The 72,089-nt window shown below is 45.1% G+C and overlaps 1 long non-coding RNA gene and 1 pseudogene across 1 annotated transcript; both read left to right on the plus strand.

Annotated features, from left to right (window-relative positions):
• The first annotated feature begins 996 nt into the window (after positions 1-996).
• LOC146027024 (uncharacterized) lies at positions 997-44,753 on the plus strand. The gene is made up of 3 exons (XR_014454632.1): positions 997-1,376; positions 4,702-4,851; positions 44,633-44,753. It is a non-coding gene; the product is annotated as an uncharacterized LOC146027024 (long non-coding RNA).
• On the plus strand, positions 10,989-11,095 carry LOC146029967 (U2 spliceosomal RNA; annotated as a pseudogene).
• Positions 44,754-72,089: the final 27,336 nt, after the last annotated feature.

A 72,089-nucleotide genomic window follows, 5' to 3' on the forward strand; every position in this document is an offset into this window, starting at 1 on the left:
GCGCTATCATGAGGGGTAAATCTGAGTTCCCTCGGCTGTCTAAGTGCTGAGGTATAAAGTAGATATTCAGCTACCTTTGGTTGCTAGGAAATGGTTCACATTCATTTTTATACTCAACTCAACTGAGCTACGTAATATAAATGAGATACCAATAGCTCAAATAAACGGACAGACATACACACACACACACACATATAAACATATCAGGGAAAGAAAAAAACTGGGAAATGCAGGGGGAGGAAGAGGAGGGGGCATATGGCCAGAAAAGTCCATACTAGCATCACATATAATCATAAAGGTAAAACATTATGCAATTACATCCTTAATATACAATGCACATAACCATTATACATATAATTGTTTCATAAGATTCCATTTAGTATGGTCTATAAAAAGTCCCCATTTTCTATGGAAAGGGATAACCCCTTCTTCAATTCGGTTAGTTGCTGTTTTTCTGTCAAAGTATAATAGTTGCAATAGTCTACTCTGGATCTCGGTAACCGTGGGAAATGTTTTGGATATCCAGTGTGTAAGAATATTATTTTTTGCAACTGTCACTATCACCATCAGCACTGGTATAAGCAATGAGGGTTTTTAGGTCCCAAGTTCCATTCAGAAAAGTTGGCAAAGAGGCATGCAACTGGGTTCAAAGATACATGTAGTCGAAATGTGCGATTGATATAGGAAAACAGTTTGTGCCAGAATCGTTTAATAAAACCACAGTCCCAAAGACAGTGTAGGTATGAGGCTGAGGAGACCTGGTTTTGCTTCTTTGCAAACATATCCTTACAGTTACTTATACGGAATTTTTAGTAGCACCAGTAACTAAACAAGTGGGTAGCAGTGCTTGAATTTATGTGAGTCAGCCCAGGGCCGGATTTGTCACTAGGCCCGTGAGGCACGGGCCTAGGGGCGGCACCTAGTATGGGCGGCAGCTGGCAGGCATCTGCTGTCACTCTGTCAGTATGACACTCTTACTCTTTTACAGAGCGGCAGCTTGCCGCCGCTCCTCAGTGCAGGGAGGAGCTCTCTAGCCTCCCTGCATCCCCACAGCTGTGCCAGTGTGTTCAGCTCAGCAGCGCTGCTGCTGTCCTTTGGCTGCCGCTGTACCAACCTGTCAGACTCTGTGTAGCAGCGCCGGCACTGCAGCCTGAAGCTAGAGACTCATCCCTCCCTCCTTCCGAGCAGTGCATACAGGCAGGCAGTATGCCTGCCCTCTGCCCTGCTCACACGCTGACAACCTGAAACTCCGGAGTCCGTCTCCCTGCACTCAGGACACAGGTTACGAGCCCTCCCTCCTCTCCTCTCTTCATGCTGTACGATACGAGCAGAATGTTTCTGGAGCACTTTTAACTGTTTGCATCCTGGCTATAACAGTAAGTGCTAATAAAGTGTCATGATAAAAGTGTGTACCTTCAAGTGTGTACACTGGTGCTACATATGTTGTTAGTGAGTACTGGTGTTTTTTTTAATTATGCATATATATATATATATATGTATATGTATGTGTGTATATATATATATATATATATATATATGTATATGGAGGGGGGGGGGGGCGGCCAAAAATGTTGTGCCTAGGGGCGGCCTGACCCCTAAATTCGCCCCTGAGTCAGCCTGTATCTGTTGCAGAGTTGTGGAAGTGTCAGACTTACATTCGCGCAGCCTGGGAAATTGGTGAATGAATTGCATATGGATGTGCAACAGGATATTAGAATGTAAAACTTTGCAATTAACTTGCAGATTTACATAGGGTGGGTTTTCACTCTGTCTTGGTAGCGGCTAACCACTCACAAATGTGCAGATGAGTTTTTTTTTTTTTTTACTTTAAGGGGGAAATTTACTAAAAGAAATTTGTAAAAAATAGGTGTATTTGTATCCAGAAATACACTTATTTTTGACATTTACTATCCCAAAAATACGGCAATTCGTATTCGTATTGATGTGCTATCAATACGAATACAAATTGCCGTATTTTCGGGATAGTAAATGTAAAAATAAGTGTATTTCTGGATACAAATACACCTATTTTTTACAAATTTCCTTTAGTAAATTTCCCCCTATATCTTTATTTACTTTTTACAAAAAGACAAAAACAATACAAACATTTAAGACGACATCAAATGTAGGTAGTACGACAATTGGCTCATTTCGATCCACATTGAATTGTTTACAGTTCGTTTTTACAAACATTGAAATTTATTTATACATATCATTTCAGATAGATTTTTGCTGGCTGGGGAGCCTAGTCATTTTGACTGCCTAGCAGGCCTCTATTTGGCCCTCTAATTATCCTCTCTATAATGCATGACGGGAGTCGTGGTTCAAGTGTCGCGGATTTATCTATAACCCTTAGTGGTCGTATGGATTGAGGTGGGCGGGGCGCACTAATATGTAGTTACAGTGCACCCATAATGCTTCTCCATTGCTATTTTCATTTGATTTTATACTTAATCTCAGACTCTGTGTTGGATTTAAAGACATCAAATACAGTGCTATTTCGTGCCTAGAAATATGGCGGGTATTTACCCCCTGTGTACTAATTAACTAGTCATTAATGTGGTTATATCTACTACAGTACTGGGTTAATATAGAATTAGTGAGAATTATTATCTTGGTGATAGACTGATGCCAACCAGTGTTGCCAATTTGGTGAAATTTACTTAAGGTATTACGTGAGGTGTATAGGTGTTTTTCATGTTTAATAATATAATTTACTAGTATCTTCCAACTATTAAAGTCCGGGGCTTTATTGGACATCCATGCCCTGCCCACTATTACTTTAGCAATGGCGCATAAGCTGTTTATATAAATTCTTTCATTAACAGGGCTCCTGCCGCCCACTATACCCAAGATGCAGCACTTCAAAGAAAAAGTCTCCCTGGGTATCCCTGTTGCCACAATGGTTTGTATAACCTTATCCCAAAAATCTGCAACCAGCCTACACTCCCATATTAGATGAATAAAAGTGCCAGGGTGGAGGTTGCACTTGGGGCAGTTTGATGATGCCCTCGCTGCGAACTTCGCCAGTTTTGTAGCAGACATGTAAGATCTATGAAGAATGAACAGTTGGGTCTGTTGTATACGAAGAGAGTTTGTATCGGTGATTATTGAGGACTTTGCAACTGACCATTCTTCATCACTTAGTGCCCCCACGTCCTCCTCCCATTTCCCCCGTACCTTTAATAATCCATCGTTGCATTTTGTTTTTCCCAAAGCTTTATATATCTTTGAGACGACTTTTTTCGTTTGAGTTGATTTTATAATTATTTTAAACGGGGATTCCCCAAATACAGGGGGGGAGTTGGGAAAGTATGCAGCTAAGGCACTCCTTAGCTGTAGATAGCGAAAGAAGAAAGACCTAGGCAAATTAAAGTCCTCCTTTAACTGTGCAAATGATTTCAACCCGTCCGGATCATACACCTGAGAAAGGGTAGTCACTGAAAAGGGGTGCCAGGCCTCTCTAATCTCTAAAGCTTTAAATTCCAGAGGAGCGAGCACGTCTTCTATTAGATATTCTTTATCCAAATAATTTATATCCATAATTTGATTAGCTTCGCGCCAGATTTTCAGGGCCTGGGAGACTAAAGGGAGATCCGCCGGGTGGTTATAACCTTGTAGGATTCTATGCAGGGGGCTAATACGTGGCGTTGATGCTGCAACTACTGCACATGCCATAATACTGTCGACCTCCTCCCCACTTAGCCAAGTGCGTAGTTGCATGAGTTGAGAAGCTATGTAATACCTTCTGAGGTCTGGAAGTCCCAGACCGCCATCGGCCCTGTCCCTCATTAAGTTGTTTAGCTGGATCTTCGGGCGGGCACCGTTCCAAATAAATGAGGATATTACACTGTTGAACCTAGTACCACTGACAATAAAAGTCACACTGGTTGTATGTTGGTATCATCATTGACTACCATAATCCCTCTAATTGTTACTTTATTATCATCCCTTTGCTTGTGACGATCCACCCCAACTCGTTGAAACAGAGCCTGGTAGTATGCAGATCCTTTAAACACCCTATTAACAATGTGGACATACCCATTAAACATGTGTTAACATGCCTTATGACACATGTCATTTATTTGCTATTCTGCCCATGTCGACTTCATTATGTCGGCAAAACAGTACGCACCATCAGAGACAGAATGGCGTTACATAGATCAGCAATAAATATTGCCTTAAGAACGAAAAAAGCGGACCAACCAGTAGCCCGGCATTTTCTGGAAGCAAACCATCAGATCACAGATCTAAAATTCATACTAATCGATCATGTACCGGTGATGAAACGTGGCGGAGATAGAGATGGAGTACTTCTGAAATTAGAATCGAAATGGATCTATAAATTACAAACAACCAAACCAAATGGATTAAATGAAAGATTCAGCTGGAATGTGTTCTTCTAGATATATCATCGGTCTGGACTTATCCTGTAACTTCTTTCATTTTTTCCCTTATATTTACCCATTTGTTTCATTCTCAGCATGATGGTCTCCCATTATTTCTCGATTATTGCATGTATAGAATATTGCATGTATACATTTAGGATGCATCAACATGCGACAACCCTTGGTGTAACATGGTGCTTAATCCATGTAGATATAAGCTTCAGCTTTATTATTAATAATAATGTGTAACACTTTTTGGTTACAGGTATTGAAGTACAGTAATATGAAGCGTGTTCTTGTCCCCCTGTTGCAGGCTCGACATCACAGCGGCCGGGGACGGCATTCAACACAGCTGCGTTGCCTAGCAGCGGTAGTGGTCTGACGTCAGCAGCATGCGCCCTGTCCCGTCTCCGACGCTGGGAAGCGTACGGCACCCGGCTGCTGGGATGTCTCGCATGGCGGGGTAAGTGGCTATTTAAATGATTTATGCTCAGCAGAGCACTGTATGTATATTTACAGGCTGCATGTCGTCTTGACAACGATGCTGCGGGCATCGAAACGTTGTCATATACCGTGTACCCTGTTACATCGTTTTGATATGCTCTTAATGCTTTACTAAAAACCTTATTGAAAAAGACCCCTGGAGTGACACTGCTTTGTTCTTCCGTTGTTTCACACCACTGGAGGCACCCGGGGCATCAACATTATATTTACAAGGAGTGCCGAATCTTTTCTGCATCTATATATATATACATATACACATATACATACCATATATACTCGAGTATAAGCCTACTTTTTCAGAAAACTTTTTATGCTGAAAAAGTCCCCCCTCGGCTTATACTCGAGTGAGGGTCCCACTTACATAGTTACATAGGCCCTTATTCTGGTTGGTGCGGTAATATCCGCGTGCGTTCGTGCCGCCGATGTTTTGTGTCTGCGCATGTGCAGAGGCATCTCTGCGCATGTGCGAGCGGAATGCACGGCCAAATTTCGCATGAAATGTGTACACAACGAACAGGGGGTGGAGAGGGGAGTGAAGGGCTGTTAGGGCTCATTACCATATGCATACGCCCCGCGTTTCATGGGCGTTCCCATGAAAACGCTGGGCGTACGTATGGTAATGCGGCCGTGACGCACGTGTAGGGGGCGGACATATGACATTGCCGGATGTCAGCTGCCCGCCCAGATCCCTGCATTTGCACGGAGAAATACCCGTGTGGTCTGAGGTTGCGGGAGCTGGCAGACCACTCGTCCTGCATTCGATGTTCTGCGACCATCGAATGATGGGGGAGGTTCCAAGAGATGGAGGAGGTGTATCTGTAAGATATTCACTCGTGCTCCGTGCGGTCGGCGGATTACCGCATTCGGACGGAGTGAGCGATCCGTACGAAAGGCGGGGTTTAGGACGCACGGTCCTGGCCGCATATTCAGACAGATTATATTTCTTATTTGTACCCATGGATGTTTTTCTCCAGTAAATGTTTGTCCAACTTTGCCTTGAACGTATTTAATGAGCCAGCCGTTACCACCTCTCTGGGAAGAGAGTTCCAGAGTTTGACTGTTCTGACCATAAAGAAATTCTTTCTACTAGCGTCAATACGTTTTCCCAGTTTTTTTGTTGTAAAATTAGGTGCCTCGGCTTATATTTAGGTCGATTTATACTTGAGTATATATATATACATATATATATATACACATATACACACACACATATATATATGATGCAGGGAGGACCTGTCACTCAGGGCTTGGGGGAAATGCAGATAATTGCTCCAGTGCCTCCTTATGAGGGATCCCGTGAAGGGAGCTGCAGGCTTAAATGCATTGATCAATTCATGAACTAAATCTCTACTATTTATTAATATCAGTTAATTTAGTGAGTGCAGAGCCCCCTACAATGTCTGTTTAAAGAATGTGGTCACAAGCCATAGGGCACCCCAAAAGATTTTTTTTTTATTAGTCTTATTGTGGTCACATTCTCTCATGCACTATTTCATAGCTTATGTTAAACACTTCCCTAGATGATTAGTGACAGTTGTGTTGGTAACTGCTCACCTTTAAAAGCATAGTCTGCTGTGAGCTTTAGGCCAGATAGCATGCCTGGAATCAAACATTAATGTGATACAGATGTGGCCAGGTACATCATGGTTTACAACGCGCTTTTGAGGGCTCTGAGTCGCGAGTTGAAGATTGCGTTATGTCTTGCGTTATGTCCCACACCATGTAATACATAGTTTAACCACTGGGTGACAAATGTTCCACGTTAAGACTACGGTGCTGAATACAATGATGTTGGAGTTGACATTGATCTATGAGAAGCTGGCCAATCAACATTCTTCACTTTATAAAAGAAAAAAAAAAATCTGTCTTCTACAAAACTAAAATGTCAGGCTGCCACGCAACTTCCCACTTCAGATTTTGTCCTTACTTTAGGAAAAAAAGTACTTACAGTACTTTAGAGAAAGAGTACTTGGATTAAATTATAGCAGATCTGTTTGGTTATACATTTTGTTGGTACAGATTGCTATATGGAATACATGCTAACCTTTACTAATGCTGGAAACTTTCACATGGTATATTATTTACGGAGGTGTCTATTATGCTGTACTGCGCCATGAAAACAGCGCAATCTACTGGGCATGTCTCATACTTGACCGTACAGTATATTGTACACCAATGGAGCAATTGCAATCACAGGTTTCTGTGGCCTAGTGGTTAAAGACACAGTTACTGTATACTGTTAGCAGCAATACTGGTTCGATCCACAGTGGGGTACAATTATTATTATTTTTTTTAATGTACTATTTTTTTTTTTCATTTTTTAATCAATAAAGTAATTTTGTGCTTTGCAAATTCCTTTTGCACAAAAAAATTAACAATGGCAGGCTGCAATGTACATGATACAGTTATTGTCGTTACATACTGTAAGTTACAAAGAACGTTTTTATTTTCGCAAGAGTAAATTTTCCACTTCAGGTAAAAATCCTTAATTTAGGGAAAGAGTACTTATTTTACAGAAAGAGTTCATGGATTAAATTCGCAGGAGGAGATATGATCAGTTATACATGTCATTGGTACAGATTGCTACTGTATAAATATTGAATCCATGCTAACCTTTACTAATGCTGGAAACTTTCACATGGTACAGTATATTATTTATGGAGGTGTCTATTATTATGCTGTACTGCGCCATGAAAACAGCGCAATCTACTGGGCATGTCTCATACTTGACCGTACAGTATATTGTACACCAATGCAGCAACTGAAATCACAGGTTTCTGTGGCCTAGCGGTTAAAGACACAGTTACTGTATACTGTTAGCAGCAATACTGGTTCAATCCACAGTGGGGTACAATTTTTTTTTTTTTACTGTACTACTTTTTTTTCATTTTTTAATCAATAAAGTTATTTGGTGCTTTGCAAATTCCTTTTGCCTTTTGCACAAAAAAAAATAACAATGGCAGGTGGCCATGTACATGATACAGTTATTGTCGTTTCATACTGTGTTGCAAAGAATGTTTTTTTTTTCGCACAAGTAAATTTCCCACTTCAGGCAAAAGTCCTAACTTTAGGGAAAGAGTCCTAACTTTAGGGAAAGTGTACGTACTTTAGGGAAAGATTACGTACTTTATCTAAAGAGTACTTGGATTAAATTCCACACAAGCAGATCTGTTCGGTTATGCATGTCATTGGTACAGATTGAGTTTGAAAGTCAATGCATGCTTCTGCACCTTCCCCCATGGTCACATATTAGCATTAATTCCTATTGAGCCCACTGTTTACTGTATACAGTATGTCTGTAGCAAAACACCTCCCCCAGCCACTCCGTGCATGGTCACATTAGTGAGTGAAGAACTACTTTAAATGCTGTGAAATGATGTTCCCTATTGGGTGTTTATCCCTACATTGTGTACTTTATCCAGGATTGGGTACTTGTGTCTTAGCAGGGCGCCCGGCTACGCTACGTTGACAACGTTGACAATGAAAATCATGACTGGGACATAGCTATACCAGGATATACTTTATTTAGGAAGGACAGAATGGGAAAAATTGGAGGAGGGGTTGCAATATATGTGAAAAAATATATAAAGACTACCTTAATTCAAAGTATTGAAGAAAAAACGGAGGCCCTTTGGGTGACCATAGAAACAGGGGAGAAGGCGATTCTTCGTATAGGGGTGATCTACAGACCACCAGGTCAGGAAGAGGAACTAGACAAGAGCCTATTGCAGGACATCAATAAAATGGCATTAAAAGGAGAGGTGATAATCATGGGAGACTTTAATCTACCTGATGTAAACTGGGAGCTGCCTGTTGCAAGTTCCACCAGAAGTAGGGACATGCTGAATTCCTTGCAAGGAGCATCCCTCCAGCAATTGGTGAGGGAGTCCACTTGTAAGGACTCAATATTAGACTTAATACTTACAAATGGTGACAGAATATCTGACATAAATGTGGGTGAAAATCTGGGATCCAGTGACCATCAAGCAGTATAGTTCAAAATAAAGACAGAGACTGACTCATCGCACACAAAAACAAAGGTTTTAGGAAGGCTGATTTTGTTGAGATGGGAAACTCTGTAAGGGATTCTTTGGCAGAGTGGAAGAACTTGGAAGGAGTGCAGGATAAGTGGGAAAAATTAAAAAGTGCAATTCTAAAAGCAACAGAACTTTGTGTCAAAAGAGTTAGGAAAAACACAAGAACAAGAAAGCCATTGTGGTTTGCAAAAGAAGTAGCAAGTATTGTGAAAGCAAAAAAGTTGGCCTTTAAGAAATTTAAGCAGACGCAGAAGAATGAGGACAAAGAGGTGTATCTTGTTAGACAGAAGGAGGCTAAGAAGGTAATCAGATGTGCAAAAGCACAGGCTGAAGAGAAAATGGCCCAGTCAGTAGGTAAAGGGGGGAAAACTTTTTTTAGGTATATAAGTGAAAGGAGAAAAACAAAAAGTGGAATAATTAGACTGAAGACAGAGAGTGGAAGTTTTCTTGAGGGGGACAATGTAATATCAGATAATATTAATAAATATTTCTGCTCAGTATTCACTGCTGAAAGAGAGGGGAAGGTGCCACAGTTAAGTTGCAAGTATAGTCAGAAAACTGAGGGAGAGACAAGTACATTTACAGAGGAGAAAGTCCTCACAGAACTCTCAAAACTGAAAGTGGATAAATCAATGGGGCCAGATGGGATACTAAAAGAGTTTAAATGGGAGCTGGTAAAACCAATAACAGAATTATTCAACCAGTCACTAGCTACTGGAGTAATCCCAGAGGACTGGAAAACAGCGAATGTAGTCCCACTGCACAAAAGTGGAAGCAAGGAAGAGGAAAGCAACTATCGACCAGTGAGCCTTACATCAGTAGTAGGGAAATTGATGGAAACACTCTTAAAACAAAGAGTTGTAGAATATCTCAAAACCAGCAATTTACAGGATCCAAACCAGCATGGGTTTACTGGGGGAAGATCATGTCAAACAAATCTTATTGACTTTTTTGACTGGGTGACTAAAGTAATAGATCAAGGTGGGGCTGTAGATGTAGCTTATCTAGACTTTAGTAAAGCTTTTGACACTGTCCCACATCGCAGACTGTTAAATAAACTTGAAAGCTTGGGATTGGATTCTAAGATAGTTGAATGGATAAGAGCGTGGTTGCAGGACAGAAAACAGAGAGTTGTAGTAAACGGAGTACAGTCAAAGTAGGGAAAGGTTACAAGTGGAGTACCCCAGGGATCTGTACTTGGACCGGTGCTTTTTAATATCTTTATTGGTGATATTGCAAATGGAATTGAGGGTAAAATGCGCCTTTTTGCAGATGACACAAAGGTATGCAACAGGGTAGACACACCAGGAGGGGTAAAACAAATGATTGAGGATCTAGGCAGATTAGAGAAATGGTCAAGAGAATGGCAACTACAGTTTATTGCCAAAAAATGCAAAATCATGCACTTGGGTCTCAGAAATCCAAAGACTCAATATAGTATAAATGGCACTATAATGGAAACTACTGAGGGAGAGGGATCTAGGTGTCACTATTTCAGGGGACTTAAAAGCAGGTAGGCAATGTAACAAAGCAATGAAGAAGGCAAGTCAGATGCTTGGTTGCATAGGGAGAGGTATCAGCAGTAGAAAGAAAGAAGTAATAATGCCACTGTATAGGTCATTGGTACGACCTCACCTAGAGTATTGTGTTCAGTTCTGGAGGCCATATCTCCAGAAGGATATAAATACATTAGAGACTGTACAAAGAAGGGCAACTAAAATGGTGCATGGCCTACATCACAAAACGTACCAGGAAAGACTAAAAGATCTTAATATGTATACTTTAGAGCAGAGAAGGGAAAGGGGGGACATGATAGAAACTTTCAAATATATCAAGGGTTTTAACAAGGTACAGGTGGGAGACATTCTTCACAGGAAGAGGAGCAACAGAACACGAGGACATGCACTGAAACTAGAGGGAGGAAGATTCAGGGGAAATTTGAGGAAGAATTACTTCACAGAAAGAGTAGTAGATAAGTGGAATAGCCTCCCATCAGAGGTGGTAGAGGCAAATACAGTAGTACAATTTAAACATGCTTGGGATAGGCATATTGATATCCTTCGCTTCTCTGCCTTTTGGCTAAGTTTAAGTGTAGTATCTGTTCTTATCAGTTAATTCTGAGAGGCAGCTCTGCTCCTTGTTTCTTGGACCGACAACGGTCCTTCTCAGGGCTACCGCTGCCAGGCCGAGAAGAGCGAATTGAGCGAAGACGTCGAGACTGCGAGGAGGAGAAGACATCGCTGAAGAGGGAGAAGCCGGAGAAGACTGAGGGTCAGACTTGCTCTGCTCTGCCCTCCGAAGCGACTGCCGACCCCTCCGCCTCTCGACGCCGAGGAAGAAGCCCCGCCCCCGACTGCGAGGAGAAGAGGATTTCGCCTGAGGAGGGAGCCACCCTAGCCACCTGGGAGAGGCAGACTTGTTTGCTCTGCCCTCTCGAAGCCTTGCAGTACTCCCGAGCTGCCTAGGAGGGTCAGACTTTTCTGCTCTGCCCTCTGAAGCCTCCACCGCTCCGGAGCCGCCGCCGAGGGTCAGACTTTCTGTTCTGCCCTCCGAAGCTCTGCAACGCTCCCCAGCCTCCGTGGAGGGTTAGACCTGCTTTGCTCTGCCCTCTGAAGCCGTGCATCGCTCTCTAGCCTCCTTGGAGGGTTAGACTTGTGTTGCTCTGCCCTCTGAAGAGATCTCCTCCTTCCCCCTCCTGCCGGGGTCCCGGAAAAGACCCTTTTGCCCCGAGAAGCCGGAAGGATGGCCACAGCCTCCGCTCCAGCCCCCCTCGCCGGGAAGAAGGGCAAGTCCCCGGCCGAAACCCCAGCAAATGTGGCCGGCCCCAGCTCCTGCCCCCCTTCAGGGACACCACCAGCGGTGCCCGCCAGGGATGGCTCCAAGGCTACCCCAGCCCTGGAACCCTGGATGAGGCAAACCGTGGTGATGAAGCTGAAGGAGGTGGACGGACGGGTGCCGGACCTTTCGCTGGTGCAATTCGGCAAGATGATGGTCCTGGACCAAGGATTCTCGGCCCCCGAAGTCCTCAGCACCCAGACCTTCATCAAGGGGATCTTTTATGTCACCTTCGCCACCATTGCCATCTGCAAGAGGTATTGGGAGGCGGTGAAAGTGGCGAAGCCTGATTCCCCTCTCTCTCGCTTTGTGGGCAACTGCCCTATTCAAAGGGAGGAGAGGCGGTTGATGGTTTCAATGCGAAGTCCACATGTGCCTGCCAAAGACATCGTCACGTTCCTGAGCAGATTCTGCACGGTCATCAGGGACCCCACAAGGGTCCTGCTGAGCAACGGGCTCTGGGACGGAAAGTGGTCGGTGGTGGTCAGGCTCCACAAGGACACTTCGTGCCCAGACGGAGTCAAGCACCTCAAACAGTGCTTCTCCCTGGGGGGAACCGCTGGACTCATCTACTACGCGGATCAACCACGCACCTGTCGAAAGTGCTGTGGGAAAGACCACGTGGGAAGAGAGTGCAAGGTCTCGGCATGCAAGTTCTGTCACGTGGCCGGCCACGAGACAAAGGACTGCCCCACGAAGCTCGTCTGCAACCTGTGCGGCAAAGGAGACCACCTCTACAAGGCATGCCCTGACAGAGCGAGGTCCTACGCCGCAGCAGTGAAGGGAGTTACCCCCATGGTGCCTCCCCAGCCGGTACAGAAGCAGCCAAAGCCGAAGCCGCAGAAACAAGGTGGTAAGAAACCCCCCTCTGCCCCTCTCATCCCCACCCCTCCTCCCCTACCTCCCTCTGTGACAGCACCCCCCTCCACTGCTGCTCACCCCCCTCCCTCACCCTCCCGACCTCTTGCCCAACCCACCCCTCTTCCCTCCACCCCCTCCGCCCCTCTCCTCTCCGAGGAGGAGTTTCCACCCCTTGCCTCTGCAGGTCCGACCACGCTGAGACGGAAGAGGAAGGTGTTGGAGAGCCCCGCTGCCGACCCGGAATCTTCCAAAAAGGCAGCAGTTGAGTTGGTGGAACCACCCCAGCCCGCCCCCACCCTCGAGGAGGAGATGGCAGCCTTGGTGGAATGTTACGACGAGTTGGGGGCAACTGAACTCGTCTGCGACAGCGACATCGACCAGCTGCTTGGCATTACGGAACCAACCCATGAAGGAGATCCAGCTGCAGAGCCGGACGCTGCGCCCCCCGATGGGAGTGGTAACGTAAACGTATCGTAACCTAACCTGCCCTTTCTCTTAACAGATGGTAGCTTTTAATATTCTTACCATTAATGTGAGGAGCATTAAGGATAAGGCTAGGAGACAGTCTGTTTTTACTTTCCTCGACATTCAGAAATGTGATGTATACATGTTGCAGGAATGCTCTCTCCCTTTCTCCAGGTCCTACAAGCACCTGGCCCGGCAGTGGTCCCATGGCCCGTCCTACTGGTCCGGTGGAGGTGAGTGTAAGTCTGCAGGGATAGCCATTCTGATCAGGGGGAGCCTCTTCACGCTGGATTCTGTTCAGGAGCTTGTCTGCGGCAGGTTACTTGTAGTAGACGGCTCCTGGGCAGGTGAGCCTATCAGGCTTATCTGCGTGTACGCTTCACCTATCAAAAATTAGCGTTTGGAACTATTCCAGACCCTGCGGACCCAGCTCGCCACCACCAGGGCTGTAGTGATGGCTGGAGACTTCAACTGCCCGATCGAAGGGGATGGACGAAGCACCTGCAACTCTGCGAAGCTGGACATCACGTCCAATCTACTCCGGGAAATGGTGGCCGAAGCGTCACTGCGGGACGCTGTGGGCTCCATGGGGGCCGGCTCCGTGAATTTCACGTGGAGCCGCCCCGATGGCTCTGTGCGTTCCCGCATTGACTTTGTGTTCACCTCCCGGGCAGTGCAGCAGGTTAGGCATTCTATGGTTCCCTGCTTCTTCTCTGACCACAGGGCCATTCTCTTCCAGGGTATCCTGGGCCATGGTTTTCCATCTGGCCCAGGCTCCTGGAAGTTGAACTGTGCACTGCTGGAAAAGGAGGAGGTATTGGCTGAACTTAAGGATGCCTACATCACATGGAAAAATGACAAATGTTATTTTGACTGCATGTCTGACTGGTGGGAATATGCCAAATCTAACATCCGCAGTTTCTTTCAGGTCAAAGGGCGTATCCAGGCATGCGACCGTAAGAGGAACCTCAGAAATCTGCAGCGTGAGCTCCAGTCCCTGGTGGACCTCCAGCGGTGCGGCTGGGACGTGAAGGACGACCTGGATGAGACCAAAAAGAGCCTGAAAAGGCACTTTGAGGAGGAGTCCAGACGTATCGTCTTCCGTTCCAAGGTGGAGAATCTGGAGAAGGGTGAGAAGTGCTCTTCTTTCTTTTTCAGGAAACTCCACTCTGGCCACACGCCCCTGACCGAGCTGCGAGATGAGAATGGCATTCCCAGACAGGGGAAGGAGGGCGTGATGAAGGTCGTCCGCGACTACTACAGCGACCTCTACTCCCCTAAGACGACTGACAACGACATGGCCGACAAGTTCCTGTCAGGTATCACTAACCCTATTGATCCTGCAGGCAGATCGGCGCTGGATGCTCCCCTGACGCTGGAGGAGGTATTCTCTGCCACCAAATCCTTTAGGCAAGGCAGGACTCCAGGTAACGATGGTCTCCCAGCTGAGCTCTATGTAGCGCTGTGGGATCTAATCGGCCCGGACCTGCTCGAGCTGTATGAGGAGATGGTGGTGGAGGGAAAAATGCCTCCTTCGCTGAGGGAAGGGATGATCACGATCTTGTATAAGCGGAAGGGGGAGAGATGTGAGCTGAAAAATTGGAGGCCCATCTCTCTTCTGAACGTGGACTACAAGATCCTCGCCAAGGTACTGGCCAATAGGCTGAAGGCTGTCATCGGACAGATTGTTCATCCGGATCAGACCTGTGGTATACCCGGCCGCAGGATCGCAGACAGCCTTGCCCTCCTCAGGGACACGGTCCATTACGTGAAAGATCGTAATGTGCGCACGGCCCTGATCAGTCTTGATCAGGAAAAGGCCTTTGACCGTGTCTCTCACGAGCTGATGGGTAAGGTGCTGCGAAAATTTGGTCTTGGTGAATTGTTTTGTTCGTATGTTAACCTTATGTACCTTGATATCCACAGCACGGTGTTGGTGAACGGCTGGAAGACTGACCCCTTTCCGGTTCTCTCTGGGGTCAGACAAGGCTGCCCTCTTTCACCTCTTCTTTTTGTTTGTGTTATAGAGCTCCTGGCCCTATCCATCAGACAGAATCCAGAGATCAGAGGGATCACCGCACCAGGTCCAGACCACCCAGTGGCCAAGTGCTCGCTGTACATGGACGACGTCACTGTCTTCTGCGCGGATCAACGCTCGGTGGCAGCACTCGTCCAGACCTGTGAGGACTTCGGCCGTGCTTCGGGGGCAAAAGTCAACTGCGGGAAGTCAGAGGCCATGCTCTTCGGAAACTGGCACCTGTCGTCCTCGGCTCCTTTCCCATTTACCGTCAAACCGGACCTCATCAAAATTCTGGGAGTCTGGTTCGGTGATGATGGAGCCGCCCGGAAGTGCTGGGATGAGAAACTTGCGACAGTGAGACAGAAAATTGGACTGTGGAGCCTCAGAGACCTTTCCATCGAGGGGAAAGCCCTTGTGCTGCAGAACGAGATTCTTCCCGTCCTGCAGTACACAGCCCAGGCCTGGCCGCCGCCAACTGCGGTCTGCAAGGCCATTACCCGGGCCACTTTCCACTTCATCTGGGGCTCCAAAATGGACAGAGTGAAGCGGAGCATTATGTACAAGGATCCCCTCAAAGGTGGCAAAGGCATTCCAGACATTCCAACTATGCTGAGAGCCTTCTTTGTATGTACTTGCATCCGCAGAACTTTGATTGACAATTGTGCCGGCTCTGCGGGGAACTCCATGTCCCGCTTCTTCCTCCTACCATTGTGGAGGACCCTTAAATGGGACAAATGGGACAGCTCCATCCCTTACAACTGGACCACTCCGTGGTTCTACCTGGACGTGTCCAAGTTTGTGAGGGAACACCAACTGGAGGGATTGAAACCCGACTTGTGGAAGCCAAAAACTGTCCACAAGCTCATCAGAGCCAGAGACACTATGGAATCAATCCCAGGGCTCCCCGGCGGCAACTGTTAAGTTTGTCTGGGAGTACGTGGCATCCAAGAGACTGACTAATAGACATAAAGACTTGTCATGGATGGCCATCCAGGGAGGTTTGCCTCACCGGTCGTTCATGCACTCCCGAAACTTGTGTAGGTACAGACATTGTCCCTGGTGCCTCGTTTGCGAGGAAACATCTATGCACCTCTTCTGGGACTGCACCTATGCACAGTTGCTGCTGGATGCCCTAGAGACTGAGTTTAAGGACTGTGTGCCCAGGAGCCACCTATCATACCATTCGGTGCTTTATGGACTGTTCCCCGGCACACACACTGTTGGGGCGACCCAGGAAGCCTGGCGCCTTATAAACTGTTTTAAGGACGCTGTGTGGTTTGCCAGGAATCGCCTCATTTTGAGGAGGGAGAGGATGTCCGTGCAGGACTGCCGCAGGCTGATCCACAGCCTGCTCAGAGACTACTCCATCCGGGATAGCCCTGAGGAAGAAGAGGATTAACCCCCCCTTCTTCTGGCCCTTTCCCCATTGAACTGAGTGATAAGAACTGTGACGTGGCCCCACTCCCCCATTTCACGATGTCTGTTGTTTTATTGATGTCCTGTCTATTTATTGCCCTCCCCTTATATGTGTCTGTCTGGTCAATAAAGCTTCGGGCAACGTGACTCCCCCTCCCTCACCCCCCTTCCCTCCACCCATAGTCTTATCCATAGTCAATGATTGTTTAAGGTTAGAATGCATAGTGCATAGCATGTCTTATGGTATTTGATTTCATATACTGTATTTCATGAAATGTACTATACAGTTTTGCATGTGTGCTGTGTTTTGGCTGTGCTGCGACACAGTAGATATGTCTAAATGTTACCGTCTGTTTTTTGCTTTCTTTATGCACAATAAAGATTTGCCTTTTCAATCAAAAATATACTAAAAGCTGTTTCTAAGTTAATTGAGACCCCACCCAGCCAGAGCCCCTCTTCCACTAGCAATACAACTAAGATAACAAATGGTAAGAGGTTCCATACCACCCCAGCCACTAATAAATTCTAACTCACTTTCAAATCTTATAAAAATATTTGCACAATTACCTAAATATAGAATATAGCAGTATGCAAGCAGCTACTTCAATACTGGTGTAACAGATGATATGAGTTACCTAAATATAGAATATAGCAGTATGCAAGCAGCTACTTCAATACTGGTGTAACAGATGATATGAGTTACCTAAATATAGAATATAGCAGTATGCAAGCAGCTACTTCAATACTGGTGTAACAGATGATATGAGTTACCTAAATATAGAATATAGCAGTATGCAAGCAGCTACTTCAATACTGGTGTAACAGATGATATGAGTTACCTAAATATAGAATATAGCAGTATGCAAGCAGCTACTTCAATATTGGTGTAACAGATGATATGAGTTACCTAAATATAGAATATAGCAGTATGCAAGCAGCTACTTCAATACTGGTGTAACAGATGATATGAGTTACCTAAATATAGAATATAGCAGTATGCAAGCAGCTACTTAAAATACTGGTGTAACAGATGATATGAGTTACCTAAATATAGAATATAGCAGTATGCAAGCAGCTACTTCAATACTGGTGTAACAGATGATATGAGTTACTTTAAAATAGGACAAACTAACAATAGTCAGCTTGCAATAGTCAGCCAGGCTGAGGTCAGCCTTGTGTTCACAATAGTTCTGCTGGGGGAGCATGGAAACCATGTAGTACCCGGGTGCCCAATTAACATACATACGCTTGCGCAAGGAAATCGCATCGCATGTCCCATTTTAGTGCCATGCAAGTGCCATGCAATCCATGCGATGCGATCTCAGTAGTTTATGGATAGAGTACTGATTTGTCAGTTACCATAGCTATGCTTTCTGAATAAGCTTAAGCTATGTAAATAGCGTAGTCAGTCAGAACTTGCGTAAGTTCTCCCGGGCACCAGGGCCGGTGCTAGGGTGTCCGTCACCCTCCTGCAAACCATAAATTTTGCGCCCTTTCACATTGCTAATGCAACAAGCTGCAGCCTGATTGTGGGAGCGTATGCAACATGTGATCCTATGGAGGATCTCGGGTGCATGTACATGTATGCATACACCATCTCAGTGCTGTGTCCGCAAAATGTTGCAGGCACTAATGGTGCCCATACACGCTGCGAGAATCGTATACATTATGGGCTAGATCACATCGCACGGCATGCATGCAATGTGTGTGCGATGCGATGCGATCCGAAAGCAGTACAAAAAGTGTGTGCAGCACATACTTTTTGTACTGTGAGATGCGATGCCCGCGGGAGCGCAAACCGCATCGCACGCTGCTATTGCAACGTGTATGACCACCTTTAGGCACATAACCCAGCCCATTATTTAAAAAGTGTCTGGCACAATAATATACTGTAAGTTATGGAATGATAAAAGTCAATAATACAATACTTTATTGAAGAGGATGGAGATGCTTGGTAATTGAAAGAAGTATTGGAGGATTGATTGAAGAATTGGATGATTGATCTTAGGGTTGGATGATTGGATGAAGAATTGGATGATTGAATAAAGAGTTGAATGATTGAATGAGGATTGGATGAATATTGGATGGTTGGAAGAACAATTGGATGATTGGAAGAACAATTGGAGGATTGAATGAAGATTGGATGGTTGGAAGAACAATTGGATGATTGGAAGAATAATGGGATGGTTGGATGAAGATTAAATGATGAAGTTTGAATGTCCTTGCTGAATTGGATCGTGGCTGCAGAACCAGGAGTAACCGTGGAGAATAACTGTCAGGATTGAGGAGAAAGATAATACCCCTTTGGGGGGCTAACCTTGTCCAGTCCGTATTGGCGGCAGCAGGTTCCGTGGTACACAGGTGTAGCAGTGAGACGATCAGCAGGAATAGAAGAGAATTTCACCAGAGACGCAGGAACTGTAGTAACTACTACAGACAGCCAGGAGTGAGCAATGATGCTTAGGCATGGACATCATTGTACTGACTGCCGGTCTTGCCCGGCAAGTCAGTACTTAAGGAGTGAGCTGTGCGGCGATTGGATAGCCGTTTGACAGGAGAAGGTGGAGCCGCACAGTACAGGTTTCAGGATCCCAAAAGATGGCGCCCGCGGAGGCGACAGAAACCAGCCAGCGGTGAGTGTGCGCAGCTGCACAGTTGCCGGTGTTTCCAGCCAGAGGCCTAACCAGGCACAGACACACATGGCGGCTCATGTATCACGCCACCTATGCCCTGTATGGCACTGGAGCACACAGCACCACTGTCACCACGCGGTGACAGTGCGGGAACATGCACCCCACCAGTACAAGGAACAGGAGCGGAGGTGAGCACCAGGGTAGGCGACATGCTGATGCAGGACCCAGGGCTAGGCACAGCACAGGGGAACTGGGTAGCAGCCATGGTGGTCGTGACATCATCATTGTTATCTGGACATTCATCCTTGTTATTTAATATTATTTGGCCTGTCTTTTCCTCAAACAAGTATTTGAGCCTGACACCATCTCACCCAGAGGCTTAATTGAACAAATGGGATTGCATCATTTTTTGTAGGCGAACCATTCTGAGAATATAATGGACACCTATTCATAATTTATAATCAGCACTAGCCTAGCATTAAAATCTGTAAACCAATTGTCATATTAACTGCTAGTTTATTAACACTAGAAGAAGTGGTTTAAATGCATTTTTTTAATGTTTATATTATGTATTCATTTTTTCACAACGGCACAGCTTTATTTATTTATCTTGGTTTTTTGTAACATATGTTTTGCACTACTCAGTAATTTGATACTGTCTTAATGAGCCGATGAGTACTGTGTACTGCATCAGCGGTTTTTTATGCACATTGCACTCTATATATAAAGTTGTGTTATGTTTACTTTTCTCCATAGTAACCTGTGGGAACCAGAGCGAGGCTTGGTTGCCGGCATCTGACACGCAGACAGCCGAGAAGCGGGATGACGTCAGGGCAAGGCGCCGACGGTGTGGAGGCGCTGAGCCTAGCGTCACCCACGGCGCTGGGAAGCGTGTGGGGCCAGGCGGGAAGCCAGACTCCGGTGAACACAGGTGAGTATGATATTTCACTAATTATTGTTGGGGGTGGGTTTTCTTTATGTATTTAAATGGTCACTGAATGTATGTACTTTGATCCCTGAGGACGGGCGGATTGTGCCCGAAACATGTCGGAGGACTTGTACTGCAAATAAATTGCTTTTTTTCACCTATTGAAATCCTGGAGTGCCACCTTCTTGCCTACAAACCCGTATCTAAGGACTAGTTCCTAACAGGAAGGCACCAGGTAAGATATCATTGGATGGATGCATAGGGAGTGCCGGTCATTGTGGACTGTACATTGGTGATAGCTGGGAGTGGCGATCCAGTGCTTTACCGGACAAGGCACCCTACTACCTCCTCTTTATCCTCATTGAGGGAATTCACCCATCTGCATATAACCACCACCATATTAGAGGCTGCTGATACCATTGTAGCAACTGGGCTGTGATATCCTGCACCATGGAACAATCGATACCAGGAGTAAGTTTTTCACAAGTCGACACAGGTGACTTCTTCAGCTATTCAGATGTCGAGGTGGACACAATCCTGAAAGCTGTGTCGTCACAGACACAGGACCTGGCAGTCGAAAATACAGACCTGTATAGGGACTGGTATCTCCTAAAGAAGAGAGAGATTGATTTCATGCTGCATGCCTCAACATTAGCAGACTACTACAAGGAGAAGCAGATACCCCAGGGGTTCCGGGTACACAATGCCCCGACCATCGGGAGACATAACACAGCTTTCTGCAAACGCTGGGTAAGCATTTTAAACAAATGCTCTATGGACCTGGTCCTTTTGGTAGTGGATGAGTCTTCCAAAGAGTTAGCACTAACACGTGAGAAAATCCGTGCATTCGAAGACATCAATTTACCGACATTAAGTGATGACACACAGACGGACTGGAGCACCAAGTTGAAGAAGCAGATCGACACATACCACAGAGAACTGTTAAAATTCAAAAGAGAGAAGAAAAGGAAGGTCCAATTGGATTATGAACAAAACCAAGTGTACCAGTGGCTTAGTACATCGGCCCCACAGAGGAGGGTTAATGCCCCTAACCGGCAACGCAGGCCCAGACAGCGCTTCACCGACTATGAGGGCACAAGCACCTCTGCAAGTGAAGCAGAAGGTCAGGCGCATACATCAGCTGATACGGCTCTCCCTTTAGGGATAGAGACAAGAACTGGCCTGAAACCTCCAGTGGGCAGAGGAAGAGGAGGTGTACGCGGCGCGGCAAACAAAACAAAAGGCAAAGCAGGCCGCAAAAACAGCCGGTCATAAAAGACCTTGTTTTTAACTTATCCAAAACCCCTCTGGACCCCACTGAAATCTCCGTTCTCTCTAAGGGACTTTCATTTGTTCCGAGTCATTCTCCAAATAAATTCCAGTGGAAAGTAGACTGCTTCAGATTTGGCCGCTCCCTCCGTCTGAGAGAATTCTTTGGCAATAAAATAACAACCCCCATCACAGAGACGGACATTCCAGCACAAGTCAAAAAATTACAAACAAAATCTACCTTCGACCCCCAGACAACAAACCCCTCAATAAAAGCATTCACGCGTATGATGGAGTCAGCGGGCAATACACAGAACGCCGATTCGAGGAAACATCAGAATCTAACTCAACCAGAAAGAGATGCCCTTACCAGACTACAGAAATGCACAGATATCATCATCCGCAAGGCGGACGAAGGGGGAGCAGTGGTTGTATTGGAACTTTTGGATTATGTGGAGGAATGTAACCGCCAGCTGATGGATGCTTCAACTTACGAGACTTTATCCACGGACCCTACCAAAATGTATAAAACTGAATTGGACAATCTGTTGTCAAGAGCGGTACTGGATGGAGACATGTTGGGTGAGTTGGGTGCAGCTTTGCGCACAGAATACCCCCTTACACCTTTATTTTACACCTTACCTAAGGTGCATAAGAGCTTGGAGAGACCCCCTGGCAGACCCATAGTGTCTGCACGGGGATCTCTCTATCAGCCTGTGTCAACATACTTGGATGCCTTATTGAACCCCTGCATACAGGGCACTAATTCCTACTTAAAGGACACCAACGCACTTTTGGACTCACTCAAGGCATTGGGTACTCTGCTTCCTGATGTCATCATGTGTTCGGCAGATGTGGTGGGGCTGTACACATGCATCCCGCATGAGGAGGGCATGCGGGCAGTTGGCAGCCTCATTGAGTCTAATATAGCGTATAAAGGTCCACCTGTGAAATTATTTTTAGAAATGTTGTCCCTGGTATTAACAAGAAACTATTTTTACTTTGATGGAAAGGTGTTTCGCCAACGACTGGGCGTGGCCATGGGGTCGAATGTGGCCCCGTCGTATGCGAACGCCTATATGAATACCGTGGATAATGATCTCTTCTACCAGGGGCCACAGGCCAACAAAGTATTGCTGTATTTACGATTTATCGATGATTTGTTGATATTTTGGACGGGCAGTGAGATTGAATTGAAAAACATCTTTGACACACATAACAGCTCAAATAGTCCTGTAAAATTTACATATTTGATTAGCAGGCAGGAAATTTTTTGGATGTCACCATTAGCCTACACCAAAATAAGGTCAATACATCTATCTTTGTTAAAAGCACTGATAGAAATACAGTGCTTCATTATGACAGCTGCCACCCTACGGCACTGCGACAGGGGTTACCCTATTCGCAGATGCTGAGGGTGAGGAGGATCACCAGCAGCGAGGAAAAAGCAAACATCGATTTAATTAACATGCAATCGAAATTTGTACAGCGTGGCTACAAACAGAGTGACCTGAGTAAAATCCGCAATAAAGTAATGTCCACCAGTAGGGAAGATGTCCTTAAACCCACTAGTAAAAACAAAAATGTCACAGACAGGATCCCTTGTTTTACTCAATATGCTAATGGAAGCCAAGAGATGACTAAACAGGTCAAAAAATTGTGGCCCATCATCTCTACTGATAAAGATCTTGTAGGCCTAAAAAACAAAAAAATCATACCAGCATACAAGAGGGGGCGCAATTTGGCAGACCTTATTGTTAAAACGGATGTTACAGAATTGAACAAGAAGGTAGCGCCCCAACATTTTTTAAGTAGACCAGCTGGGTGCTACAGGTGCGTCGGATGCACCACTTGTAGCTCCATGTTGGTGGGTAACACCATAGCTCACCCACACACGGGCGTAAGATCAAAATTAAATACCCAGTGACATGTACCACCCGTTATGTGGTTTATGTTCTGTCTTGCCCATGTGGACTTTTTTACGTGGGCAAGACAGAATGCCAGTTTAAAGAACGGATGGCCAACCACCGTTCGGTCATCCGTCACGCACTGACTTCAGGAGACAGTGATCAGCCAGTGGCTCGACACTGTGTAACTAAAGGACACAACATAGCCAGCATACGGTCCAAAATCATAGACCACATCCCCATTCCTAAAAGGGGTGGTAATAGAAGTAGGATGCTTTTGCAGGCAGAAGCAAGATGGATTTTCCATCTTGACACCATCTCACCCAGAGGCTTAAATGAACAAATGGGATTGCATCATTTTTTGTAGGCGAACCATTCTGAGAATATAATGGACACCTATACATAATTTATAATCAGCACTAGCCTAGCATTAAAATCTGTAAACCAATTGTCATAGTAACTGCTAGTTTATTAACACTAGAAGAAGTGGTTTAAATGCATTTTTTTAATGTTTATATTATGTATTAATTTTTTCACAACGGCACAGCTTTATTTATTTATCTTGGTTTTTTGTAACATATGTTTTGCACTACTCAGTAATTTGATACTGTCTTAATGAGCCGATGAGTACTGTGTACTGCATCAGTGTTTTTTTATGCACATTGCACTCTATATATAAAGTTGTGTTATGTTTACTTTTCTCCATAGTAACCTGTGGGAACCAGAGCGAGGCTTGGTTGCCGGCATCTGACACGCAGACAGCCGAGAAGCGGGATGACGTCAGGGCAAGGCGCCGACGACGTGGAGGCGCTGAGCCTAGCGTCACCCACGGTGCTGGGAAGCGTGTGGGGCCAGGCGGGAAGCCAGACTCCGGTGAACACGGGTGAGTATGATATTTCACTAATTATTGTTGGGGGTGGGTTTTCTTTATGTATTTAAATGGTCACTGAATGTATGTACTTTGATCCCTGAGGACGGGCGGATTGTGCCCGAAACATGTCGGAGGACTTGTACTGCAAATAAATTGCTTTTTTTCACCTATTGAAATCCTGGAGTGCCACCTTCTTGCCTACAAACCCGTATCTAAGGACGAGATCCTAACAGGAAGGCACTGGGTAAGATATCATTGGATGGATGCATAGGGAGTGCCGGTCATTGTGGACTGTATATATATATATATATATATAGGTACTTATGTATTATCTGGGCTCCCATGTTAAATGCACCCCATTTTTTCATACCCCTACTATCCAACTACACATGGAGTTGATTTTATATAGTGTGGCGAGCGCAGCGAGCCACCGTGCCCGAAGCGTGGCGAGCGCAGCGAGCCCCGCGAGGGGACGCGGTCTCATAAGAAAAACGGGAGCCCAGATATTACATAAGTACCTATATATATATATATATATATATATTCACACACCAGGGGTCCGGCACTCCCAAGGAACACATATCCAGGCCCGTGCCAGCAAAGCAATTAGCAAATATAGGGGATGGAGGTGCGGCACTCACGGCTCTTGCAAAGATTCTCGTAGACACCAATCTAAGTCAACATTTCAAAATGTATTATCTTGTCATCAGGATAAAAAAGTTACAAACACCAACCTTAATATAGTGGCATCCCACGTGCAGATCTGGACCAGGCTACCGGGACGCACACCCGCCCCCGTCCAGGTAACGGCTGACGTCATCACAGAAGGACACGTCAGTCATTACAATCACCAAGGTAACACATAAACATTAAAAACATTAGAAAGTAGCGTAGCGACAGCAACAAGAAGAACAACCACAGGAAAAACAGTAGTAGCGCAGTACCAATATAAAGTAATACGTGTCATTATTTGCGAAAGTCACCTAACGGGAATTGCTCACTAAGTCCCCGTGGGGCAATGGAATCCAATTGATGGATCCACCACGTTTCTTTACATAACAGTGATCGAGCCCGATCACCACCCCTCTTAGAAGGTGGGACACAATCAATGGCACATTACCTTAAGCTAGATAATGGGTGTTTTTTGTCAGCAAAATGCCTAGCCACGGGTTGGTCACTCCTGCCCGTTTCAATGGCACTGCGAATGGAGCATCTGTGCATTGACATTCTTTCTTTGAGCTTTCTCTCAGTTTTGCCGACATAGCATAAACTGCATGGGCAAACTATAAGATATACAATGAAGGACGAATTACAGGTGAAATGATATTTGATGTTATATACTTTACCGGTATGAGGATGGTTAAAGGTACTACCAGTAACCAAAAACTGGCAAGTAACACAAGTACAACAAAAAATTCCCAAACAGGGAGTACCCAACCACATTTAATCGGAAGTACTAGGTTGGAATTTAATGTCAGTTTTTACCAATAGCTGTTTTAAATTTTGCCCTTTAGTGAAACAAGGCATGACACGATGTTGTGTAAAAGGTAGACTGTTATCACTCTCCAAGACCGGCCAATTATTTCTGACCGAGGAGATAATGGCATTGGAGGCAACATTAAACCTAGTGACAATGGGTAAGACATTTTCTTGTTTTTCTTAAGGTGCTTTCCTCTGGAATAATGAATTCCTGTCTAACCTGAGAGCCCTATCTTTACAGGCCAATAGCTCACGGCGATTGTAACCACGTTGACACAACTTAGCTATAAACTCATTGAGTTGTTTTTCACAGATGACATCATTACTATTAATACACCTATACCTTATAATTTGCGAATAAGGCAGACTTCTTATTAGTTTAGCAGGATGGCAACTTTGCGCTTGCAAAATAGTGTTACGGTCGTTTTTTTTTTATATAGACACTGGTGACCAGTGTGTCGTCAAGTCGACAGATGTCGACGTCCAAAAAGTGAGTGGTAGAAGAACTAATATCAAAAGTAAATTTAACAGGGGTGTCAGAAGTATTGTGGTTATCTAAGATTGATTGGAGGCTCAATGGATCACCACACCACAATATAAACAGATCGTCAATAAATCTCTTAAATAATCTGCAATTGTCAATAAAAATAGGATTAGAGGAAAAAAAACATCAAATTCCACAGAAAACATAACAATGTTTGCATATGACGGGGTGTCCGATGAGCCCATAGAACAACCCTGCAACTGTAAATAATAATCATTGTTATATAGGAAAAAGTTATGTAACAAAAAATCCATGGATAACACAATAAATTCAATCTTTTGGGTAGAAAAGTCGCTCTGTGATATAATCAAAAACACATAACAAATTGCAGTACAAGACAGTTTAGGACAAGTACATGGTTAATATGGATAGTTGCATCAGGGGACAGGACACTGAAGCAATCATCAGGGTGGCAGTGGTTTATATATTCTAAGAAAGGCACATGAGGAGAGAGGGCCCTGCTCGTGAGCGCTTACATTCTAAAGGGGAGGGTTAGACAGACAGGGGTGACACAGAAGGGAAAGAAGTGGGCATAAACAGTAGGTTAGGATGAGAGATGGTCAGGTTTTATGCAGGAGGGTGGGAAGGGGTCAGCTTAGTCTTTGATATTTTAAGTCTAAAAAAGCGCTGGGTCATCCAAGAGAAGACAGCAGAGAGACAGTTGGAGATATGAGTGAGGATAGAGGGAGAGAGATCAGGAAAGGGGAGGTAGATTTCAGTGTTATCAGCATAGATGTGATAGTGGAAGTCGAGTGAGCACATAAGCTCACCCAGAGAGGACGTATAGAGAAAGAGAAGAAGAGGGCCAAGAATAAAATGTTGGGGGACACCTACTATCAATGGAAGAGCAGGAGAGGTGAGGTCATTAGAGGTACAGCTGGTCATTTTCAAAACAGACAGTGCAAGTACAAGCTTTAACAGTGATAGTAAAAGTTGTTTGCAGATGTAAAATGATGATATTATGGTTGAATTGCCAGATTAAGCAGCCAGGAGTAGTATGTTTTGTGAATGAATTTAACTCACTCAAAGCAGACTTTGGTTTTCTCAGTTGTTGTTTTGTCCTTCAGTTTCATTTCGGTGTAACATTGGTATAATGCTGTAGTTATGAATCAGTTTTCCCACTTTAATAACGGCCCACTTTAATCTAGGCCCACAGATAAACTCTGGCCACAGCCTATCCGGCCACAGCCGTATGCAATGACTACTACAGTACTCTAACAATGCATGAGTTCCCAATTCCCAATAATTGGAATCCACTCACTCAGTCCCCACCCCCCACAACACATAGCAATAAAAGTGGCTTAGAAAAACAAAACTAGCATTCCAGGATACTATATCAGGGTTGCCGACTTTAAAAAAATCCTCTCCGGGAGAAGCCCGGAGAGGAATCTTGCACTACGCGTTTTGGGGGCGGGGCTTAACTGTGACGTCATTAAGCCCCGCCCCATTACGACAAATAGCCTAAATAACTGTTATCCATGGAGGGGGCGGGGCTAAAACGTCACGATTGTGCTGTTTTAGCTCCGCCCCCTCCCCTGAGACCCGCAGATTGCGGCATATAAATGCCGCGATCGGGGGGCTCAGTGGGGGTCCCCCTGATTCCGGGAGGGTTGCCCACCCTTCCGGGGGCCGGGAGGAAGGACCCGATTTTCGGGAGACTCCCGCAAATTCCGGGAGGGTCGGCAACCCTGTACTATATATCACTTAGAATAAAAAATAAATTCCTCCCTACACACAGGCTAGGTACTGTTGTAAATTACACAGAGGAGATGTTCAGTGTTTTACCTAGATATACAAATCAATCCCACACAATAGATGTAATGCTCAGCAGTACAGAGGAGATGTTCAGTGTTTTACCTAGATATACAAATCAATCCCACACAATAGATGTAATGCTCTGCAGTACAGAGGAGATGATCAGTGTTTTACCTAGATATACAAATTAATCCCACACAATAGATGTAATGCTCTGCAGTACAGAGGAGATGTTCAGTGTTTTACCTAGATATACAAATCAATCCAACACAATAGATGTAATGCTCTGCAGTACAGAGGAGATGTTCAGTGTTTTACCTGTTGGAGACAAGAGATGATGAGTCAGATGAATCTGGTATAACGCTGTAGTTATGAATCAGTTTTCCCACTTTAATAACTGCCCACTTCAATCTAGGCCCACAGATAAACTCTGGCCACAGCCTATCCGGCAACAGCCATATGCAATGACTAGTAAAGTAGTATAAGTCTAAAGTATAAGGTCTTATGCCTTATACTCACAGAATTGTTGAGTCAAAACCCCGCACATCAGTGTTGACACAAGGGTCGACACACAGGTTGACCTTTTTCAACAAATATCCAGTTTGTGGCTTTCCAGGCTCATTATTGAACCTATACATTGTATCAAGTACCTAATGGTGAAATAAAACATTGTTGTGCATGTTATTGCTTCAAAAAATAACCCACTATTAGCACTGTCTATTTCAGTGCATTTCCAAGTATCTGTATCAAAAATCTAATGGTGAAATAAACATTTTTGTGTAGGATTTCGCTACAAAATACAACCCACTACTAGCACTGTTCATTTCAGTGCATTTCCAATTGTTTGTGATTGCACTCATATTTCTGTAATATCACACCGCTGTAGCACAATATAGTGCGATTATTACGCCTGGTGATAAGATAATCAGGCTGATCGACTGCACTGTCTATTCTAGTGCATATTCAATCATCTGTGATTGTAGTGCATCCTCAATTATTTATGATCATATTCAAAAATTGTAGTGGAACTTTACTGTTGTAGCACAATTTAGTGCGATTATTTTTATCTGGCGATAAGACAATCAGGCTGAACTATTGGATATAGGCTACCCGAGTTGTCCCTACTTCACAAGATTTTTTCACGTGTAAAAGTAACATCTACACAGAATTGTCGACATAGGCATTGACACTACACTCACCATAAATATCAGATTATGATGCAGTGAGAGGTACAATGACTATGATCTACCTGACCAATCTTGATAACAGGTTATACTAAACCTACCACATGTCAGGATAGTCCATACAGCTATTGTGCACCCCTACACTGGAAGTGAAACCCGATTCGGACACCAATATATAGGATATTAATCCGATTGATTTAATATAATAAGTGTCGACGGGAATTTCCTGTTAACAGTGTATTCGTATACAGTCTTTAGATTGTGTTGAGTTAGCGAGCCGCCGTTTTTTAAACACACCAAATTCATGTTCTGTCTTGTGTGTTTTTATATTTCGCTAGTTTTAAACAATATCAATAAATGTTAACTTTTATTCGTGAGAGTCAATAAAAAGTGCACCACACTGCGACATACTTTTTCCTCTTCTTGTCCTTTGTATAACTTATATACTATCATCCCTCATTCTATGGGTCTGGCTGCTTTAACAAAATTTCTTGAATCACAGAGCGCATTTTCTACCCAAAATATTGAATTTATTGTGTTATCCATAGATTTTTTGTTACATAACAACTTTTTCCTATATAACAATGATTATTATTTACAGTTGCAGGGTTATTTTATGGGCTCATCGGTCGCCCCATCATATGCAAACATTTTTATGTTTTCTGTGGAATTTGATGTTTTTTTCTCTAATCCTATTTTTATTGACAATTGCAGATTATTTAAGAGATTTATTGACGATCTGTTTGTATTGTGGTGTGGTGATCCATTGAGCCTCCAATCAATCTTAGATAACCACAATACTTCTGACACCCCTGTTAAATTTACTTTTGATATTAGTTCTTCTACCGCTCACTTTTTGGATGTCGACATCTGTCGACTTGACGACACACTGGTCACCAGTGTCTATATAAAAAAAAAACGACCGCAACACTATTTTGCTAGTGCAAAGTTGCCATCCTGCTAAACTAATAAGAAGTCTGCCTTATTCGCAAATTATAAGGTATAGGTGTATTAATAGTAATGATGTCATCTGTGAAAAACAACTCAATGAGTTTATAGCTAAGTTGTGTCAACGTGGTTACAATCGCCGTGAGCTATTGGCCTGTAAAGATAGGGCTCTCAGGTTAGACAGGAATTCATTATTCCAGAGGAAAGCACCTTAAGAAAAACAAGAAAATGTCTTACCCATTGTCACTAGGTTTAATGTTGCCTCCTTCATTGTATATCTTATAGTTTGCCCATGCAGTTTATGCTATATCGGCAAAACTGAGAGAAAGCTCTAAGAAAGAATGTCAATGCACAGATGCTCCATACGCAGTGCCATTGAAACGGGCAGGAGTGACCAACCCGTGGCTAGGCATTTTGCTGACAAAAAACACCCATTATCTAGCTTAAGGTACCGTGCCATTGATTTTGTCCCACCTTCTAAGAGGGGTGGTGATCGGGCTTGATCACTGTTATGTAAAGAAACGTGGTGGATCCATCAATTGGATTCCATTGCCCCACGGGGACTTAATAAGCAATTCCCGTTAGGTGTCTTTTCGCAAATAATGACACATAGTTACATAGTTACATAGTAGGTAAGGCTGAAAAAAGACTTGCATCCATCTAGTTCAACCTGGTATATCGATTGCTGATTTGGTAGGTTCTGATATTTTACAGACAGATTATATTTCTAATTTGTACCCATGGATGTTTTTCTCCAGTAAATGTTTGTCCAACTTTGCCTTGAACGCATTTAATGAGCCAGCCGTTACCACCTCTCTGGGAAGAGAGTTCCAGAGTTTGACTGTTCTGACCGTAAAGAAATTCTTTCTACTAGCTGAATGAAATATTTTTTCTTCTAATCTATACTCATGCCCTCGTGTCCTAGATTCCTTTCTAGTAGAAAAGAGGGTGTGTGACAGTTCCTTATATTGGCCCTTGATATACTTGTACATGTTGAGCATGTCCCCCCTTAAACGTCTCTTTTCCAATGTAAATAGTCCCAAATTGCTTAATCTCTCCCCGTAGCTTAAATTCTCCATTCCCCTAATAAGCTTTGTTGCTCGCCTTTGGACTTTTTCTAATTCTATGATATCCTTTTTATAGTGTGGGGCCCAGAACTGCACTCCGTACTCGAGGTGAGGTCTCACCAATGCTTTATACAGTGGCATAATTACCCTTGAGTCCCTAGTTTCCATTCCCCTCTTAATACATGCCAGAATTTTGTTGGCCTTTTTTGTAGCTACATTACAATGGGCACTACATCCCAGTTTGCTGTCTATTTGGACTCCTAGATCCTTTTCAAGTATGGAAATACCCAGTTCCTCTCCGCTAAGGTTGTAACTTGCACACTGGTTGTGTCTCCCAAGGTGCATAACCTTACATTTATCTACATTGAACCTCATCTTCCATTTTGTTTTGCCCACTCATCTAGAATTGCAAGATCATTTTGAAGCATGGTGATGTCTTCTGATGATTTGATGACTTTGCTAAGTTTTGTATCGTCCGCAAAGATGGATACATTGCTAAGTAACCCTATCCCAATATCGTTAATAAAAATGTAAAACAAAATGGGCCCCAAAACCGAACCCTGGGGCACTCCACTTAGTACCGGTATCGTATCTGATACGGCACCATTCACAACCACTCTTGGGCCTTATTCTGGTTGGAGCGGCCGGGCCGTACGCGTACGTCCCGGGGTTTTTCATGATCTGCGCATGTGCAGATACGCTAATGCGCCGGCGCGAACACTCCACAACGCTTACGGCCGGTGTCTCAACGTGCGAAAAAACCTGTACGCGAGTGTACGGGTAATGGGGTGGCATAGGGGCGTGTTGATGGGAGCGGCCGAAATAATGAGGGAAAATGGGCGTAAATATGGGCGTACACGGGGGTGTGCACCAGAAATGAGCGGTGCTACTACCGCACGATCGACTAAGGCACCGTTCATTTCGGACACCAAACAGGCGGCCGCCAACCGCCAGCTCAAACCACCCCTACAGATACCGCATGCCAGCGTGCGCCTGAGTTGGCTAATTAACGCTGATTACTACTCAAACACATACACCTGAATGTAATAAGCAATGCTGCAGTCTATTAAGTCCAAACCATGATTTCACTACCTGCAAGCCACACACACAGCACGCAAACACATTGGAAGCTTATGTTTCTATACTTCTCCACAATTAAAGGTTTGTTTAATTTAAGGTAAGAATCTTTTTATACGCTAAGGTAGGTATTTGCTAAACAGACACATTCACTACCTGCTTTCATCGACTTTACGCAGTAGCACACTCAATCTACACAAGTCGACATGTGTCAACGTGTTCACTCTAATACTAACATAGGTTTTGTATTTAGGAGACAATAACATAAACCACATCTAACACCTACAAAGGATGTTTCAGCAATGTTTGAAGCCCATGACCACTATTTTCCACACAATCTTTGTATAGTACCCAAAATAATGACCTGTACCACTATCTCATCTGCTATGATTTGGATTTGACTACACTCTGGATGTAAGATGCCACCAATCACATTATTGCACTCTCATCTCTCTAACAAAGGATTCCTACATCTGCTTATGACACTGTCAAATCATATATATTTAAACAGTTATGCATGTTTGTTCACAAGCTAATTTATCATGTTTGGCCCATTCACACATCTTTTTTTAGGGAGGACACATATGCATTCCTACACAAATGTACCTTTTCACCCTTGTTTGTCTGCCTCACCCACTCCATGAGGAAAGCATTGTTCTGGACCTGCTTTTACCTACTACTGTAGGAGCTACCTCACCTGCACACAAACTGCTTTCTCACCTATTAAGTTGCTCTGCACATGTGCTGACACAAACTAATTAGCAGGGAAAAGTTGGATAGGAACATGGGAATGGCCATGGAGAGGGTTACACATGGGAAACTTCGACCACACTTCAACAAATGTTCAAAAATACCCTGGTCAGTAAGTACACATAAATCTAGTATTTGTTTCACACAAGAAATTACACATACCAGAATTTAGATTTAATTTGTAAAATAAATTTATTTGCTGTTCAGCATCACAGCTTGACACTTTAATGTGAGAAATCAAATAAACAAATAAAATAGACACACAAATAATAAAACAGCCAGAACAAGAGGTTGCATATCTCCAAACATGTGTTACCCTGCAAATGCAATGGTGAAAGAAATGGGGACACCAGAATACGTACTGCAACAACCAGGGTGAATACTAAGCAAGATACACACCACCAAAAAAAAATATCCTGCATTTGTAGAGGTCAAAATACGAACTTTCATGCCCATGGCACGCAAATGGATCGATGGGCAACTCAGGAAGCGGATGTCCAGTGCAATTTAAACCTTTGGCCTCCAACCACAGAGGAAGTGAACCAGGTCTCATTTGGGCCCTTTTTTGCCCCTTTTAGATGGGGCCTTGGGGACAGGGGCCTTTGGCTCAGCTGGCTTTCGGCGTCTTCCCCTAGTTGACACAGGAGGGTCAGCCGAGGTGGAAGGTTGGGGAGCAGCTTGGGGTGGGGCAGCAGATGGGGGATTGTCCCTTAGGGACCTGGCGGTGGACAGCTGCTCCGCAAGAAGTTCATTCTGGCGGCTGAGGTGTTGGCCAATGCTTAGCATGCCAGCCGCCAGAGTTTCATTAATGCGGTTCAAGGCCTCAACCTGCAGCTGGTTTGTGGCCTTCCACTCCGCCAGAAAATCCGCCACCTGCTGCTGACGGATCGCAGCATCCACCCCTTGCTGCTCGATCCTGTCCAGCGTCACCAACAGGCTCTCATTCCATGTCTCCTGTGGCTGGGGCTGGGGGCGACGTCTTGGTGGAGGCTGGACCACTTGCTCCACCTGTGGCTCTGCAGAGGAAGATGCTGCCGGTACATCCTGGCTTTCTGCTTCTGCTAGGATAAGAATTGAAAACAATGTCACCATCACATACGCAATAAAAAATATCTTTCTAAATACAATGCATTACTGTGACTTACCATCAAAAGCAGCAGCAAAGACCTCCGCCGGGAGCTCACTGTCCATATTGGAGATCCCCCTGATCTCCCCCACATCGATCACGTCACAGGAGTCCAGCTCCAGGGGGGTATACTCCAAATGGTCAGGCATAGGACCTCTCCCGGTGGACATGCTGTGGTTGTACCGGTCAGTCATCTTCCTCTTCAGTGCACTTTTGAAGTCAGTCCACCTACAAGTTTAAAAATACAAATATCACCATGAGATATGTGCACCACTGTGCTACGTGTAGGGTTACCACCTAGTCCCTTTAATTCCGGACACATGTTACTTACACAGGTTCTGTGGCAGTTTAAAATTAGGTGAAGTGGAGTCTTGAAGTCAGCCAGCCACATAACCTGTGTAATTAATATGTGTCCGGAATTAAAGGGTCTATGTGGTACCCCTAGCTACGTGACATTTCCTAGTGTGGGTGATCTTATGTTTTTTTGCCATATGTGTCCCACACACACATTCATGTCTCAATTAGGAGGCATTTCAGTGTCTCATCTCATTCATTAGGCCACTAAATGCACATACATACATCACTATGCAGAAATGACATCATCCATGGCCAAATTAGGCACCTCCACCTGGTGTGAAACTACACATTCCACCATAGCTTGACAATGTGGTTATTATGGAGTAATTTAACTATGGAATGGCATACTGGGATGTGTAGTTTCTCACCAGCTACATGTGCACAGTTTGCTCATTCTTGTTTCAGTAGCATCATATGGAACATGTTACAACAACTCTTTCAAAAACACACTTTCTCTTGACCCATCACATACTTCACATGAGCAGAACTGTGCCCATAACCTCACATCACACCAATGGTGCATGTTTCATATATCAATGTGGGTTATTAGACATGGTTGTGTTCACATGTGACATTGAAGTGTAGCACTATCTACAAACACACCTTTCTATTAGTCTCAAAACATACATGTAACATATGTACACACATATGACATTATCAGGGGGACAAAGACCAGGGCAATTTTTCAGCAGTCTCCAGCAGGAACTGAGGCCCTTATTCTAGTTCACTCTTTCTGCCCAAATATTTCTTTGATGGACAAAACCATGTGCACTGCAGGTGAGGCAGGTGTAAAACCCCACCCAAATCTGATTATCTCTGCACAAGTAACACCTGCCTCACCTGCAGTGCACATGGTTTTGTCCATCTAAGAAATATTTGGCCAGAAAGAGTGAACTACAATAAGGGCCTCAGTTCCTGCTGGAGACTGCTGAAAAATTGCCCTGACAAACACACTAACCTTTTCTTCACCGCGTCCCAAGTTCTGACCACTGGTGACACCTGGTTCACTTCCTCTGTGATCTTGTCCCAAAGGTTTCTCCTTGCACTGGCACCCGGCTTCCTGGTTGCCAATTCAATCCATTCGCGTGCCCTGGGCACTAGAATTCGCATTTCGGCCTCTACAAATGCAGGGTTTCTCTTTCTGGTGGTGGTATCCTGCTCAGTCCTCACCCTAGATGTTGCAGCCTGTTTTCTGGTGGCCCCAGTTCTCTCACCATGCACCTGCTGGGTCACACCTGTTTGGAGAGAAGCAACCTCTTGTTCTGGCTGGTTGCTTGGCCCTTGTGGAGCTGGTGGAGGTTCACCAGGGCCTGTTACTGAGGAGCCCGCTTGATCGTGCAGGCTACTCCTCTCTTGGGCCCTCCTTCTCCGCTCCTGTTCCCTCTTGTTCAGTGCATCAAGCAGGGATTGTGCTGTAGCTCTCTGCAGAGCATCCTCAGCTGCAGAATCGTCTGAGTCAGACATGTTTGCAGCAATTGTGGGCTGCATCTGACTGAATATTTATATGTTAATCTCCCGCCATGAACAAGGGGGCGTATATTTTTTCCCGCAATGTAGATGCAAATTTACGCCGATATTTCCCGCCGATAATTCCCGCTTAAATTACGCAGGTCTCAACGCACCTGATCAATCACCTGTATATGCACATACACAGGTTGTGGAGTATTGTGGGCTACATCGTGAAATGTGTGCACCTGTCATTCCAATGATGAGTGTTGTCAGCTGGTATCTGTTGGAGTTCGTGTATGCCTTGTGAGTCACATTTCAAAACATCACGTTACAATGCTTTCCTTACATATGTAATGTGTAGGAAATTGTCATACAGCAACATGTCGCATTGTGGCCCTTTAAGCAGCGTAGTTATAAGTAGAGGCTTGCGTGTATTATTTTCCGCACACTGTAAATACAGTACTCCTCTCCATGCATATCGGTGTATCGTGCCCCCTTTAAGCAGCGTAGTTATAAGTAGAGGCTTGCGTGTATTATTTTCCGCACACTGTAAATACAGTACTTCTCTCTTCATTGAATGCATGCTGTTGGTTGTGGTGTGTGTGTATATCGGAACGGTCCGCGTAAGTTTCTATTCGCATCCAGTTTGTCAATGTAAGAGGGATTAATAAAGTTAATACCAAACAAACAATTTTTTCGACCAATCAGCAAGCACCAAAAGTGATATATGTACCTGCAATTAATAACTGCGCCATTGCCACTATGACTTGTCCTCGAGCTAGGCCATTTTCCACCTCAGAGCTTTTGGCCCTGGTAGAAGTTATGGACCGTCACCTGGGGCCCAGGGGCCCATATGTCAGTAATGCGGACAAGCGGCGGGCGTATACTGCTGCCCGCCGCCTGATCTTCTCGACGACCGGCGTCCGCAGAAGCCTGGCGCAGGTTGAGCGGCGCTGGTCAGACCTGCGCAGGCAGCAGCCAGTGTTCCTCAGCAGCCTTCGCCGCCATATTGCCCGATGTAAGTTTTGATTACTAGTATGTCAGCGTTTTTTAGCAATGTTTTGTGTATTTTTTATAAATATGTTCCTGAGTATGGGGGTGTATACGGGGGTGTATATGGGTGTATATGGGTGTATATGGGGGTGTATATGGGGGGTATATGGGTGTATATGGGGGTGTATATGGGGGTGTATATGGGTGTATATGGGGGTGTATATGGGTGTATATGGGGGTGTATATGGGTGTATATGGGTGTATATGGGGGTGTATATGGGTGTATATGGGGGTGTATATGGGGGTGTATATGGGTGTATATGGGGGTGTATATGGGTGTATAGGGGGTGTATAGGGGGGGTTTAAGTAGTTGATCAGTTTTTGGGTGTAGGATATCAAATAGTTTGCATGATAAATGTCTGAAATATCACAGCAATGATAATTTTGAAGGTTATGAGCATGACTAATGTGAATTTTTCTTTCCCCCTTTTTTATGAAACCCAATCTTCGATTTCTATGCCATCAACATGAACATTTCAGCACGGGCAAGGGCACGCATGGAAGCCCGGGAGCAGGCAGCCCGGGACCAGGCAGCCCGGGACCAGGCAGCCCTGGAGGAGGAAGAGGAGGAGGAGGAAGAAGAGGAGGAGGAAGAGGAGAAGGAGGAAGAAGAGGAGGAGGAAGAGGAGGAGGAGGAGGAGAAGAAAGAGGAGGAGGAAGAGGAGGAGGAGGAAGAAGAGGAGGAGGAAGAGGAGGAGGAGGAGGAGAAGAAAGAGGAGGAGGAAGAGGAGGAGGAGGAGGAAGAGGAGGAGGAGGAAGAAGAGGAGGAGGAAGAGGAGAAGGAGGAAGAAGAGGAGGAGGAAGAGGAGGAGGAGGAGGAGAAGAAAGAGGAGGAGGAAGAGGAGGAGGAGGAAGAAGAGGAGGAGGAAGAGGAGGAGGAGGAGGAGAAGAAAGAGGAGGAGGAAGAGGAGGAGGAGGAAGAAGAGGAGGAGGAAGAAGAGGAGGAGGAAGAAGAGGAGACACTGGGTGCAGTTTGGACCCACACAATTTCCCCATCCCCTTCCCCCTCCACAACCCCCACCCCCTCCACAACCCCCACCCCCTCCACAACCCCCACCCCCTCCACAACCCCCTCCCCAACCCACACCCCCTCCCCCTCCCCAACACTGGAGACACTGGGTGCAGTTTGGACCCACACAATTTCCCCATCCCCTTCCCCCTCCACAACCCCCACCCCCTCCACAACCCCCACCCCCTCCACAACCCCCACCCCCTCCACAACCCCCACCCCCCCTCCCCACCCCATTTCCTACCCCCCTACACCTCTCCACCACCCACCCCCAAACCTCTCCACTCCCCACTCACACCCACTACCTCGGTCCAAACTCCAGGACCATCCCCCTTGCTCCTGACCCCCCCAACCACTGCACAGCCAACCAGCGGCAACCAGGATGGCTCAAGTAGCCGTAAGTAAATAATGTGTCTAATGTTGACCTACACATTTCTACACATAAACAATCACAACAACCACATATGTGTATCCAACATCAACATTAGTTGCAACATATCACTGCAGGCCGACCACGAGGTGTGTCCTGTCCTTCTCCAGGAACAAGGCTCCCCTTGGTGGTTTTTTTGAGTGTGGCCATGCCTCACCCCTTGAATAATTGACATAACAGTACATCAGAATCAGAATCAGAATCATCTTTATTGGCCAGGTATACTTGCGTATGCTTGGAATTTTTTGTGGTAACAGTGCAGCATCAATCAGGGAACACAAAGGGGGTGGGAAGAGAGGCATAAACATATATCACATACATAGTTACATAGTTACATAGTAGGTAAGGCTGAAAAAAGACTTGCGTCCATCTAGTTCAACCTGGTATAGATATCCATTGCTGATTTGGTAGGTTCTGGTATTTTACAGACAAATTATATTTCTTATTTGTACCCATGGATGTTTTTCTCCAGTAAATGTTTGTCCAACTTTGCCTTGAACGCATTTAATGAGCCAGCCGTTACCACCTCTCTGGGAAGAGAGTTCCAGAGTTTGACTGTTCTGACCGTAAAGAAATTCTTTCTACTAGCTGAATGAAATCTTTTTTCTTCTAATCTATACTCATGCCCTCGCGTCCTAGATTCCTTTCTAGTAGAAAATAGGGTGTGTGACAGTTCCTTATATTGGCCCTTGATATACTTGTACATGTTGAGCATGTCCCCCCTTAAACGTCTCTTTTCTAATGTAAATAGTCCCAAATTGCTTAATCTCTCCCCGTAGCTTAAATTCTCCATTCCCCTAATAAGCTTTGTTGCACGCCTTTGGACTTTTTCTAATTCTATGATGTCCTTTTTATAGTGTGGGGCCCAGAACTGTACTCCGTACTCTAGGTGAGGTCTCACCAATGCTTTATATAGTGGCATAATTACCCTTGAGTCCCTAGTTTCCATTCCCCTCTTAATACATGCCAGAATTTTGTTGGCCTTTTTTGTAGCTACATTACAATGGGCACTACATCCTAGATTGCTGTCTATTTGGACTCCTAGATCCTTTTCAAGTATGGAATTACCCAGTTCCTCTCCGCTAAGGTTGTAACTTGCACACTGGTTGTGTCTCCCAAGGTGCATAACCTTACATTTATCTACATTGAACCTCATCTTCCATTTTTTTGCCCACTCATCTAGAATTGCAAGATCATTTTGAAGCATGGTGACATCTTCTGGTGATTTGATGACTTTGCTAAGTTTTGTATCGTCCGCAAAGATGGATACATTGCTGAGTAACCCTATCCCAATATCGTTAATAAAAATGTTAAACAAAATGGGCCCCAAAACCGAACCCTGGGGCACTCCACTTAGTACCGGTATCATATCTGATACGGCACCATTCACAACCACTCTTTGTTCTCTATTACATAGCCAATTCCCTACCCATCTGCAGATATTTTCACCCAATCCTAGGTTCTCCATTTTATTAATCAATCTCTTGTGTGGGACAGTATCAAATGCTTTAGCGAAATCTAGGAAAATCACATCTACAGCATTTCCATTATCGAGGTTTTTGCTAACCTCTTCATAGAACCCTAGTAGATTAGTTTGGCATGAACGATTTTTCACGAACCCATGTTGGTTAGTACTGAGTAGACGGTGATGATCTAAATATTCCTGGATACCATCCCTTAAAAATCCTTCAAATAGTTTACCCACAATTGATGTTAAACTAACGGGTCTGTAATTAGCGGGATCTTCCTTTTTTCCTTTTTTGAATATTGGCACTACCTCTGCTATTCTCCAATCTTTTGGTACTATACCTGACGATAGTGACTTGCTAAAGATATAATGTAGGGGGGTAGCTAGTTCATCCCTTAATTCCATTAATACCCTCGGATGAATCCCATCTGGCCCTGGTGACTTATTTGTTTTGAGTTTGCTTAGCCTCAGTATTATTTCCTTCGGCGTGAAATCCACAATGAGATCTAGCTTATTTGTCCCGTTTGTGGTAAATGTTCGTTCCACAGTCTGCTCTCCCTTAGTAAATACTGATGAGAAGAACTCATTTAACAGTTTTGCTTTTCCCTTGTCCTCAGTAACACTTTTTCCACTAGTATCAGTTAGTGGGCCTATGTTTTCCTTAATTAAACGTTTACTATTTATGTATTTAAAAAACTTCTTTGGGTTGGTTTTGCTTTCAGTGGCTATGCACTCTTCATATAATATTTTAGCTGCTTTGATTACCCCTTTACAAGTTTTGTTTGATTCTTTGTATTTTGCGAACGCCTCCTCATTCAAGGTACTTTTATAGAATTTAAAGGCTCTGGTTTTATTGTTGATAGCTGACCTTACTTCTTTGTCCAACCATGGTGGCTTTTTTTTGTTGAATTTACCTTTAGTTACTTTAGGAATGTATTCAATAGTTAGTGAATCAAGCACCTTTTTTAGAGTATCCCACATTTCCTCTGCATTTTTTCCCTCCATAACCGTTTCCCACCCAATTCCTGTTAGGGCTTCCCTGAATAATTCAAAGTTCGCTTTTCTGAAGTTTAGTATTTTTGCAGATCCTTTTTGATGTAATTTACTGAAGTTGATTTCCAGTGAAACCATATTGTGATCACTATTCCCTAATTGTTCAATTACTTTTGTGTTTGAAACTAAGTCTGTGTTATTTGTTAATACTAAGTCCAAGAGCGCCTCATCACGAGTTGGAGTTTCTACCGTTTGTGTAATAAACTGGTCTTTAAGTAAGCTTAAGAACCCATTGCTTCTTGCTGATTTACCTGTTTCGTTTTCCCAATCAATGTCGGGTAAATTAAAATCCCCCATAATTAATACCTGACCCTGATTTGATGCTTGTTTGATTTGGTTTAAAAGAAGAGACTCTTCCCTTTCTTTTATATTTGGTGGTCTATAGCATACCCCTATTATAAATTTGTTTTTTGGTTTCTTATTATTGTCGGTTATCTCTGCCCACACTGTCTCCGAGTTGTCGTCTTCCAGGTCTGTGCTCATATTTTTCTCACATGATGTTAAGTTATTATTTACATATAGGCACACACCCCCGCCCCTTCTATTTTCCCTGTCTTTCCTGTAGAGTGTATATCCCTCCATGTTTAATGCCCAGTCATGCGACTCATTACACCATGTTTCTGTAATACCAATGATGTCGTAGTCATCCCTACTGATCACCGTTTCAAGTTCCCCGATTTTACTCACTAAGCTTCTTGCATTAGCCAGTAAGCATTTTAATTTATGTTTATTTTTAGATATGGCTCTAATATTGTGATTAGTTTCACCCCAGGACCCATTTGAATTCTTTACTAGCTTCCTCTTTCCCCTCTCCCCTTCAATAGACTCTCTACAGGCCTCCCCACCATGCACACTGCCTGCCCTCTCCATAGTTCCGGGAATTCTTCCTCTGTCATTCCCTCCTTCCCGTATACTAAGATCATCTGTACCTAAGAACTGTAATGGGGTAACGTGACTGTTACAACATAACATTTTATTACATGACATTCCTGATGCACCCTGAGAGTTACCCCCGATTATACCCTTGTTATGTCCCAGGACTTTGTCTATGTCTCCGTCCCCCCCCCCATCTCCTTCCCCCATATGATTCCTGATCCCAGTCCGGCTTCTCTCCCTGATGGTCCCATAATGTCTTGCTGCCCCCACCCCCCCGTCGCCTAGTTTAAAATCTCCTCCAACCCTCTAACCATCCTTCCCCCCAGCACCGCAGCCCCCTCCTCGTTCAGGTGCAATCCATCACGGCAAAAAAGATGGCGCCTGACCGAGAAGTCCGCCCAGTGTTCCATGAACACGAATCCCTCTTTCCTACACCAATCCTTAAGCCACACATTTACCTCCCTGATCTCCCTCTGCCTCCCTGAGCTAGCACGTGGCACTGGTAATATTTCCGAGAAAATTACCCTAGATGTCCTCGCCTTTAATTTCTTACCTAATTCCCTATACTCTTTCTTGAGGACATCCCACCTACCATTGACTTTGTCGTTGGTGCCGATGTGCACCAAGACCGCCGGGTTGCTCCCAGCCCCTCCCAACAATCTGTCGACTCGGTCCGCGATGTGCCGTACCCGAGCACCCGGGAGGCAACAAACCGTGCGGCGATCGCGGTCCCGATAGCAGATTGCCCTGTCTGTTCTCCTTATGATGGAATCCCCTACCACCACTATCTGCCTTGGTACCTCACTAACTGTCATCCCGTTTGAGCTAGAGGGACCGCTCCTCTGGTTGCAAGAGGGAGCCGTCTCCTCCAGCTCCGTCATTTCGTCTCTATCCTCCCCCGAAACTTCGTCCAACCGGGCAAATTTGTTCGGGTGTGATAGATCAGAGATGTCGTTCCTGTCCCTCCTGTCCCTCTTGTTTCCCCTTCTAACCGTGACCCAGCTGGCTACCTGATCCTCCTCCTCTACCAGTGACCCCATCTGCAACTCCTCCACCGTTCTATTTAGGCTTTGCTCAAGATTGGAAATATCCCTCAGTCGCTGAACGGTCCGCTCTAGATCAGTGACCTGGGCTTCCAGGGCGGACGTTCGCTCACATCTCGTGCAGATGTATTCGCACTGGGACTCTTGCTCCAGGTGCGCATACATCTTGCACAACATGCACTGAGTGAGATTCTCAATCAGGGCCCCACCCATTTTATCTACCTCCCTGCGACTAACCCCCTAGTATACAGTAGAGAGTTAAATTACAATGCAATTACACACTACAAGTTAATTTTTATCAAAATATAAGAAAGTTGATACTTATCTGTTCCTGCAGCTGTGTCACACTCCTGGTGTCCTCACACCTGTATCTGTCCGCTTCCTCTGTAATTTCTTCCAGTTGCACGTTTTCCACAGTGGCCCACTCTCAGATCATGCAGCACACTATCTGCACTTTGTGGACCCTTTAACAGGTCAGGCACCTGGGCTTCAAGCAAGAAGAAAAAAAAAAACATTTCACATGTATCTAGAAAAGTTCGAGTTAGTATTTGGTATGTTCAATACGGTTTAGTTGGTCATTTACATCCAATGAGATATCCGACATTAGTGGTGTGGTAGTTATGTGGCTCCAGGTGTTGGGTAACTCCAGTTCCCAGCATGATGTGCAACACAGGGCCGGATTATAATGGAGACACAAGGGGTCAGTGCCCCTGGGCCCCCCTCTAGCTAGGGGCCCCCTGTGGTTGTCATGTTTTTTTTTTAAATAAAATGTTTAAGTTATGTTTTGTTTTTTTTAGCTAAATGTTTTGTGCATGGGTGGGGTAGTGCTGCAGCTTCACCTATCTGCCAATGTGACAATGATTTATGGTGCTGAGCATCGGGAGCCAAGGCACACTGATTGCACAAGTGTGCAGTGCATTTCTGGGAGTTGACTAAGTCCCATGACACTTTGCACCAGAGGACAGAGGCTGAGAAGTTTGTGCTGAGCTCTGATTGGTGGAGCTCATTACATGCTTCTCAGGTCCATGGAGAACAGCAGCAGCAGCTTAGTCATAGGAGGGTTTTTAATCAGAGGAAGCACTAGGACTGTGAGGTCTCCTCCAGAGTAAGGGGCAGAGTGACAAACACATGCTTTTCAAGTGGTGTGTGTATATATGTATATATATATATATATATATATATATATATATATATATATATATATATATATATATATATCTCCCCTGCAGGTAACCATTGACCAAGTTTATTCTGCCTTTACTCTGTGTTTTGACAGTATAATATTCGCCCATGCAGTGTGCGGCCAGTAATGACAAGTGCAAGGGGGCCCCCCGCTCTAAAGTACCCCGGGCCCCCCCAAAGGCTTAATCTGCCACTGGTGCAGCTTAAATGTAGAGATTGTTTTGTTAATAGTGTGTGAGGCCATGCGGATGCATGCTTTACAAACATAGCTGTAGGCCTATAATTTGTACAGCAATGTCCTAAATTTAAAATACTAAGGAGTGCTTAAGCCACAACAATGTCATAACCCTTAAATAGCACAGGCTAATTGTGAGGTTAGAGGAGAGTCCCCCAAAACCAAAGTACCAATTGGGATACAGCATACATTCATTGATGAAGGAGTAATTGAATTAATGTTATTTACTATGTACAGTATGTGTGTGTTAACATATTTTTTTTTAGTACTGTGTTTACAGCAGACCCATCTTCAATGTAGTTTCTAAATGTATGTGGCCTTCACACATAACTCTGAACTTTTTATTATGTACAAATACAACAAACATTTGTGTATGTTATATATAAATTTTTTGTTTTATCCCTTCATTACAGACACTGAACAGCACCAGGAGGAGGTGGCAGTCCTCATGCGGGAGATCATGATCACCCTCCTGTACCTCCAGCTCATTTTTGGCCTTCTGGAGGCCCGCCTTTAATTTTTTTTTTATCCCCCCCCCCTTATTATTTTTGTAGACAATAAAAGTTTCATGACAGTTCGAAATTGCCTGTGTTTTTACTAATAAATATGTTAGAGGGCTTGTAAGGGTAGGTACATACAGATGTGTACTGTAAGTTATACTTGTAATTTGAGGTGAGGGGTAATGATTGATGTGTGAATGTGTGTGTTTTAGAGTAAAATAACACATAGTGAAAATGCATGAATGTTTAATGTTGTTCGATTAAAACATCACACATAACATCAGGGTAGGTATACATGTTACACATTTTGGACAAAGTAATTACGGACATAATTTAGTACATATACAGAAACACCAACATGATTTAAAAGTAACAGCAATATGGGGACACATAGATAGTGATTAAAATGCCACATTAGAACATAACAAATATACATGTAATGTGGGTTCAAATGTAGTTTTATTAGGTCTTTATTAAGGTAGACAATTGAGTTAATAGAAAACAATAATTGAATAACAAATAGATTAATTAATCAATTGTCAGATTAGTAGTTGAGAGGCAAGATTTGCAGGTCCATATATGTGAAGGGTATGCCAGCGTGCACGGACGTACGCTCACTCTCACGAGCGGTGACAAAAGCTGAGTTTTCCATTGAAAACAATAGGGACCCGTCCGTGCAAGCTGGCGTACGCTCAGATCTCCGCAAGAAGTCGTTGGGAAGACGGACGAAAGACGTCCGTAAACGGCGCCGTACGCTCAGTTGTACGCCAGTTGTCGGAGTGTAAGGGCTGGGCCGTCCACTTACGTTGCCGTACGCTCATTTGTACGCCACTCCCCTTCTACGGTATTTCTGGCCGTGCGTAAGCGGCTGATTTGTGGGTGGACTTAACCCTAACGGCCGCGTACGGCTAGCGTGCGGTAATGGCGAACGTACGCCTGTTTGGCCGCTCCGATCAGAATAATGCCCTTTGTTCTCTATTACATAGCCAATTCCCTACCCATCTGCAGATATTTTCACCCAATCCTAGGTTCTCCATTTTATTAATCAATCTCTTGTGTGGGACAGTATCAAATGCTTTAGCGGAATCTAGGAAAATCACATCTACAGCATTTCCATTATCGAGGTTTTTGCTAACCTCTTCATAGAACCCTAGTAGATTAGTTTGGCAAGAACGATTTTTCACAAACCCATGTTGGTTAGTACTGAGGAGACGGTGATGGTCTAAATATTCCTGGATACCATCCCTTAAAAATCCTTCAAATAGTTTACCCACACGTATTACTTTATATTGGTACTGCGCTACTACTGTTTTTCCTGTGGTTGTACATTATGCCATGTTCTTCTTGTTGCTGCCGCTACGCTACTGTCTGATGTTTTTAATGTTTATGTGTTACCTTGGTGATTGTAATGACTGACGTGTCCTTCTGTGATGACGTCAGCCGTTACCTGGACGGTCCAGATCTGCGCGTGGGATGCCACTATATTAATGTTGGTGTTTGTAACTTTGTTATCCTGATGGCAAAATAATAAATTTTGAAACGTTGACCTATATTGGTGTCTATGAGAATCTTTGCAAGAGCCGTGAGTGCCGCACCTCCATCCCATATTTTATATATATATATATATATGGGGAGTAGCAGCGGCACTCAGGACTTAACCGATAAAAGAACAACCAGTAGCCTTTTAAGGTAACATTGATGTTTCAGCCCTTCCGAGCTTTTATCAAAACAGCTTACATAAGTGTACAAGGTGAGCTTACCTCTATAAATAGTGCAGTATCATTGCTGTGAGCAGGGACCGCGGTCACTCGTTGAAGCCGGAAGCGCTCCATTAGTGACGTCACTGTCAAATGGACCGTTGCCACGGCAACGCGTCTGTTCGTGAAAATGACCAATAAAGTTTTGTTGAAAGGGAAAGGAAAAAAAATTGTGATGAGTGCTTTTAAATGAATGTGTGGGAGTCAGCTGGTGATCTAAACTTTGTGTATTTTATTAGTAATAATGCTTTTCAAATGCTTATTATCAACCGGCTCACATTGAGCTCTTGTCACTAATAAATAGTATACACTATTAAGTGTTGGAAACTAGTGGGTGTTTTTTTTTAACACATCTCACTGTGTGGCACAGGCTAATAAAATAAAATATGAACTTATATTATGTTATCTCACAAGAGCCAATGAAGTCCCAACTGTTCGTTGAGACCTCTGGGAGCTAGGGTTCCCAACTTATGGATCCAGCGGGTCTCGAGCTGCAAGAGCTTTCTCCCTCTGTCTCCCCCTCTGGCTAGTGGAGGCACATGGTCAAGAATCATGTATTTGACTGTGGATAAGGGATGCCGGGCCTTGGCATAGTGTCGGGCAAGGGGTTGGTGCCCTTGTTGATGGCTGCCCGAATTTGAAGCGGTGTTGAGACATCCGCTACTTAAATTGTCTCTCAGTTTTGCCTATGTAGGCCAGAGGCATGGGCAGAAGATGATGTACACAACAAATTTTGTTGTGCAGGTAAGGAAGTGCTTAATGGGAAACCGTTTACCTGTGTACGGGTGGGAAATATAAGAACTGGTTTGCATAAAACTGCACGATGTGCAGTTAGGGCATTTAAAACACCCTTTCCTTGATTTACCCAGGAATGTGTTGACTACTGTTTTACCCATGTTCGTTATATCTGTTTTTACCAGGTGATCCCGTAAGCTCTTCCCTTTTCTGTATGCCGTCATTAAGGATTTATTGCCGAGATTTAATTCTGCATCGGTCTTCACAATAGGCCAGAGTTTTTTTACTTTCTGGATCTTTTTATGCAATTCATTAGTGAACAGGTTCACCCAAATGAATTTATCAGATTTTTTGTCTGGGTCTTTAGTTGAATTCAGAAGGTCCTCTCTGGTTTTGAGTAAAGCCTTCTGTTGCAACAAATCTGCGCGCTTATAGCCTCGCTCAATGAATTTTTCTGTCAGGATAGACAGTTCCTTGAGCGCCTCTTCTCTCCTGATTTATATTGTTGTGTTTGCGGCACCATTGTTTTGAGTATTGACAGCGGCTGACTCGCACACATGCATTTAAAAGCACTCATCACAATTTTTTTCCCCTTTCAACAAAACTTTATTGGTCATTTTCACGAACAGACGCGTTGCCGCGGCAACGGTCCATTTGACAGTGACGTCACTAACGGAGCGCCTCCGGCTTCAACGAGTGACCGCGGTCCCTGCTCACAGCAATGATACTGCACTATTTATAGAGGTAAGCTCACCTTGTACACTTATGTAAGCTGTTTTGATAAAAGCCTGGAAGGGCTGAAACATCAATGTTACCTTGAAAGGCTACTGGTTGTTCTTTTATCGGTTAAGTCCAGAGCGCCGCTGCTACTCCCCATATACATTTGGGACAGCACATGCTGCATCCCTGCTAAAGGCATCTGGCCCTGTGAATTTGACTTAGGAGTGGAGTGCCAGCCTAACATGCTATATATATATATATATATATATATATATATATATATATATATATATATATAACCAAACAAAATCTCTGGAATTGCGCTAAATATGAATTTTTGGTTGCCTTATCACTGGCTAATATATGTATGTATGTATGTATATATATATGGTTCAATGGTGCTGCGTTCCACCGGGTGAGTAGAAGGAACGCAAGTCACATATAATTTAAGCAAGTAATATAACAACCATCCGCCAGTATAAAAGCATTAAAGCACAAGAAGCCCCCCAGCAGAAGAGGAGAAGCAACCCCCTGCCAGACGATACCGCAGAGCCGCAAACGAAGAAGCCGGCAGGTGACGTCACCAGCTGTACGCTCCGGAGTCCCGTAAGTCTGCAAAGCTGCAGCAAGCGGCATAGCCGTCAGAATAGTGCAGGGCAAGCTTATTCAACCTCCCTAAAACCTGGACTGCTTCTACCTACTCACAGAAGGAGTGTAAACACAATTGGTCAACTTTTATTTTATTTTATTTCTATTATTATTTTTATTTTTATTTTTATTCAGTTTATTTCTATTATTTATCTTTATATTTAGTTTTATTCTATTATTTTTATTATTTTCATTTTTTTCATTTTTTCATTTTTTTCATATTTTTTTTTTTCACTTGTTCCATTTCTTCTTCTTATCTTTATTTATAAACCTTCTCATTGAATTGCATTACCCCTTTTCTTTATCTCCATCTTGTCGTCCCAATCTCAGAAACTAACCCCCTCACGTGATCCCTATCCCAATTGTTTTATGGTCTACCCCTTATTGTTTGCTTACCCCACCCCCCGCCCAGCGCCTGATCATTGCTGTGCATCTGCACAACTTTTATACCCAACCATCCGCCAGTAGTTAAGATGGCACACGCAGACTTCTGGTTCCAGCGGGCATGTGAGCAGCCGCGGGGTGAAGCAGCTCCGTGGACGGTGATCGGGACGGCACCCCAAGATCACCGCAGAGCGGTCTACCACGCGGGGTGACTACCCCACACTCTCCAGAGCAAGCCCCGCTGCATGGAGAGGTTCTTGTCGCCCATGCCAGGACGCCAGCAGACCCGGGGCACGACGCAGCAAAAAGCCAAGATGGCAGCCGCAAGCACAAAAGCCCACAAGACTGGACACGCTGAATCAGTAAGCCTGCAGACACCCACCACACACTCCCAGACGCCTACCCCACACACAGTATCCCCTACTACCCCTGGGACACCACGAAGGAACAGGGATGATACGGGGACCCAGCACACAGCGCCAGATTCATACCAGGACATGGTGAGGGCGATAAAAGACACTATAGCTCCTATGTTCAAGGAGCAGGCTGCCACATTTAAAGTCTCTATAGATGATCTCAAAGGACATCTATCACAACTTACTCAACGTGTCACACATAATGAATCCGAGATAGGAGCTATGTTTCACGAGGTACAAGAGCTAAAGACACATAATGCAGCACTACAAAAGACCTGCCACATGATGTCTAACAAGCTAGACGACCTAGAAAATAGGTCAAGAAGGAATAACTTGAGACTGGTGGGTCTGCCAGAGTCAGTGAGGGGACAAGCACTGCAGCACTTCATAAGAAATACTCTGCCTTATTTATTGGAAGTGGCCACAGATTGTGCAGATATTGGTTGTGGAGAGAGCCCACCTCATAGGCCCAGAGAAGGAAGGGGCCGGAAATAGACCCAGAGTGGTTATCTTTAGGACGCTGAACTATCTCCACAAGGAGTTGCTATGGACAGCCTCCCGCAGAGTAAAAGGCCTAATGTGGGAGACACACAAACTTCACCTGTTTCAAGCTTACTCGGCAGAGGTTACTCGAGCCAGACGGGAGTTTTCAGTGGTGTGCTCACAACTAATAAAAGATAACAAAAAATTTGCTCTCATTTACCCGGCCAGATTGCGCCTGTTTGAAGAGGGAGGCTCTAAAGATTTCTCTACCCCAGGGGATGCACTGGCATATCTAGGAGCAGGAGATGGTCGTGGCCCTGAAAGGGACTAATTGAAGGGGGTCCCCAAGTGGGATGTAAAGTTTGCAGCTTTAAAATTCTTTCTTTTTAGTGTACGTTGAAATAGACCTTCAGCTGAAAGACTATATTTGTTTCTTCCATGAGATCTCCTCACGGTTGAAGATGTATAATACCCTGAGACACTAACTATGTTATACAGAGAAGCAGCAGGATTGATTGCCTAGCCTGGGGGCTTAACAAGAGAGACATAGGAATCACAGTTGTGCCAAAGGCCCGCTGGGGAGGACAGAGAACTGGTAGTTGACACAGGATTTATCTCTCAGGTCAGGAATAGGTCTTCTAAATCACATGCTTAAGCCAAAGCTGATCTATGTTAGACTATGTTATGGGGTGCCGGCCCTTGTCATCAGTCCGGGACAATCACTAAGGATTTGATGCGCCCTAGCAAGGGTTATTGTTCCCGGAAGTTCGAAGACAGGGGGAACACTGCCGAGGAGACAGGTGCTCTCCTGACTCCTGGCCTTTGTTCCAGGACTATGGTTTACAGTTTGTATTTTATTTTCATTTTTTTGTTTTTCTTATGGGGAGGGGAAGTTTGGAGGGGGGAGGGGGGTGGGAAGGGGGAGGGAGGGAAACAGGTCTTGGGGCAATGCTACAAAATATAATAGAACTAGGTTGAAATGACAGTGCTGAGGGTCTGTTCATGGAATGTGGGAGGGGTGAATTCTCCTATAAAGCGTAAGAAGATACTGTTATATCTTAAGAAACAGAAGGCAGATATTGCTCTGTTGCAGGAGACTCACCTCACCGACATAGAACATGCGAAACTTGGATCTATGGGATATACAGTGGCCGCATCGGCCTCATATGGCTCCAAAGCTAGAGGGGTAGCCATTTTGGGAAAAAGCTCCTTAAACGCTCAAACCTCCTCAATATATACAGACCCTGAAGGCAGGGTAATCAATCTCAAATTTCAGGTCCACAAGGAACACTATGTTATATGTAACATTTATGCCCCCAATACTTCTAAACAATTTTACCGTAAATTGCTATCTAAACTATATTCACACTCAGATACCCGTTTAATACTGGGAGGGGACTTCAATATGGTAGCTAACCCCATGATAGATAGATCCTCATGCCCGAGGAGGCCCCCCTCGACACCAACAATGAGTATTAAATTCATCACAGAACAACTGCACTTGATAGATAGCTGGAGATTACTGTATCCCACGGAGAAAAGTTATACATGCCTCTCGGCTGCACACGGCACAATGTCACGTATTGACTACCTATTGACCTCCTCCTCCATGTTGTCAGACGTTTTAGATGCAGGTATTGAACCGGTTTGCATTTCAGACCATTCTCTAATCTGGTGTGATCTAGCCACCTCGGTGGACACTGGGTCCCACCGCCAATGGCGATTCCCAGCATACCTCTCTACATCCATTAAGTTCCGCAATATGATGGAGGCTAAGTGGGGGGACTTTATACATAATAATAAAGACCAAGACATAGATCCTCTGAACTTATGGCAAGCAGCCAAAGCCGTCTTGAGAGGCGAAATAATGTCATATGTTGGCAAACACCGTAAAGAGAGAGCAACACTTATACTTAAAGCGCAAGACGAGTTTACTACAACATTTGCAAAATATAGACTAGACAACTCTGAAAGATCTAAACAGCAATATAATCAGGCCAGGACCCAATTCGACTCAATATTAGCGGTGGAAGCCGCAAGGAGCATGTCAAATTCTAATTTCCAATTTTATACACACGGCAACAAAATAGGTCGCTACCTATCTAACCTGCTTAGAGGATCGAGAGCCTCAGCGGTAATCACCACAATTAAATCCCAAACAGGGGAAAGGAAACATAAAGGGGCGGAGATATTAGATGTGTTCAATAAGTTTTATACACAACTATATAGTCAAGAGGACATTAATCAGACAAAAAAGAAAGATTTCTGGGATAAAATAGAGCTGCCGGGGATCTCGGACTTGCAAAAGGAAAGAATAATATCCCCGATCACAGACGAGGAAATTACACAGGCCATCGGGATGCTGAAACCCCTCAAGGCCCCAGGGCCGGATGGCTTTTCGGGAGAGTTTTATCAAATCTTAGGCCCAAAAATAGGGGAAACATTGAAAAATGTATTTAATGCTATTATGACGGGCTCGCGGGTGCCACTGTATTTTAACTCAGCGGTGGTGAGGGTACTGCCCAAACCTGGTAAAGATAGGGAAGATCAGGGAGTTATTGACCAATCTCACTACTTAACGTAGATTATAAATTGCTAACCAAAATCATAGCAGAAAGAATGAAGTATATTTTGCCAAAGGTAATTGATCCAGACCAGACGGGATTCATCTGGGGCAGGCATTCAGTAGTAAACGTCCGCAAAGTTCTGGCGGTGATCCAGAGTGTGAGGAACATGGGTGACCCAGGTGATCAGGCAATTTTATCATTGGATGCGGAAAAGGCATTTGACCTGGTCACCTGGGACCACTTATTTGAGTGCCTGTCCCGATATGGATTCCCTCCCCTATTTATAGATTTGCTCAAAAACTTATACTGGCACCCGCGGACCCAGGTAGCCTGCAATGGTTATATCTCCGCTCAATTTGAGATGCAGAGGGGAACTAGACAGGGTTGTCCCCTGTCACCCCTCTTGTTCGCTCTGGCACTAGAGCCACTGGCGGTCGCACTACGCGCAAGCCAAGGATACAAGGGAATAAAAATAGGAGACACAGTAATGAAAATATGTCTTTTTGCTGACGACATGCTTCTGTTCGTTTCAGACCTAGAGACCTCCATGCGGGCCATACTAGACATAATAACATAATTCGGGTCATTCGCGGGATACAGGGTTAACGTGAGCAAGTCCGAGATCCTGAGGTTAAGTGGCCAGGAGACATCCCATGGGAGATCCCCAATAATTGACAGATTCAAAACTACTAGAGAATCCATTATATATCTAGGAATCAATGTAACAGGAGACCTGTCCAACTTATACCGAGAGAACTATACCCCCATAATTAACAAAATCATTGGTATGCTAGAGAACTGGAGAAACCTCCCATTATCCTCAATGGGTAGGCGGCAGCCCTACAATCGATAATATTCCCTAAATTGTCATACTGCATACAAATGTTACCCATTAGAATAACAAAGAAGGACATAGCCAAACTTAATACTATTTTTTTTTTTAATTCCTATGGCAGGGGAAGAAACCACGTATTGCTCGACACAAGACATTCACAAAAAAGGCAGAGGGAGGGTTGGGAGTCCCGAATATCATGGCATATACTCAGGCGGTGTTCTTCAGATACATCTTAGACTGGTTACATAATGGACATTCCTACACACATAATGCCCTTGAGAGAGAGCTGGTAGCCCCTTACTCATTGGCAGCACTGCTGCATTTGCCGGGGAAGGAAATCCCGGAAGAAATCCTTAAAAATATAATGTTCGCAGACACATTTTGGGCATGGATACAGGTGAATAAAAAATTGGGTAGACATCACACGATCACTAGATTTATACCCCTGATGGGCAGCTCGTCTTTTCCAGCTGGACTGGCTTCGGCGGGATATCAAAGATGGAGGGACAAGGGTATTCTATCAATAAAAGATGTGTTTGATCCAGGTAGGAAGTTAATGTCATTCCAAGATATTAAAGACAAATATACGGTACCCAATAGTGATATGTTTATGTATTTCCAAGTGAGGCATTATGTACAATCAATGCCAGCCCCCATGAAAAACCCAGAACTACCTGATGTATTAAAATCGATATTCATACTTAGCACTACAGGCCCATTTAGAAGATATATTTATACTGACCGCCTCCTGACACAACCAGAAAAAATCTGGACAGATGCTATAACACCTTGGAGCAGAGACATACCTGGCACATTAGAGGCTAACACCTTTCTTAAACCCATGGTGAAGATGCTGAAGATACTTCGCTCAGCCCAGATGCAAGAGGTCCATATAAAGACCCTGCATAGGGCATATATATCTCAAGCACAGCGGAAATATTTTGTGCCGGGAGAGTCGGGAAGGTGCTTAAAGTGTAGAGGTCAGAGGGCTGACTTCTTCCATAGCATGTGGGACTGTGGATGCATAAGAAAATTTTGGGACAAGGTAATGGGGTTCATAAATAAGGTATGTCAACTAAAATTATCTAAAGACCCCCTCGCTATACTATGTGCTAATTTTGCTAACTGGAACCTTCAGGGCCGGAAAACAGCGCTGGTCCCTTTTCTCACCATTGTAGTGACAGTGGCAAAAAAAAACATATTGAGAAACTGGACGTTGTCATCCCCCCCGCTTCTTCACCAAGTTTGGATAACCTTGCTGAACTTGCTCCATCTGGATAGGCGATCCACAGTCCCACACGTAGAACAAGGAGTCAAAAAATTCATGCATAAATGGGGAGTATATATAGACTCACTGGATAATGACACAAAACAACAAATGTATTCACTATATGAGGGTACCACATGGTACCTAACCAGATCACTCAGTATTGCATAAACGGCGACCAAGACCTGGTGGGGGGGGGGAGGTAGTTTAGTTCGGGGTTTGTATTGTTAAATTATTGTATGGTTAATGCAGAGAAGACGATTACAATGTTGCATTTGAATATACAGAGCTTTATTACTGTTATTATGACATGACATGGAAAGTATGTGGAACAATTCTCTGTACAGATGTATCCTGCTGTTTATTACTTTTCTGCTGAAATAAAAGAAAAATGTTTTTTAAAAAAAAAAGATGGCACACGCAATACAAGCCCATTTTTTATAAAAATAATAAGAAGGCCGCGAGCGCTACAAGCTAAGTGTGCCAGCAATAATGAGCACACTATCGACCATATGCGCCAACACAGCGTTCCACTTGGGACACAAGTGGAACGCAAAACATACAGCAGACAGCGCACACCATCCAAGAAAAGTCTGCCCCAATCAAAATGGCGGTATGTTCCACTTGAAATGCAGGTGGAACGCAAAATCATCTATCATAAAGGAGAAAGTTCCCAAAATGGCGGTGCGTTCCACCGTTAGGTGGGACGCAAACCAACCTATTAAGGCATTTATATAGTGTATAATAATTTTTCCCTTAGTAATTTTATATTTCTTCAATGTTAAAGTCTAGTCCTAAAAGATAAGGAACCTTATATATATATTAGAAAAGACATAGAGACAAAAAAACAACAACATATTAATAAACATGCCCGCAATACTAATAAAATTAGTTTTAAAATAGGTATAACAGAAAATAAAATACACTATAAAGATCCCAGGATATAATTATGAAACTTGATGGGTTAAATAGCATTGAAAAGGAGAAAAGGAGGGAGAGAAAATTTTTTTTTATAAAACAGGAAGTGAGGTTTATAAAACAGGAAGTGAGGTCACACACTACTCCTATAAATACAGACACCCAGGCACTCTCGCTTCAATTGCAGTTTGGATATTGAGGAGCACAGGTCCAGTCACACAGGCACAGGCAAGGTAAGGGAATTGATCCTATAGAACTTGAAGATTGTCATGAGAATGGTTCCTGTTAACCCATGCTATGATTGTATATTTATTGTATTGTTAGGAGTCACTTTCTCCACAACTACACCTTTGTCCTTAACCTAAAAAGTGGGACACTGTACCAATTATCCAAGGTATGTAACTTTAAACCTATTTAAGGATTTCAAAAAATTCATACATAGAAAAATTAATTTAAAAATAAATGATATAATTTTGTTATAGGATTAATTGAGAAAATAATTTGTGATTCTTTATACCCGTGGAAAAGAATCACTTGATTCTTTATACCCGTGGAATCATGTGCACACAACAGGAGTGAATAGCAATAATATATTGCAAATATGACCATTGCTTAATACAGGGGTTCCCAATCTTTTTCTAATCACGGCACCCTAGAGTATCAAAAAATTTTCACGGCACCCCTAGGCCCCAAAAAATATATATCAAATGAAGTAGATTGTGTTTATATGTGCTTCTTAGGTTCAGTTCTGTGGTAAAGGGCAGGATTTGCTTCTGGTTGTACACATTTTATGATTGGCAGCCACCAGCACTGGTTTTGTCCAGAAATAATTGATCATAAATAATTTGAATTGGTCATGGACGACCAACCCGAGGCACCCCTGCAAGTGTCCTTAGGCACCCCAGGGAGCCTAGGCGCACACTTTGGGAACCACTGACTTAATAGGTATGTATATACATGTATTAAAATCTACAGTCAAGCAAAATTTACTTAGATACTAAGCATATACTGTAATTCCATTAGGTACTAATTCCTGACAATAATCAAAGAAAAAGGAATCTATAAGGATTTAAAGATCCTATAAGGATATACGTCCTGACAGTATGTTAATGAACCTCTAAGAACAGGTAAAGAATCCAAAGGTGTAAATTCATTTTTCAGTTCTTAAATACAGTAGCCCTATACTATATGCATTTATATACAGATAGTTAAAACTGATAACTGACTATTCGTAGAATTAAGAACTAACCAAAAAGTCTTCGGGAGAAATACAATAAAGTGAATAGCATTTATTCTATCTAGTCTATAAGAAATTCAACCTAAGGTACGACCTTGATTTCCTTTGCTAAAAATGTTCTTCTTTGAAACTTCCTTCTTTGTAATGTCCTTTCGTAAAATAACCCAGCATAAAAATATTCCAGTACTCAAAAAAGAGGAATGAAATAATAGTCTAGGAAACAGACATTCCTATATATATAAATGTTCAAAATGAATTTTTTTAATGAATTTTTTAATGAATTTTTTAAAGGATCTCAAAAAGAATCCTCCATAATGACCATCCCTGATCCCCTTTCCATTTGTTCATCCGATCCATATATCTTTGTTGTATATATATTGTTTATGTAAATATTTTATTGTAAATTGTGAATGTAAAATAATGTCTTTCCTTGTTATGGTACTGTACTTTTTAGATTGTAAAAATACTACTGGCATACCCCTGATGAAGTCATTTGACGAGACGAAACGCGTTGGGTACTTGATATCACCTATTATCAAGAAATACAATTTCCAAAGACAAGAATAACTGCAAAAAGTTTGTTTTATTATTATATTTTATGCTTGTATCAATAAATGTTTTATGTATAATTAAAAATGTTTTATTGTGTATAAATTGGTAAAAGGAAAGACAGGAATAACCCTAAATTAAAGTTGAAGGGCGTCATATAACACTATTGTGGGATGTATATATATATACATATATACACACACACACAGACACACACACACACATATATATATATATATATATAGCTAGGGTTCTCTCAAAGAGACGCAAGCACTCTCCACTTTATCAAAGAATGATACTTTTTGAGAAAAATAAAGGTAGTTTTATTTTCAACATAACATGTCAAGTAAATCCTGACTTCACCATAGCCCCGACGTTTCGGTCCTAAAGAAAATGGACCTTTATCAAGGAGCGTTTTAGTGGTGAGTAAAGGTGAGTAAAGGTGAGGATAAAGCTCAGGAGCGATGTGTGTACACCAGCATAGGTGCAGTGGGTGTGACACGCACTGCACCTATGCTGGTGTACACACATCGCTCCTGAAGCTTTATCCTCACCTTTACTCACCACTAAAACGCTCCTTGATAAAGGTCCATTTTCTTTAGGACCGAAACGTCGGGGCTATGGTGAAGTCAGGATTTACTTGACATGTTATGTTGAAAATAAAACTACCTTTATTTTTATCAAAAAGTATAATTCTTTGATAAAGTGGAGAGTGCTTGCGTCTCTTTGAGAGAACCCTAGCTACATATTGGAGGACGGATTCCTGTCTGGACTCCTTCGCATGCACCCCACAGCTGATCTATCACCCCCAGTGTGAGTGCGGTCTTTCTCTGGAGTATACTGTATATATATATATATATATATATATATATACACACACACACACATATATACATACATACATAAACATATCGTACGGTGGTTGTTACCCTGTATGCAATAAAGCAGGGAAAATTTACAAGAAAGTCTCAGTGACGCCTATGCCTTTGCTGTACATACATATTATATATATATACACACATATATATATATATACACACATATATATATATATACACACACTATATATATATATATATATATGTACTTATGTAGTATATAGAATAGAATAGAATCAACTTTATTGGCCATGTATGCTTGCGCACATTAGGAATTTTTTGTGGATTTACAGTGCAGCATCAAGCAGGGATGAAGGGGGGGGGGGGAGAAGGCATTACATACATTTCATTAAGACATTACATGTGGGGAACACATGCCCACCGAGTTGCACAGCGCCTAGGCAGCCATCAGCGGCGCCACTGGTCACTGCTACAGCCAGGTAGATAACATTAAGCAGAGACAGTACAGTTATCACACAGGGAACACATACCCACCAAGCTGAACAGTGCCTAGGCAGCCATCAGCGGCGCCACTGGTCGCTGAAACAGCCAGGTAGGTAAAAATACAAGCAGACAGTACAGTTATCACACAGGGAATATATTTGACTGAGCTGCACAGCTCCTAGGCAGCCATCAGCGGTGCCATCTTGATCATGCTGCTCAAAGGCAGCAGTAATAATAATATTTGTATTTATGAACCACTTTTCTTCCAAAGCTGACACACCCTGCCAGCTTGTTGCTGGCAGGGTGTGCAATCAGTGAAGGAACAGCATACAGGCTTTGCATACAGTGGGGGTAGAGGTATATGATGAAGATCATGGTAAAGAAACAGTAAAACAAAGAGTAATACATAGCTTTCCTCAGCTCAGAGGCGGAGACAGATAGTAATTTGGGGAAAGCAAAATAAAATGTGGCAGTGTTTCGGTTTATGTCCAAATCCAGTCCAAACTCCAGTTCTAACTCATTGCTTGCTTTAGATGACTTGCTTCAGATGATGATGCCAGACAAGCCTTGGCCAGGCTTCTCCAAATTTCCCATTTTAAAGGAAAGTTAGGTCAGCTGGTACAGGGGGAGGGGTTGGTGTTTGCACACATTGCTCAGCTTATCTGATTAAAGGTGGGGGATGTTGTATGCTCCCAGTAGCAAAACACATTTCCATTGCAGACTGTTCTTTTAAATGAAAAGCATAAGGTTTTGGAAAATGGCATTCATGTACCTGTACAGAGGAGATGAGAGATGGTTTGAAAACTTCATTCCAGTTCTAACTCATTGCTTGCTTTAGATGACTTGCTTCAGATGATGATGCCAGACAAGCCTAATGTCACGGACCCACCAGTCACCTGCTCCGATACGTCAATCTGAGCAGCTCCGGCCGTGACTGGGGTTCACTTTGGACTCTCGGGTCCTTTACTTGAGGTACACTGCCACCAGCCAAAACCTGATTTTAGCGCTTGAAACTGCGCAAGGGGCGGCTTGGCTCGCACCTGACCGCACAATACAATATACAAATGGTAACACGCTGGAGCGTTCTCTTCTGAGGCTAATGAGTTTTAAGAACACAGAACCAGGACTGAGAATATGTATTATTTATTCCTAGAAATACTACAGAGCTTTAGAAAATGGTTACAAGATATTACAATGATTTTAAAAGTACACACAAGATTAAATGCAATTTCAGAAATAAAATAAAAATGACAGAACAGTATCTTACACTTAAGTACCAATCCTGACGTGGGGGGGTTCTCCACAAGAAATCTCTGGTCGCTTACAGCCTGTTTGCTACACCCCCAGGTAGTGACGCCTGATTAAAAAATCGGGTCCATCGCATCACATCGCATGCGACCAAATCGCATGCGATGCGATGGACCCGATTTTTCCACAGGATTCAATGTTAAAATGGACTGAGTCCATTTTAACATAGGATTCTATGGGAAAAAGGGTCCTTTTCATTTCCCCACTATCCAACTACGCATGGAGTTGGATATAAACCTGTGGCGAGCGTAGTGAGCCACCGAGCCCGAAGCGTGGCGAGCGCAGCGAGAATACTTTTTAACGAATCCGCGTCCGCTCGCCATGCTTCGGGCTCGGTGGCTCACTACGCACGCCACAGGTTTATATCCAACTCCATGCGTAGTTGGATAGTGGGGAAATGAAAAGGACCCTTTTTCCCATAGAATCCTATGGAAAATCGGGTCCATTGCATCGCATGCGATTTGGTCGGATGCGATGCGATAATCGGGCGTCCAGATACTACATAAGTACCTATATATATTTTTTCTGTAGGATTTTCTGATGATGGGACTGAGGTCCTGAAAACGTTAAAGTTTCCTCAATACAGACGTTTCTTTTTTGCCTTTACAAGTCTCCAGAGTGCTTTTTCCATTGGATTACTATATATATATATATATATATATATATATATATATATATATATATATATATATATATATATACACACACACACACACACACACACACACACATATATATATATATATATATATATATATATATATATATATATATATAGCAGAAAAGGAAGATCCGGCACTCCACTCGCAATATTCATGCAGCTTGCTCTGGTGCCATCCCTGAACCAAAGGTACATCAGATAGGAGACAGGCAAGGGCGTCACTCGGAGACTTGTTTCTTATTGAAAGAATTTCTTTATTGCTTAGGTGAAACCGACACCAGTGTTTCGAGCGTGTAGCCCGTCCTCAGGGTACAACCCAAATGTGGTACAAACACAGCTTAATAAACCCTTGAAGATTCCCGCCAAACAACGAACAAGTACAATCAAATCGGATACATAAAACTCACCTGCGCCAGGCTTATACACTGCTAGTTCTGTGCAGCGTGCGGTCCAGCTGCCGTCAAGACAACGCGCACTTCCGGGTAGCGTCATTAGAACGCTGCCTTCCCGATGAGGCGCATGATGTCATCCGGCCATCAGGACTTCCGCCTATATGAACCGCAGCATTCAGCCGGCTGCAGGGGATCACTAAAATACAAACAAATACTATACATTAACCATTTGTGATCAAAAAGCATTATAAAAACAAATAATGCGTGACAATACTGTAACAAAAGATGCAAAAATATGAAAAACAACTTCAGTTGTATATGATATATATTGAAACCACATCCCTAGTGAAAAAAAATATTTTTTAGAAAAAAAAACATATATTAAAAACCATTTAAAAACTGGAATGATGGTACCTGTTGCGGCAATATTAGCTAATAATTTTGAATAGTTTCTGTTATTTGGATATCGCAATGTGTCAATACTATAAACACTATTCAAAGTGGTCCCCCACAAACAAGATTTTCTTCAATTAGGAGGGAAACACTTGAAAGAACAAAGGAAAAAACACCAATTTTATTAGCCACCCTATCATACTTCATAAGAAGCTGTGCAAACCATGCTGTTCGTTTAAACCACGAGGAGAAATGGTGTCCAATATATGGATCCACCTTGCTTCTGCTTGGAGTAATTTTTTACCCCTATTGCCCCCCCGAATGAGTGGGGGTACAAACTCCACAATTTTGGAGCGCAAACTCACTATACTGTGTCCCATGTTGGCACACTGTCTGGCCACCGGCTGGTCACTCGTGCCACTAGTTAGTGCCTGGCGAATGGCATGGCGATGATTTGCCATTCTCTCTTTAAATTGACATTCTGTCTTGCCCACGTAGTAAAGCCCACATGGACAAGACAGAACGTATACCACAAATTTGGTCACTGCAGATCTAATCGGGATCTTCCTACCAGTATGGGGGTGATTAATCGAATTACCCACCAGCATGGAACTGCAGGTGGTACACCCTAGACATCTAAAACAACCCGCAGCTTGGGTCAAAAAGTGCCTGGGTGTAACTGGTTTGGTGAGCTGTGAAATATCCAACTTCACCAGCAAATCACTCAGATTTTTACCCCGTTTATAAGCTGGCATCAATAGCATTTTGTTGAGACCAGGCAGGTCCCTGTCAGAGGTAATTAAGGGCCAATGCTGTTACACTTTTTTGGTGACGACCTTACTGTCGCTGGCATATTGATTTACCCATGGTATCCTCTGCATGGTATCCCCCCTATCGGGGGTTTAAGGCCACATCCCTGGGAATCTGCAGAAATCTTGTATTTAATCTTTCTAAGACTCCCTTGAATGATGTCGAAATTGAAGTATTGTCTAAGGGACTTTCCTTTGTCCCCACCTCAAAAAGGGACACTTTTCAATGGAAGGTGGACTGTTTTAAGTTTGGTCGTGCTTTAAGACTTAAAGAACATTTTGGGAACCAGGCACAAATTACTGATACTAATCCCATGTCACAGATACCCCCACAGTTGAAAAAACTGTTACCTCGATCAGGCTATGACCCACAATCCCATAATCCATCAATCCAGGCTTTTGCCAGAATGATGGAGAATGCGATTCACACTGAGAGCAATGATAACCGTATATTTCTAACAACATGTCGTTTATTGAACAGCAGGCTCTGAAGGGTTTACAACAGAGAACCGATATAATAATATGCAAAGCCGATAAAGGGGGGTCTGTTGTTGTACAGTACTGGTTTATGAACATTTGGCAAAGGACCCATCAGAATCATTTAAAAGTGAATTAACTAATGTTCTCATCAATGCAAGAGATAATGGTATCATCTCTGATGAGATTTGCTCAGCACTGTGTACTGAATACCCTATTGTACAGGGCCGGTGCAAGGCTTCTCAGCACCCTAGGCAAAACTTCAGCCAACTTCCCCCCCCCCCCCCCCAAAAAAAAAATTATCCCCTCCCCCATTTCTTTTTAGATCATGTGGTCATCCAATACCTATGACACCCCCCCCCCCCCCCGGAAGGTGGCCAAGTCCCCTGCTTTTCCTCTGCACCCTCCTCTTCGCCACCCACAATAGAGTACAAGGAAGAGGGGGCAGCAATGTAGGAAGTATGACTCAAGGGAAAGTATAGGGGTGAGTTGTTAGAAGTTCCACAGCCGCCACCTGCATTAAGTACAACAAGGATCCTCATAGACATCCTTGATTTTTCGATTCGCAGACTTGGTGGCGCCCCCCAGATCCTGGCGCCCTAGGCAGCTGCCTAAAGCTGCCTAGTGGTAGAGCCGGCCCTGCTATTGTACCTTTATTCTACACCTTGCCGAAGGTGCATAAGGGATTGGTGGACCCCCCTGGCCGACCCATTATCTCGGCCAGGGGGTCACTCTACCATCCAGTATCCACCTATCTTGACTCCTTATTGAATCCTATCATTCAAAGTACCAAATCGTATCTTAAGGACACCAACATGTTGATCAAATGTTTGCAGGAAACTGATGTATGGCCAGAAGATATGCTGTTGTGTAGCGCTGACATCAGCAGCCTGTACACTTGCATCCCCCATCAACAGGGGATGGATGCGGTGTGCAGGCTGTTGGACAGTAGTGACAGTTACAGTGGCCCGCCTACACAATTTTTCATGCAATTATTGTTTTTTGTCCTTAATAGAAATTTCTTTACTTTCGATGGTACTATGTACAGACAGAAGCTTGGATGTGCGATGGGGTCCCCAGTGGCCCCTTCGTATGCCAATGCTTTTATGAGTGTAATCGATGAGTCTTTATTCCATCAAGGGCCACACAGTGAGCATGTAATTTTATATCGTCGTTATATCAACGATTTGCTTATTTTCTGGGGGGGGTCCAAAACAATTGTTGATTGACCTATTTGAGACACATAATAGTTCTCTAAGTCCAGTTAAGTTCACCTACACTATCAGTGAGAGTGTGGTGGACTTTTTGGATGTACACATGAACTTGAAGATGAGGCGGCTTTCCACTTCTATTTTTGTTAAATCCACAGACAGAAACACTGTGTTGCGCCATGAGAGTTGTCACCCATTGCCTTTACGGGATGGCCTCCCTTACTCCCAGATGCTCAGGGTGAGACGCATCACTAGCGATCCCCAAGAGACCATCCAACAGTTGGATTTGATGCAAACAAAATTTGAGCAGAGGGGATATAGGTGGGACCATCTTGTTAAGAAAAAAGTTCTGCAGATTCCCAGGGATGTGGCCTTAAACCCCCCTGATAGGACCGGGCTACCCATGCAGAGGATACCATGGGTAAATCAATATGCCAGCGACAGTAAGGTCATCACCAAAAAAGTGAAACAGCATTGGCCCTTAATTACCTCTGACAGGGACCTAACTGGTCTCAACAAAATGCTATTGATGCCAGCTTGTAAACGGGGTAAAAATCTGAGTGATTTGCTGGTGAAGTTGGATATTTCACAGCTCACCAAACCAGTTGCATCCAGGCACTTTTTGACCCAAGCTGCGGGTTGTTTTAGATGTCTAGGGTGTACCACCTGCAGTTCAATTCTGGTGGGTAATTCGATTAATCACCCCCATACTGGTAGGAAGATCCCGATTAGATCTGCAGTGACCTGTTCTACCAAATTTGTGGTATACGTTCTGTCTTTTCCATGTGGGCTTTACTACGTGGGCAAGACAGAATGTCAATTTAAAGAGAGAATGGCAAATCATCGCCATGCCATTCGCCAGGCACTAACTAGTGGCACGAGTGACCAGCCGGTGGCCAGACACTATGCCAACATGAGACACAGTATAGCGAGTTTGCGCTCCAAAATTGTGGAGTTTGTACCCCCACTCATTCGGGGGGGGGGGGGCAATAGGGGTAAAAAATTACTCCAAGCAGAAGCAAGGTGGATCCATATATTGGACACCATTTCTCCTCGTGGTTTAAACGAATAGCATGGTTTGCACAGCTTCTTATGAAGTATGATAGGGTGTCCAATAAAATTGGTGTTTTTTCCTTTGTTCTTTCAAGTGTTTCCCTCCTAATTGAAGAAAATCTTGTTTGTGGGGGACCACTTTGAATAGTGTTTATAGTATTGACACATTGCGATATCCAAATAACAGAAAATATTCAAAATTATTAGCTAATATTGCCGCAACAGGTACCATCATTCCAGTTTTTAAATGGTTATTAATATATGTTTTTTTTCTAAAAAATATATTTTTTCACTAGGGATGTGGTTTCAATATATATCATATACAACTGAAGTTGTTTTTCCTATTTTTGCATCTTTTGTTACAGTATTGTCACGCATTATTTGTTTTTATAATGCTTTTTGATCACAAATGGTTAATGTATAGTATTTGTTTGTATTTTAGTGATCCCCTGCAGCCGGCTGAACGCTGCGGTTCATATAGGCATAAGTCCTGATGGCCGGATGACATCATGCGTCTCACCGGGAAGGCAGCGTTCTAATGACGCTACCCGGAAGTGCGCGGTGTCTTGACGGCATATATTATAAGGGCATATATTATAAAGGCTGAATCCAACGAACGGATTTTTCCCATAGGGAACTTTTCGGATGGGGGCATGGTGTTTGAGGGACTGCACCTCAAAAGTGACTGGGCGTACTGAGCTGAAATTTGGCATGTACGCGTAGAATCGTCAACCGGTGCTGCGTGCCAAATTTCAGGGCGAAATATTAAAAAATGACCAATTGGGAGCGATCTAAACTTCCAACTGCCAGTTTTTTTCTGACACTTCAGAAATGACACTTTGTCACCCATGTTAGTCTATGAGGGTTTTTTTGGGAAGGCATAACTCGGGGTAGGGGAACAATTGAGACTTGGGGTTTGTTTTATTAGGTAGATATTGTCCCAGTGGAGTGCCTTTTGGGGTTGAGGATTTTCAGATAGGTACAGTTTTTTTATAATTTAGTGAAACATGCCCCATTATAGAGATAGGAGCTCCAACTTGTTGCGCATGCGCAGTACATAGTTGCCAGCAGCAGGGGGAGTACACAGACAGGCAATCAATACGTTGTGCGCACGAGACAGGAGCAGTAAAGTTTTCCCGCCCAATAGGACTTGATATAAGGGGCGCAGAGGAGGTCGTGCAGACAGAGCAAGGTCTGCTGAGGAGAGAAGTGGTTGCAGGACTCAGGAGCAGCGCTGCGTGGGTAAGTACCTCACACAGCGTGGGTTAACGGTGCCTGTGTGTGGGGGCAGTGGCGTCCCTACCCAGGTGCGGGGGTGCGGGCCACACCGGGTGTCACCAGTCTCTAGGGTGACACCCAGTGCTCTGAGTCTGTCTCGGGCCCCGGCCTAGTCAGTCACTCTCAGTGACAGACAGCCAGGCCAGGGCAGTGAGCGGCGCATAGACCGGGAGGGGGGAGGGAGCCGGGACTACAAGTCCCAGCATTCTATCTAGCACCAGCGGCACCTGACCCGGGCCGCACAGCGCAGTGCACACACAGCAGGGGGAGAGGGGGGCGAGTCGGCATAGCATGATGCGCACTGCGCATCATGGCATGCTATGCCGACCCACCCCACTCTCCCCCTGTTGTGTGTGCGGCGCGGTGCGCCAGACGGGCGAATTGCGAGAAGCGGCGGCACAAGCAGCGGGGCCGGGGTGCCGTCCATACACACCCCAGCAGCCTCAGCTTGGAAGAGGGAACTGTGCGCTGCCGCTGGTGCCTGCCGGGGATATGCTGCTTGTATCCTGACGAGACCCCTAGTGTGCGGCAGGTCCGGCTGCCGTGTCGCAGCCTCCCCCCTCATCCAGGGAGGCTGCGACACGGCAGGACATGTCAGAAGAAGGAATTGGGGCTGTGGACTGGAGGAAGTGTGGCTGCGGACTGTTCCCAGGGGCGTCGGAAAGGGTTTTGCTGCTGCAGCCTGTCATACTGTATGACAGGCAGCAGCGGCGCTGGCAACACTATCTCCTGTGTAAGGAGGCTCCCCCTGCACGCTCCTCCGCGCTGCCCTGTCATGCTAGCAGCTTACAGACACTCAGACAGTGTCTCCGTCCCCGGGTCCCCCCTCCTCCCTCCCTTCAGTGTAAACACAATGACAGTGACACCTGACCTCTCTGGCTTCCTGAACAGGAAGTCACATGGTGTGCAATGGAGGAGCGAGGAGCCCAGCAGACTCAGAGCAGCAGCCACACGTCTACATGGAGCACAGACTTGGTCAACGGGCTCAGGCAAGTCCTGGTGAAGATGGAGGAGGGTGCCAATAATGTTTGCTGGGAGGGGGTGGGGGTGTCATTAATGTTTTGCTTGGGGTGACAGCAATGTTTGCTGGGAGGGGGGTTTCAGTAAATGATGTTTGCTGGGTGTATGTCATTAATGTTTTGCTGGGGGTGTCAGTAATGTATCATGGGAGGGCGGGGGTTGTCAGTAAATTGTTTGCTGAGGGGGGTGTCAGTAATGTTTACTGGTTGTCTGTGTGTGTTTAAATATGGGTCACTAAGCGTTTTGTAATGTAAACATGGGACACTACATGCTGTAATATTAATATGGGTCAGTATGTGCTGTGTAATGTAACTGTCGGACACTGCGCTGTGTAATTTGACTATGGGTAACTACGTGCTGTGTAATGTGACTGTGGGATACTATGCGCTGTGTAATGTGAGCATAGGTAACTACGGGCTGTGTCATGTGACTGTGGGACAATATGCGCTGTGTCATGTGACTGTGGGACACTATGCGCTGTGTAATTTGAATATGGGTCACTACGCGCTGTGTAATGTGACTGTGGGACACTATGCGCTGTGTCATGTGAGTATGGGTAACTACGGGCTGTGTCACGTGACTGTGGGACACTATGCGCTGTGTAATGTGAGTATAGGTAACTACGGGCTGTGTCATGTGACTGTGGGTGTGTACGCCGTGCCCCCCTCCTCGGTGTGTACGCCGTGCCCCCCTCCTCGGTGTGTACGCCGTGCCCCCCTCCTCGGTGTGTACGCCGTGCCCCCCTCCTCGGTGTGTACGCCGTGCCCCCCTCCTCGGTGTGTACGCCGTGCCCCCCTCCTCGGTGTGTACGCCGTGCCCCCCTCCTCGGTGTGTACGCCGTGCCCCCCTCCTCGGTGTGTACGCCGTGCCCCCCTCCTCGGTGTGTACGCCGTGCCCCCCTCCTCGGTGTGTACGCCGTGCCCCCCCCCCCCTCCGTGTGTACGCTGAGCCCTTTAATATTATTATTTATTATTAGAGACAGGATTATATGCACCATAAAAAGCTTGAAATATGCATGCAAATATGCATGAAAAATACTTAAAATATGCATGAAAAGTGTTCAAATATGCTACATTAAATAATAAAAAAAGTTATTTTTAACTTATTTATTTATAAATCAGCATAAAATTAGTTGCAAATAAACCTCAAAAATAGGCCCACAGCACCTGCAGATGTCTAGTGCTATAAACAGGACTTTTTTTCATCCTGGCTGCTACAACATCAACTACACGGACCCTCATCTCAAGAGCCGATGGATCAAATGTCAGCATAGCGTGTGAGGGCGGCACAGTGGAACGTTTCCTCCCTGCGTCGCATACTCACTGTGACACGGCATTTTCTCCGCGCTGCGTGATGTCACAACCCTTCTGCCCGCCTCCTCTGCTGCAGAAGTCTGTCTCTTGGTGTAAAGTCCCAGGCCAGGGGCAGGCAAAGGTTCAGGAGCTTCGTAATGGCATCCACCCGACTGACTTTTATCAACATGGATTGGCAGCCTAGAGCAGTGTCAGACATAGCGTACATCCAAGGTTCCACACACTGTGCACATATTGCCCCAGCCTGCACACTCTACCACAACCTGGCCAGCAGCAGCAGGGCAAAGCAGTGCTGTGACTCGCAGGTGGAAAGGGGGCAGGGCCTAAAATATGCACCATCACTAGATTTTAGGTAAAATATGCAATAACCAGTGAGAATGGGCAAAATATGCAAATGCATATGCAAATATGCAAATGCATATAATCCTGTCTCTATTTATTATATTTCCTGCCCAGACGCTGACCTCCCCATGCCACCGACAGGACTGAGGAGATTCCACAGCCTGCGGACCAGATTCAGGCGCTTCCTTGAGTTGCCTCCGCCACCGAGAAGGCAGAAAGAAGCCATCCGGACCATCAGAGGAGCAGCTGCATCTAGGTAAATCCGTCCCCCCACTGTCCGCGTGTGTACCCGGCCCCCACCCCACTGTCCGCGTGTGTACCCAGTGCCCCCATGTGTACGCTGTCCCCTTCCCAGTGCCCCCATGTGTACGCTGTCCCCTTCCCAGTGCCCCCGTGTGTACGCTGTCCCCATCCCAGTGCCCCCGTGTGTACGCTGTCCCCATCCCAGTGCCCCCGTGTGTACGCTGTCCCCATCCCAGTGCCCCCGTGTGTACGCTGTCCCCATCCCAGTGCCCCCGTGTGTACGCTGTCCCCTTCCCAGTGCCCCCGTGTGTACGCTGTCCCCTTCCCAGTGCCCCCGTGTGTACGCTGTCCCCTTCCCAGTGCCCCCGTGTGTACGCTGTCCCCTTCCCAGTGCCCCCGTGTGTACCCGGCCCCCACCCCACTGTCCGCGTGTGTACCCAGTGCCCCCATGTGTACGCTGTCCTCTTCCCAGTGCCCCCATGTGTACGCTGTCCTCTTCCCAGTGCCCCCATGTGTACGCTGTCCCCTTCCCAGTGCCCCCATGTGTACGCTGTCCCCTTCCCAGTGCCCCCATGTGTACGCTATCCCCTTCCCAGTGCCCCCATGTGTACGCTGTCCCCTTCCCAGTGCCCCCATGTGTACGCTGTCCCCTTCCCAGTGCCCCCGTGTGTACGCTGTCCCCTTCCCAGTGCCCCCGTGTGTACGCTGTCCCCTTCCCAGTGCCCCCGTGTGTACGCTGTCCCCTTCCCAGTGCCCCCGTGTGTACGCTGTCCCCTTCCCAGTGCCCCCGTGTGTACGCTGTCCCCTTCCCAGTGCCCCCGTGTGTGCTCTGTCCCCCCCAGTGCCCCTGTGTGTGCTCTGTCCCCCCCAGTGCCCCCGTGTGTACGCTGCCCCCCCCCCAGTGCCCCCGTGTGTACGCTGTTCTCTGCCCCCCCTTTGTATGCTGTTCCCTGCCCCCGTGTGAACGCTGTTCCCTGCCCCCCAGTGCCCCGTGTGAACGATGTTCCCTGCCCCCCAGTGCCCTCGTGTGTACGCTGTTCCCTGCCCCCCAGTGCCCCCGTGTGTACGCTGTTCCCTGACCCCCATTGCCCATGTGTGTGTTCGCTGTTCCCTGCCCCCCAGTGCCCACGTGTGTACGCTGTTCCCTGACCCCGTGTGTACGCTGTCCCCTTTTCAGTGCCCCCATGTGTACGCTGTCCCCTTCCCAGTGCCCCCATGTGTACGCTGTCCCCTTCCCAGTGCCCCCATGTGTACGCTGTCCCTTTCCCAGTGCCTCCATGTGTACGCTGTCCCCTTCCCAGTGCCCCCGTGTGTACGCTGTCCCCTACCCAGTGCCCCCGTGTGTACGCTGTCCCCTACCCAGTGCCCCCGTGTGTACGCTGTCCCCTACCCAGTGCCCCCGTGTGTACGCTGTCCCCTACCCAGTGCCCCCGTGTGTACGCTGTCCCCTACCCAGTGCCCCCGTGTGTACGCTGTCCCCTTCCCAGTGCCCCCGTGTGTACGCTGTCCCCTTCCCAGTGCCCCCGTGTGTACGCTGTCCCCTTCCCAGTGCCCCCGAGTGTACGCTGTCCCCTTCCCAGTGCCCCCGTGTGTGTACGCTGTCCCCCCCTATGCCCCAGTGTGTGCTCTGTCCCCCCCAGTGCCCCCGTGTGTGCTCTGTCCCCCCCCCAGTGTCCCCGTGTGTGCTCTGTACCCCCCACAGTGTTACCGTGTGTACGCTGTTCCCTGCCCCCGTGTGTACGCTGCCCCCCCCAGTGCCCCCGTGTGTACGCTGTTCCCTGACCCCCAGTGCCCCCGTGTGTACGCTGTTCCCTGCCCTCAGTGCCCCCTTGTGTACACTGAGCCCTTTAATATTATTATTTAATATATTTCTTGCCCAGACGCTGACCTCCCCATGCCACCGCCAGGACTAAGGAGCTTCCACAGCCTGCGGACCAGATTCAGGCGCTTCCTTGAGTTGCCTCCGCCACCGAGAAGGCAGAAAGAAGCCACCCGGACCATCAGAGGAGCAGCTGCATCCAGGTAAATCCGTCCCCCCACTGTCCCTGTGTGTACTCGGCCCCCACCCCACTGTCTGCGTGTGTACCCAGTGCCCCCATGTGTACGCTGTCCTCTTCCCAGTGCCCCCATGTGTACGCTGTCCTCTTCCCAGTGCCCCCATGTGTACGCTGTCCTCTTCCCAGTGCCCCCATGTGTACGCTGTCCTCTTCCCAGTGCCCCCATGTGTACGCTGTCCCCATCCCAGTGCCCCCGTGTGTACGCTGTCCCCTTCCCAGTGCCCCCGTGTGTACGCTGTCCCCTTCCCAGTGCCCCCGTGTGTACGCTGTCCCCTTCCCAGTGCCCCCGTGTGTACCCGGCCCCCACCCCACTGTCCGCGTGTGTACCCAGTGCCCCCATGTGTACGCTGTCCTCTTCCCAGTGCCCCCATGTGTATGCTGTCCCCTTCCTAGTGCCCCCATGTGTACGCTGTCCCCTTCCCAGTGCCCCCATGTGTACGCTGTCCCCTTCCCAGTGCCCCCATGTGTACGCTGTCCCCTTCCCAGTGCCCCCATGTGTACGCTGTCCCCTTCCCAGTGCCCCCATGTGTACGCTGTCCCCTTCCCAGTGCCCCCGTGTGTACGCTGTCCCCTACCCAGTGCCCCCGTGTGTACGCTGTCCCCTACCCAGTGCCCCCGTGTGTACGCTGTCCCCTACCCAGTGCCCCCGTGTGTACGCTGTCCCCTACCCAGTGCCCCCGTGTGTACGCTGTCCCCTACCCAGTGCCCCCGTGTGTACGCTGTCCCCTACCCAGTGCCCCCGTGTGTACGCTGTCCCCTACCCAGTGCCCCCGTGTGTACGCTGTCCCCTACCCAGTGCCCCCGTGTGTACGCTGTCCCCTTCCCAGTGCCCCCGAGTGTACGCTGTCCCCTTCCCAGTGCCCCCGAGTGTACGCTGTCCCCTTCCCAGTGCCCCCGTGTGTGTACGCTGTCCCCCCCAATGCCCCAGTGTGTGCTCTGTCCCCCCCAGTGCCCCCGTGTGTGCTCTGTCCCCCC

Source organism: Crinia signifera, chromosome 8 (assembly GCF_055691185.1).
Source record: "Crinia signifera chromosome 8, ASM5569118v1, whole genome shotgun sequence".
NCBI lineage: Eukaryota > Metazoa > Chordata > Amphibia > Anura > Myobatrachidae > Crinia > Crinia signifera.